We start from the raw sequence: 70818 nt of genomic DNA on the forward strand, positions 1-70818 counted from the left end.
GAGTAGGGAGGGAGGGTGGGGGGAGAGGGTAGGGAGGGAGGGTGGGGGGAGAGAGTAGGGAGGGAGAGTAGGGAGGGAGGGTGGGGGGAGAGAGTAGCGAGGGAGGGTAGGGAGGGAGGGTGGGGGGAGAGAATAGGGAGGGAGGGTAGGGAGGGAGGGTGGGGGGAGAGAGTAGGGAGGGAGCGTAGGGAGGGAGGGTGGGGGGAGAGAGTAGGGAGGGAGGGTGGGGGGAGAGAGTAGGGAGGGAGGGTGGGGGGAGAGAGTAGGGAGGGAGGGTGGGGGGGAGAGAGTAGCGAGGGAGGGTAGGGAGGGAAGGTGGGGGGAGAGAGTAGGGAGGGAGGGTGGGGGGAGAGAGTAGGGAGGGAGGGTGGGGGGAGAGGGTAGGGAGGGAGGGTGGGGGGGAGAGAGTAGGGAGGGAGGGTGGGGGGAGAGAGTAGGGAGGGAGGGTGGGGAGAGAGAGTAGGGAGAGTAGGGAGGGTGGGTGGGGGGGAGAGAGTAGGGAGGGAGAGTAGGGAGGGAGGGTGGGGGGAGAGAGTAGGGAGGGAGGGTGGGGGGAGAGAGTAGCGAGGGAGGGTAGGGAGGGAGGGTAGGGAGGGAGGGTGGGGGAGAGAGTAGGGAGGGAGGGTGGGGGGAGAGGGTAGGGAGGGAGGGTGGGGGGAGAGAGTAGGGAGGGAGAGAGTAGGGAGGGAGGGTGGGGGGAGAGAGTAGCGAGGGAGGGTAGGGAGGGAGGGTGGGGGAGAGAGTAGGAAGGGAGGGTAGGGAGGGAGGGTGGGGGGAGAGAGTGGGGAGGGAGGGTGGGGGGAGAGGGTAGGGAGGGAGGGTGGGGGGAGAGAGTAGGGAGGGAGAGTAGGGAGGGAGGGTGGGGGGAGAGAGTAGCGAGGGAGGGTAGGGGGAGAGAATAGGGAGGGAGGGTAGGGAGGGAGTGTGGGGGGAGAGAGTAGGGAGGGAGTGTAGGGAGGGAGGGTGGGGGGAGAGAGTAGGGAGGGAGGGTAGGGAGGGAGGGTGGGGGGAGAGAGTAGGGAGGGAGGGTGGGGGGAGAGAGTAGGGAGGGAGGGTGGGGGGGGAGAGAGTAGCGAGGGAGGGTAGGGAGGGAGGGTGGGGGAAGAGAGTAGGGAGGGAGGGTGGGGGGAGAGAGTAGGGAGGGAGGGTGGGGGGAGAGAGTAGGGAGGGAGGGTGGGGGGGAGAGAGTAGGGAGGGAAGGTGGGGTCGAGAGAGTAGGGAGGGAGGGTGGGGGGAGAGAGTAGGGAGGGAGGGTGGGGGAGAGAGAGAGTAGGGAGGGAGGGTGGGGGGGAGAGAGTAGGGAGGGAGGGTAGGGAGGGAGGGTGGGGGGAGAGAGTAGGGAGGGAGGGTGGGGGGAGAGAGTAGGGAGGGAGGGTGGGGGGAGGGTGGGTGGGTGTGGGGAGAGAGTAGGGAGGGAGGGTGAGGGGAGAGAGAGAGAGTAGGGAGGGAGGGTGGGGGGGAGAGAGTAGGGAGGGAGGGTGAGAGAGTACATTTACATTTATTCATTTAGCAGACGCTTTTCTCCAAAGCGACTTCCAAGAGAGAGCTTTACAAAAGAGCACAGGTCACTGATCATAACACTGAGACGCCCCAAACATTGCGGGGAGCCAAACAAGAAGCACACATTGTGAAAAACCTAAATAAGTGCCAGAAGGAAGAACCATAAGAGCATGTCGTTGAGTAAGTTACAATTAAACAACATGAACCTCAAAAAAGTGCAAGAGTGTACCTGTAGAAAAAACAAGCAACAGTAAAAATATATTTCACAGCGAGTACGATCATTTTAAATCAGTTACAGTTAATCAACAAGAGCAGGAAGTCTCTAAGTAAGAGTCATTGTGATCCTGGAGGAAGAGAGTAGGGATTGAGGGTGGGGGGGAGAGAGTAGGGAGGGAGGGTGGGGGGAGAGAGTAGGGAGGGAGTGTGGGGAGGAAGGGTGGGAGGAGAGAGTAGGGAGAGAGGGTGGGGGGAGAGAGTAGGGAGGGAGGGTGGGGGGAGAGAGTAGGGAGGGAGAGTAGGGAGGGAGGGTAGGGAGGGAGAGTAGGGAGGGAGGGTGGGGGGAGAGAGTAGGGAGGGAGGGTAGGGGGAGAGAGTAGGGAGGGAGGGTGGGGGGAGAGAGTAGGGAGAGAGGGTGGGGGGGAGAGAGTAGGGAGAGAGGGTGGGGGGGAGAGAGTAGGGAGGGAGGTTGGGGGGAGAGAGTGGGGAGGGAGAGTGGGGGGGAGAGAGTAGGGAGGGAGGGTGGGGGGAGAGAGTAGGGAGAGTAGGGAGGGAGGGTAGGGAGGGAGAGTAGGGAGGGTAGGGGGAGAGAGTAGGGAGGGAGGGTGGGGGGAGAGAGTAGGGAGAGAGGGTGGGGGGGAGAGAGTAGGGAGGGAGGTTGGGGGGAGAGAGTGGGGAGGGAGAGTGGGGGGGAGAGAGTAGGGAGGGAGGGTGGGGGGAGAGAGTAGGGAGAGTAGGGAGGGTGGGTGGGGGGGAGAGAGTAGGGAGGGAGGGTGGGGGGAGAGTGTAGGGAGGGAGGGTGGGGGGGAGAGAGTAGGGAGGGAGGGTGGGGGAGAGAGTAGGGAGGGAGGGTGGGGGGAAGAGAGTAGGGAGGGAGGGTGGGGGGAGAGAGTAGGGAGGGAGGGTGGGGGGAGATAGTAGCGAGGGAGGGTAGGGAGGGAGGGTGGGGGAGAGAGTAGGGAGGGAGGGTGGGGGGAGAGGGTAGGGAGAGAGGGTGGGGGGGAGAGAGTAGGGAGAGAGGGTGGGGGGGAGAAAGTAGGGAGGGAGGGTGGGGGAGAGAGTAGGGAGGGATGGTGGGGGAGAGAGTAGGGAGGGAGTGTGGGGAGGGAGGGTGGGGAGAGTGGGAGGGTGGGGAAGAAAGTAGGGAGGGAGGGTGGGGGAGAGAGTAGGGAGGGAGGGTGGGGGGAGAGAGTAGAGAGGTAGGGTGGGGGGAGAGAGTAGGGAGAGAGAGAGTACGGAGGGAAGGTAGGGGGAGAGAGTAGGGAGGGAGGGGAGAGTAGGGAGGGAGGTTAGGGAGGGAGGGTGAGGGGAGAGAGTAGGGAGGGAGGGTAGGGGGAGAGAGTAGGGAGGGAGGGTGGGGGGAGAGAGTAGGGAGGGAGGGTGGGGGGAGAGAGAGTAGGGAGGGAGGGTGGGGGGAGAGAGTAGGGAGGGAGGGTGGGGGGAGAGAGTAGGGAGGGAGTGTGGGGAGGGAGGGTGGGGGGAGAGAGTAGGGAGGGAGGGTGGGGGAGGGTGGGGGAGAGAGTAGGGAGGTAGGGGATCACACTAGACACACACACAGTGTATATTCAAGTGGGTAATACTGTCATATTACTGGTCCTAAATGTAGTGTTTCCAGTGTGTGTGTGTGTGTGTACATGTGTGTGTGTGTGTACGTGTGTGTGTGTGTACATGTGTGTGTGTACATGTGTGTGTGTGTGTCTATAGGGCCACTGGGTCACCAACAAACACACAGCATGTCTTCTATCATCCTGTATAAAACATCTTTATTTCTCCTTATTTAGTCACTAAGACACTATTTAGTTCATCACATTCAGTGGAACTGAGATCAAAGACAGGATCAGAATCAGAATCAGAAAGGGATTTATTCGCCATGAGAGTTTGCACAGACAAGGAATTTGCTTTGGCAGGAAGGTGCATACAATAAACATATACCTAAAATGTAAATATGTGGACTATCTATACTAAGGGTACATAAACTTGGATTGTTGTTTGTCAACAATGAACCCGTTAAGGAGTAGCATCACACGTGTGCGATAGTTCGAAAGCCCCACAGAGTAACGTCGCACGTGTGATTCTGAACATTCCAACCCACTATTTTCCGATAGACAAAAACGACATGACAAACGCTGTAGTATGGCTTCAAAATGTACAGTTAGGAGGCTAACAAGTAACGCTAGCAGGTAGTAGCATTGCTACGAGTATTATGCTAGGTTGCTAGGTAACGGAAGCTAACTAAAGCTAGCTAGCTTCCGTTTTGGAAAAATAACTCACTCTGGTGGAAGCGTCGGTAATATTTAGAGATATTAATCATATTTCATATCAGTAATATTTACATCTAAAGGTTAAAACAAAACAAACATTCTACACACAGCAATATTTACAAACACTCTGGGATATCAATCACAACTGTATACAGTTCAATCTTCAATGACATCTATGTGAGCACAGTGTGTGAGAGTGTGTGTGGGCTATTCTACCTGACACAGGGACACTGAGGAGTCTAACCCAACACAGAACCCAGGATAGAGGGGCTCAGTGAATGTGCTGTGGAATGTGTGCAGGTGGGTCAGTGTGTCAGAGGAGACTGTGTAGAAGGACAGAGTGCCGGCCGGCCAGTCCAGATACACTCCTACTCTGTGGGAGCTGGAGGGGGGGGCAGGTATGGCAGTGATCTTATTATTGTGCCTGGCAGAGTAACTGTTACCATGACAGTACAGACTCCAGGACTTGTTATTCCATCCAAGCGCACAATGATCACCCATTCCTCTCCTGCTGATTCCTTTATATGTCACTGCTATATAAACCACTCCTCCACTCCACTCTGCCTCCCAGTAACAGCGCCCAGACAGACCCTCTCTACACAGCACCTGTGGACAGTCCTCAAATCTCTCTGGGTGATCAGGATACGGCTGCTCCTCTCTCCTCCTTGTCACCTTTCTGTTCTCCTCAGACAGAGAGAGTTTTCTGCATGCTGTGTTTGGGTCCAGTGTGAGCTCACAGGCATCTGATGGGGGAGACCAAGACACAATATATTACTGATCATCATCATTCACATTAGAATGTCTCCCTCTTCCTGCCCTCCCCCTTTCATTCTCTCTCTCTCTCTCTCTCTCTCTCTCCATCCTCACTCTCTCTCTCTCTCTTCACTCTCTCTCTACCCATCCTCACTCCCCCTTTCATTCTCTCTCTCTCTCTCTCTCTTCACTCTCTCTCTCTCTACCCTGCTCTCTGTCCCTCCCCCTCTCTCTCTCTTCCACTCTCCCTCTCTTCCTTTCATTCTCTCATTCTGTTCTCCCTCCCTCACATGCTAACTCTCTCCCTCCAAATCCCTCTTTCCATCATCCCTCATCTCCTTACCCCTGATATGCCCCCATCACTCCATCTTTCTAGGGAGGAGGGGAACAGGGGAGGAGAGGGAGAAGTGAAGAGAGGAGAGGGAGGAGGGGAAGAAGGGGAAGAGGGGAGGAGAGCAGAGGGAAGAGGGAGGAGAGGAAGAAGGGAGAAGAGGAAGAGGGGAAGAGGGGAAGAAGGAGAAGAGGGGAGGAGGGGAAGAAGGGAGGAGAGGAAGAAGGGGAAGAGGGGAGGAGGGGAAGAAGGGAGGAGAGGAAGAAGGGGAAGAGGGGAGGAGGGGAAGAAGGGAGGAGAGGAAGAAGGGGAAGAGGGGAGGAGAGGAAGAGGAGAGCAGAGGGAAGAGGGGAAAAGGGGAGGAGAGGAAGAGGGGAAGAGGGGAGGAGAGGGAGGAGGGGAGGAGAGGGAGGAGGGGAAGAGGAGAGCAGAGGAGAGGGGAAGAGGAGAGGGAAGAGGGGAAGAAGGGGAAGAGGAGAGCAGAGGAGAGGGGAAGAGGGGAGGAGAGGGAAGAGGGGAAGAAGGGAAGAGGGGAAGAGGGGAGGAGAGGGAGGGGAAGAGGAGAGCAGAGGAGGGGAGGAGGGAAGAGGGAGGAGGGGAAGAGGAGAGGGAGAGGGGAAGAGGGGAGGAGAGGAAGAGGGGAAGAGGGGAAGAGGAGAGCAGAGGAGGGGAAGAGGGGAGGAGAGGAGGGGAAGAGGGGAGGAGAGCAGAGGGAAGAAGGGAAGAGGGGAGGAGGGGAAGAGGGGAGGAGAGCAGAGGGAAGAAGGGAAGAGGGGAGGAGGGGAGGAGAGGAGGGGAAGAGGGGAGGAGAGTAGAGGGAAGAGGGGAAGAGGGGAGAAGAGGGAGGAGAAGAAGGGAAGAGGGGAGGGGAGGAGCGGAAGAGGGAGGAGGGGAAGAGGAGAGGAGAGCAGAGGAGGGGAAGAGCGGAGGAGAGGGAAGAGGAGGAGGGGAAGAGGAGAGGAGAGGGAGGAGGGGAAGAGGGGAGGAGAGGAAGAGGGAGGAGGGGAAGAAGGGGGAAGGGGAAGAGGAGAGGAGAGGAGAGGGAGAAGGGGAGGAGAGGAGAAGGAGAAGGGGAGGAGGGGAGGAGAGGAAGAGGAGAGAAGAGGGAGGAGGGGAAGAGGGGAGGAGAGGAAGAAGGGAAGAGGGGAAGAGGGGAGAAGAGGGAGGAGAGGAAGGGAAGAGGGGAGGAGGGGAGGAGGGGAAGAGGAGAGCAGAGGGAGGGGAGGGGAACAGGGGAGGGGAAGAGGAGAGAGAGGGAGGAGGGGAAGAGGAGAGAGAGGGAGGAGGGGAAGAAGGGAAGAGGGGAGGAGGGGAAGAGGGAGGAGAGGAAGAGGGAGGAGGGGAAGAAGAGAGCAGAGGGAGGGGAGGGGAACAGGGGAGGGGAGGGAGGAGGGGAAGAGGAGAGAGAGGGAGGAGGGGAAGAGGGAGGAGAGGAAGAGGGAGGAGAGGGAGGGGAACAGGGGAGGAGAGGGAAGAAGGGAAGGGGAGAGCAGAGGGAAGAGGGGAAGAGGGGAGGAGAGCAGAGGGAAGAGGGGAAGAGGGGAGGAGAGCAGAGGGAAGAGGGGAGGAGGGGAAGAGGAGAAGAGGAGAGGAGAGCAGAGGAGGGGAAGAGGGGAGGAGAGTAGAGGGAAGAGGGGAAGAGGGGAGAAGAGGGAGGAGAAGAAGGGAAGAGGGGAGGAGCGGAAGAGGGAGGAGGGGAAGAGGAGAGGAGAGCAGAGGAGAGGAGGGGAAGAGCGGAGGAGAGGAAGAGGGAGGAGGGGAAGAGGAGAGGAGAGGGAGGAGGGGAAGAGGGGAAGAGGGGAGGAGAGGAAGAGGGAGAAGGGGAAGAAGGGGGAAGGGGAAGAGGAGAGGAGAGGGAGAAGGGGAGGAGAGGAGAGGGAGAAGGGGAGGAGAGGAAGAGGAGAGAAGAGGGAGGAGGGGAAGAGGGGAGGAGAGGAAGAGGGGAAGAGGGAGGAGGGGAAGAGGGGAAGAGGGGAGGAGAGGGTGGAGTGGAAGAAGGGAAGAGGGGAGGAGGGGAAGAGGGGAGGAGAGGAAGAGGGAGGAGGGGAAGAGGGAGGAGGGGAAGAGGAGAGGAGGGGGAGGAGAGGGAGAAGGGGAGGAGAGGAGAGGGAGAAGGGGAGGAGAGGAAGAGGAGAGAAGAGGGAGGAGGGGAAGAGGGGAGGAGAGGAAGAGGGGAAGAGGGAGGAGGGGAAGAGGGGAGGAGAGGGAGGAGGGGGAGAAGGGAAGAGGGGAGGAGAGGAAGAGGGGAAGAGGAGAGGAGAGGAAGAGGAGAGAAGAGGGAGGAGGGGAAGAGGGGAGGAGAGGGAGGAGGGGAAGAAGGGAAGAGGGGAGGAGAGGAAGAGGGGAGGAGGGGAAGAGGAGAGGAGAGGGAGAAGGGGAAGAGGGGAGGAGAGGAGAGCAGAGGGAAGAGGGGAAGAGGGGGATGAGGGGAAGAGGAGAGGAGGGGACGAGGGGAGAAAGAGGGAGGAGGGGAAGAGGAGAGGAGAGGAAGAGGGAGGAGGGGAAGAGGGGAGGAGAGCAGAGGAAGGGAAGAGGGGAGGAGAGGAAGAGGGGAGGAGAGGGAGGAGGGGAGAAGGAAGGGGACATAGCACACACAGACGTACACACAGTATTGATGTGGGTAATTGTGTTAAATTACTGCTTCTAAAAGTGTGTGTTTACAGTGTGTGTGTGTCCATTTTTGACAGTGTCCAAGTCACTAATGGTATTGTCCCTTGTATGACCTTGTGTACTAGAACCAAGTAGCAGTCAATACTCACATTTCCTAAGGCCAGGTTTGATCCAGCACTCTCCACCATGATCCACACTGCAGGGATAAGCAGAGGAATGATGAAAATACACTTCACCTGTTGATAAGTGACTTAGCAACTGACTTTCTAAGTAAACATGTTGTTTCTCTCATCATCAGAGGTGTATTCCAGAAAGCAGGTTTTACAAACTCTGAGCCTAACCCTGAACTCTGACTTGATGAACCCTGAGATGGGAAGCTCAGAGTTATCGCTTCCAGAACAGCTGATCTGAGTTAGTTCATTTCTAATTCACTGGAATTACATTTAGTCATTTAGCAGACGCTCTCATCCAAAGAATTAGAAATTCTCATGCGTGCAGGCGAGTATGAAGACATTTTCAGAAAGCAGAAAAACTACTTCAACAGCAAAAGAGGCAATTGTTCATTCAGTACATTTCAAAGCAGTATATTAATTTCACATTTAACCACGTCTTACTAGCTTTGCTGGTTATGGCAGATCCAGAGTGGCTCTGGGCAGATCCAATAGTTTTAAACTTCAACAGAGTACCCGCCTTCAAGGAAGTTAACGCTTGTCAAGGGAGCGAGCCCAGACTCTCTGTACAAATTAAATGTACGAGAGTCTGGTTAGGACCAGGCTAACGTCTTACTACAAGTGAAGAAGAAATGGAACAATCCTATGTGCGCAAAACAACTGGCACATTCTTCTCCTTTTTAATGACAAGATTACGAGAAGGAGGGTCCATCAACCTCCACAGCACAGATTAACAGTGAGATGTTCAGGAAATGCCAGGTTAGCTCTGCATGGAAAACTGTAGAATTTCATGTCATCCGTATGTGTTATATGGCTTCAACAACAATCAGGTTGATGAGGAAAGGACCCCCCATGTCTGACAGTAGCTTCAGGCTCAGCATGAGGGAGGGGAGAGGGAGAAACTCATGGTTTGTTACAGAAAAGCTGCCAGCAAGCAGGTGAGGTTCACAGTCAGTTACCGTGGCAACACACCCAGTTTTCAGTGTTTCCCATACATTAATTTATTTGTAACGGCCCACCACAATTAGAGATTTACCACCACAAATTTATAAAACGGTGTTTTTGCTTTTACTGTTTAACATCACAAAAAAATATTTAATAGTAGAGCTGCACGCAGCATACTGATTCGCTCAGCCCCTTCTTGCCGCGCTCGCGTTCTCTCTCTCTCACTACAACAGACACGTCTGTGAATAAGCCCCTCTCTCCGTGCACGCTCTGAATCAATTCACGGGTCAAACAGCTTTTTCCCTCGGAGACAACAGGACAATCAATCTGGAGTTTACGAACGGTTAGGCCCAATCCCAATGTCCACCCTCACAGACTCACAGACTTTGAGGCACATTCTCACTAAGTCTGTGAGGGCTTAGGGCTGTCCCACTGTCAAATTGTCAAGTTCGTGAGGGCTCTTTCGAAGACATTTTATGCACCCGTAAGTCTGCATTTTTGCAGACTTGCCCACAATTCACAGCGTAGTGACGTGAAACACGAGGGTTACCGGGGGAAGCCTGGAAGAGAGAAAAAGATCCTGGCTAACCCTCCTCATAAGACAAGAAAGACGAAGAACAGTAAACAAACAAGCATGGAAGGAGCAACCAACCCTGACGTAAACAGAAATAGAAGTTAGAAATAACAGTTAACATCAGTAAGTTTAAACAAAAAGCTCACTGACGGTTAATATAGCCAGAACTGGGTGTAGTAGGGCAGCACAATTAATAAAATTTTAATCACGATCACGATTTTGGCTTCCCACGATCAAATTCGCGTGATGGAGCGATATTTAAAATGCGGCATTCTTTTGGCAAAGCCAATCTAGCGCTCCGTAAACCATAGGTGCGTTCGACATCGGCTGCATGAAACGACCAGCGAGAGAGTTGCTGCTTGCAGTCGGGGAAGAGTTATAAACGGCTGCGTAAAGTCGGACATTCCTGCTTCCTGGTTTGCTGCGTTGACGTTAGTCATGGCCGATCAAGCGCTGTTTGCTTACTTCATCACTGACGAACTGCATGGTATAATTAGCCTACGTGACAAAAAAAGTTGTTTTGGTTAAAATCAACAAATAATCATGATCTTTAATCGTGATCTGAATGTTGATCAAAATAATCGTGCTTATCATTTTGGCCATAATCGTGCAGCCCTAGTGTGTAGGTTGTCCTTTGATGATAAATTCCATATGCTTCCATATTCAATATGCTTTCATCAGATTTGATCCAACAACATTACTATTTTACCTATAATGCCGCAAAGTGCTGAACCATTCCAATTTATAGCATTTTGAGCTCTTGTAGCCTCTTGCACTCAATCACTTACTAGGTGACGTCAAGTAAGTGTGTGAGGGTTCAGGGCTCAGGGTTTAGGGGGGACATTGGGATTGGGCCTTAGTATCAGCATTCTCTGCACAAAGGTGTCCATAACTGAGTAAATATAATAATATTTGTAGTTAAAAACATTTGGCAAATATAACAATATGAGTCCAACATAATGTTTATATTATATGAAGCTCAAAAACTATTTTGCGCTCAAATTGATTCCATTTTCTTTTCTTGTTGAAGTCCCTAGCTACATTCACTTCAAACCGACACTAGGACCTAGGTTTGAGCTGAGCTACATTTTACAACGTCTGGTTTTAGTGACCTCTCTTTCTGGAGCTAAAAACCCAGAGTTTCCCTCATCTCAGGGTTTAAAAACTCAGTTTTCACTAAACCCGCTTTCTGGAAATACAATTATGATTGTGGCTACAACCATATTGTAGATTGTAGAGTAAACATGCAGTTTTAATTGTAACATCAAGAAATGCAAGGCCTATTAACGTAATTAGATATATTCAGTGTTAAGCGACATTACATTAAGAGGTATATAAAAAACAAACATCTCCTTACTTGAGTTTCTCCAGTCTGCAGTGTGGATCCTCCAGTCTAGCAGAGAGCAGCTTCAATCCTTTTTCTCCTGGATGATTGTAGCTCAGGTCCAGTTCCCTCAGGTGGAAGGGGTTGGACCTCAGAGCTGAGGCCAGAGAAGCACAGTCTTCCTCTGTGACCAGACAGCCTGACAGCCTGTAGAAAGAGGATCAATATTGTGACAGAATCCATCTGGGCCTCCAGAGTGAGTCAGCACAGAGGGGTTCATTTGGCAGGTGCAGTCATAGCTGCACCTCCCCTCATTAGACAGAGTGACCCACGTAATCCAATATCAGAAAAGTTGAAGATGTAACTCTTTATCCTGTATAAGAATGATACTGTGTTCAGCATTCCATTTGTGTAGAGAGAGGCCAACCCCCCAGGTGAACTATAGGCAAGGTCCCGGCTTAGGTAAACAGGAAGATCCTTATCTTATCTGAGCATTTCATTTAGTTAGCCTAAGCAGGGCCACTTTAAGACATATGCACGCAAGGGATCTATGCAAGGGAGCCAATGAAAGAAGAGCCATGTGACAGACAATTCTATATATTTGTACAACATGGTTTTTGTATTGGGAATGTTGGGATGATAATAGAGAATCGAGGATAAAGAACAAGCAAGTTTGCTTGTTCAATATTTCCACTATTTTAAACAGTTATCATATTCCAAAGGAAGAAATATTAGTGCATCTAAACCAGCCAAGATAAATTAGAGTAGGCTATAGGGAAAGGAATTGCACATTTGTGTGCCAGATAATATTTCCACAAAAACTCCCCCATTAAATACAATACATCATGACAGTTTGCATTATTTGAAATGGTCACTTATTATCACACTGGTATTTAATTATCACAGCAAACAATTACTGCACTGAACTGTAAGTAAAGCAAAAATAACAAAACCTGTAATTATCACTCGAATCATTCACGTCTTCTATGCTAAACCTAGCAGTCACGTGAACGTGAATGAGGTGAACGAATCCTTTCTGTTTCCTCTACTGAGCCAATGCAACAGTCCCTATGCGCTGCCACGAGAAGATGAACGAATCACTCACTGAGACGACTCGTTACTCCCCAGTCATTCTAAAGATCCGTTCAAAATGAAGGAATCGTTCACAAACGACACATCACGACTGGCCTCTTGGTTGATGTGAACATACCACTTTACAATTAATAGACGTACACAAAAATAAACAAAAATGGCCATTCCTCTGTATACGGAGGTAGTGACCAAATCAACTAATAAGTCTCCCTGTGTGAGTTCTTGTTTAAACTGTAGTTAAGCTGTAGTTCTCCTTTAGCTTTCCGGCAGAATAGACAGCATCTATCTTCCACTTTCCTAACTGTAGGAGCCATTTGTGTTTCTTATTGACATGTCATATTATTTTGGTTAGATAGAACTGTCAGAATATTTTGGACACTGGGCGGCAGTCATTGGAGGCACAGGGTTCTATATTTAGGGACACAGGTGACAGGAAGGGGCACAGGTAGAGGGAAGGGACACAGTTCTCACCAGACCAGAGAACAGACCACAGTGCACAGACCACCAATGACATTGGGAAACTAAAGAATGTATAATACATTACAACACATATTCTAGAACTGTAATCACCAGCTGCATATCAAGCACGGCACTAACTATGATCCCAGTTATTAATATGTGTGGCATTTTAATCACTGAATGCATCACGGGCACTGTGCACGAGTGAATATAACAACAGGATTTATGAAGGAGGCATGTCTTAAAGTTATGTATTGTGCTTATTAAAGTTATGCATTGTGCTTATTAAAGTTATGAAACTTAGAAGTGTGCTCAGGCTTAAACATTGGGTCTCACACTGAGTGTGGGAAGCAGGCAGTTCTTTGTGTCTCTATCTTTTCAGTTTCAGAAACAACCTTGGATCTGGGTGGAGATGGCACCCGAGCAGGTGGGACGCGGAGGCAAGAACAACTCCCTGATGCACGAGAGAACAAGCTCAACCCTCTTTTCATCTTTCTGTTTTAATTGCACTGTATATTATATGCTGGGGCAGGGAAAGATAGCCAGTTGGACTTCGTGAACCAGCCCAAACTCTGTTGCGGGTAGGGAAACTTAGACAACTCCAGAGCTCTGTACTTGTTGATTACCAACTGCTGCATTAAAGCTGATATTATCGGACCTCTGCGACTCCAGACCACTCTTTCTAGAACACAGATTTGTGTCATAGAATACCATCATTACATATTGGAATAGACACAAAGATTTTGAATCCTTCAAAACCTGGTATGTCAATCTACATTTTACAACTATGCATAATAAATAACAACTAAACGGCAAATAAGGACTGGAAAATCTGATACATTGTGTCAGCATAAGATCACTCCTAAACTACCTGTGTATAATGGCAACGATATAGACGTATTGGAAAACTAGAAACATTAAGCGAGAACTCGCCCTTTTATTGGAACTTGAGCTTCAAACTGAAAAAGGTTTTTGTATTCCACAAAACCTGGCCGCTATCCCCAATCAAGGGACATTGTCGTCACCTGCGCTGGTCTGACAGATTGGAAACCCTGCAGTTCAACGCGCAGGGAGAGTGCGTATGGGCAGCATCAAGCACGCTTTATTGATGCTATATAAGCCGTATTGGGAAACGGCTAATATAATGGGGTTGTTTGACTGAATGCTAAAATCTTACAACACTATCGTCTGTTTGAAAGTCGTGCAGTCGGCATACAAACGTTCCTGCATTACGCCAATGAGGTCTTATGCTTAATAAACAACTAAACGGCAAAGCCCTCTCCTGCTGCCTCTTCCTAGATATTTGTAACTACCTCCCGTTCCCCCTACCCTGCCTCAGTCAACTAAAATGTCATTTTACATATAAAACTGTGAAATATTAGCCTACCTGGCGAACTTGTTCCACTGAGTTGGATTCCAATTGAAGAATATCCCACCTCAGTCGCTCTTTATTAGCTACAAAATGTCCTGGTTTATACACCGCGAATATCCTGTGGTTATCCTGAGGTAAACTTCTTCTAAATTACAGTAAAAAAAACTCTGAAATACTTTTGTTCTGGACTGGAAAGTCATGTTTTGTTGACTTAAACTTTCAGATGTTAGCTACATTTTTCTTATCTTTGAATTTTCTGAGCAGATATACATCGCTGGTTCCGACGCCATTAGTTAACGTCGTTCTTTTTAGAAACACGGCTAACTGATCCAGAGATGGAGATCACATGACAGAACATGCAAACACGTCATGCTATTGGACAATATTATCATAGAGAAATAACAGCAAGTTCTTCTGAAAAATGAAAGGGGAATTAAATGGAAGTGAAATTAACCAAATGTATGCAAAAAAAAACTTAGCTACCCAATAAATGTATATATTTTAAAATAACAGAATGCTTATCAGTATTTATTTAATTCTGTTAGGTCATTAGATAACCATATTCTGCTACAAAAGAGCAACATAACTGCCTGTTGGCTCTGCCTTCCGTCCTGAGAGAACAGGAACTGCTATATTCGGATGCTGTTCGTGGATAACGGTGTTGGAACAAACGGTTAATCATCAACACCATCATGCCTGTCTTTCTGTATTTCAACATTTCAACATTTTATATATAAAATGTTGAAATACAGAAAGACATAGAAAGACATACAGACAGATATATATATATATATATATATATATATATATATATTCTACACTGCTCAAAAAAATTATGGAACACTTTTGAAAACACATCAGATCACAATGTGAAAAAAAATTATGTTGGATATCTATACTGATATGGACAGTTTAATGTCTTAGGAACGAAAGGATGACACATCTTTTGATGGAAATACGTTTTCATACTTTAAGAGGGCTTAATTTTATAGACACCCCAAAAATCAAAGTGAAAAAATGATGTGACAGGCTAGTTCATTTTGCCAAAATTAAATTTCTTCAACTCAAAATGCTTCTCAATATCTTGTGTGGCCCCCACGTGCTTGTATGCATGCTTGACAACGTCGCGGCATGCTCCTAATGAGACGACGGATGGTGTCTTGTGGGATGTCCTCCCAGATCTGTCGAAGGGCATCAGTGAGCTCCTGTAAAGTCTGAGGAGCAACCTGGCGGCGTCTGATGGACCGAAACATAATGTCCCAGAGGTGTTCTATCGGGTTTAGGTCAGGTGATCGTGAGAGACATTCAATTGTATCGATTCCTTCATCCTCCAGGTACTGCCTGCACCCTCTTGCCACATGAGGCCGGGAATTGTCGTGCATCCGGAGGAACCCAGGACCTACTGCACCAGCGTAGGGTCTGACCATGGGTTCCAGGATTTCATCCCGATACCTAATGGCAGTCAGACTGCCGTTCTCTAGCCTGTAGAGGCCTGTGCGTCCCTCCATGGATATGCCTCCCCAGACCATCACTGACCCACCACCAAACCGGTCATGCTGAATGATGTTGCAGGCAGTACAGTGTTCTCCTTGGCTTCTCCAGACCCTTTCACGTCTATCACAGGTGCTCAGGGTGAACCTGCTCTCATCTGTGAAAAGCACAGGGCGCCAGGAGCGGACATGCCAGTTCTGGTGTTCTATAGCAAATACCAATCGAGCTCCACGGTGCTGGGCAGTGAGCACAGGGCACACTGTAGGACGTTGCGCCCTGAGGACACCCTCATGAAGTCTGTTTCTGATTGTTTGGGCAGAGACATTCACACCAGTGGCTTGCTGGAGGTCATTCTGTAGGGCTCGGGCAGTGCTCAACCTGTTCCTCCTTGCACAAAGCAGCAGATATCGGCCCTGCTGATGGGTCGAGGACCTTCTACGGCCCTGTCCAGCTCTCCTAGAGTAACTGCCTGTCTCCTGGAATGTCCTCCATGTACTGGAGATTGTGCTGGGAGACACATCAAATCTCCTTGCAACGGCACGGAGTTGGACAATATGTGCAACTTCTGTAGGGTTAAGAAATCGCCTCATGCTCCCACTCAAAGAGATCAAGAGGGAAAAACTTGAAATGGCCTCCACATGCAAAACCAGTCCTGTTTTGGGGTTGGCTCATTGTTGCCCCTCTAGTGTACCTGTTGTTAATGACATCAACACCAATGCAGCGGAAAGTACCCCTCTGCTACTTAACTGACCAGATCATTATCGAGAAGTTAATTCATGCCATACCCTGATAAAAAACTGTTCCTTTAATTATTTTGAGCAGTGTAGTTTAAAGTTGTTACATTATTGTCTGCATTCTGTTCTCTTTTTGCTTTAATGCTATGTTACATGTAGCAAAACCAACCTCAAGGAATATAATGGCCAATATTATCTTTAGTGATCTGTGCAAATGACCAATACAAGTGTGTTCAACTTCCTAAAGAGCAGCGTTGCACCTGACACTTAAGGCCGAAATATACTTTCCGCTATGTACGTGTACACATGCTGAATGGCTGCAGCACGTATCCTGCGTTTGTTTGGTGCGTACTTTGTGCACGTCTCCCTGGCCCTTAAATGTACGCATACGCAAGGTGCAATACCGACAGAAATCGTGGGCCAGTATACTATCCCTGCATCTCCGATGGAATGCTACCATCAATCATTTCCTCCAGGAACACAATGACAATTATTGAGGGACTTGTTAGTCACTCCTGTTGGTTAGTTGTAACTGATTTAACCATTTGTACTCGCTGTGAATTATATTATTGTTGCTTGCTTTCCACCAGGTACACTCTAGCACTTTAGAGGATCATGTTGATTAATTGTACATGCTCTTATGTTTCTTCCCTTTGGCACTTATTTGCTTTTTCACAATGTATGCTTCATGTTTTGGCTACCCGCAATGTTTGGGGCTATCTCGTTGTTTATGATCATTGACCTATGCACTTTTTGTAAAGCTCTCTCTTGGAAGTCCCTTTGAATAAAAGTGTCTGCTAAAAGAATACATGTAAATGGACCATCCTCTGAAGTAAAAATAGCCAGTTACAGAGTAGTATTATACACCAAGCACACTTCTTGCTATTCCTAATCCGAAACCCTTCATGCAGTGGAAGAGGCGCCAACCATAGGGACTGACGTGGAAATTGACACCATACTGTTGAAACGATGATGATGGGTATGATTATGGATTTATCTGATTGAAAATGAAATTTTGGAAATTTTCATCCCTTTTAGTATTATTTTATATTACTGGGAACCATATGTTAAGCTATTGACTTATTATAGTTGAGCTTAGTATTATTACCACTAAACGATAGAAGATATTGAGCCTGAGTGTGAGATCTGGGTGACAGAGGCTGAGGAGTGATGGAGAAGGCCACCTGGAGGCAGGCAGAGGCCTGAGCTAGAAGTCAAGATCCGCTGTTTTTGACCCCACACCTAGAATCCTATCTGTGGCCGCCTGCACAAGGTCAGCACTAGCCCTAAGTAAGGAGGATTTACAACGAGCCTGATTGTGTAAGCAGCGTGAGCAGCCTCATCGTAAATGTGGGTTACAGAACCTGTTTTAAGAGAAAAACGTATTAGTGTCACCCAGCAGCAAAATGTACATCTCCAAATTTAAGCAAGGTCAAAGGCATCAAAGCTAAGGTGCGAGTGAAATCTGAAACCCCCAGAACAGGTGTTATGCGTAAGATCGAAGACCATCTGTAACTATCAATAGTAAAATAACACATGAAAATAGGTGAGCAGTATGTAATTGCATGCCTGGGGGGTAAAGATCAGTTGGGTTCCGGAACCTGCTCACATTTATTGGGATTTTTGTCATCTTGAAGACCAATAAAGCCATTGCATCAAACTTTGCCAAGTTCCAGTGCCGTTTTTTGAACTTTGAAGATTGATTGAAGACTTTGAACATTTTCAAACAACAGCACAAAAGCTGCCAGATGCATAACTCCCTGTCCAGGTAAATGTACAATAATATGAGGAATAGTATATCTTAACCCTTGTGTTGGAGCCATTATACAACTTTGTTTTGTTTTATTTATATACCATATTGGTGATGCTAATAAATGGGCAGTTTTATGTTTGAGCACTGGGTGGAGCATTGTCTTTGGGAAGGCATATAGGTAATTAACAGCCAGGGATACACAGGTGTGTGGCTAGGTGGAAAAGCATACAGCTTTTCACCGTGTCAGGTTTGTGTGTCATTGTTTGATTTGTGTGCAAAAGAAAATGAATGGAACTAATCCAGAAATGAAATGAAATGGACTGTATTGCTGGTGCTACCGTGAGCAGGCCGTCAGCACAGAAATGCAGACATATTGTGGACATTGATTATTGGCACGCAGAACACACGTCCAAGCAAGTGCTTCCCTGGTCCCACCTCATTGGCCTAATGTAGGAGTTGGTAAAAGACTCTACACCTTGTGTTGTCATAAGGGTCAAACATGACTGCTATTATATTTAACAGCAGAGAAAACCCCCAAATAGTTTTTTTTTTTACCCAACTTCAAATGTATAAAATAATTAACATCACAACAACCACAAAGACACACACGTCCACAATGGGAAAGTGATATTATGTGTGCTACTGATTTAGATTACAGTCCATAAAGGTGCTGCAGATAATAGTCCCTCCAGTTCTCTCTTTGATGAAGCCATGAGTGAAACTCTGTTGTCTAAATCAACCATACAAATACATTACGGATTATAACTTTACCAATGTCTCATGTAGAACATAAATACAGACCTCAGTGTCTCCAGCTTGCAGAGTGGATTCCCCAGTCCAGCAGAGAGCAGCTTCATGCCGGCATCCTTCAGATCATTGTTATTTAGATCCAGTTGTCTCAGGAAGGAGGTTGACTTCAGAGCTGAGCTCAGAGAAGCACATCCTTCCTCTGTGATGTGACAGCCTGACAGCCTGTAGAAGGTTATCATGATATGGATTACAAACACAACTATCTTCTAGAGGTAGAAATAAAGAATATCAGTCTGATCATTTCCTATGGGTGTTGTTATTTGTTATTGTCACCCAGAAGTAAAATGTACATCTCCAAATTTAAGCAAGGTCAAAGGCATCAAAGCTAAGGTGCGAGTGAAATCTGAAACCCCCAGAACAGGTGTTATGCGTAAGATCGAAGACCATCTGTAACTATCAATAGTAAAATAACACATGAAAATAGGTGAGCAGTATGTAATTGCATGCCTGGGGGGTAAAGATCAGTTGGGTTCCAGAACCTGCTCGCATTTATTGGGATTTTTGTCATCTTTAAGACTGTAGCACAGTCAACAGACAAAGCACGGTACCATCACACCTTCTCCTTATCTCCCAGAGGAGAAGCTTCAAAGCTTCTGGCCCAGCATGGGGTCAGAAACAGAGGCCACATGGCCTCAGTATCAGACAAAGGATTTATAAGGAAGAACTTTCTTTTGTGGATTTACAAACATATTCTCAAGGACTACATGGCTCCTGGACACTATTTCAATGACAGTAGTATAATGTGTGCTTTTCTCATTTACTTGAGGTTTGATTATAACTTCCCTTCAAGTATAGTTAACCCTTGTGTTATCTTCGGGTCATTCTGACCCATCAGTCATTGTGACCCACCGTCGTATTGCGACACATTTACCTCATACAAAAACAAAGTGAAGCATTTTCTTTTAACTGTCGGACTGTCTCAGACCCCCCACATTGGAATGGTTAAAAGAAAATAATTTTTACTTGTTTTTGTATTGGGTAAAATTGGGTAAACACAACGATGATTCGTTATGAACCTTTGGGTCATGTGACCCGAAGGCAGCACGAGGGTTAAGTCAGCCAATCTTGATATCAAAATGATTGTACCATACTAACAAAACCATTTATGAATGTTGTATTGTTATATTCTGAAGTTTACGCATTCCATGGACAGTTGAAATAACGGAACTCAAAGCTAAGAGCCACTTCACACCTAGGCAGATCTCAGGACGACGCCCAGGTGGGGAGTAACTGACCAATGCAAGCAAAAAGCAACATTTATTTATAAAGCACTTTAAAATCCATGATGAAACACAAAGTGCTGTACAGTAAAACAATAAAAAAAATGAAAGAGGTCACCTTCACGGGGACCCCCCCTGTTCTTTGGAGTATAAAACCCCCAAACGTACGATCACCCCCGCTTGTTCATAGGATTAAACTGAGGTGAACGCGTCACTCTCTAACCTATTCCTCTCAACCTGCAAATTCACTGAGCGCCCGGGACTTTGACGAGAGATTCCGCTTTCTATTCGTTGGACATAATAAACCATTGACTCCTTTCTTCAAACCGACAAAAGTAACTGCGATTTGCAATATTTCTTACTTGTGACATATTGGCATGTTGTGATTTAATTGTTAATGTTTGATTGTAGTTTACAAATGATTTTAACTTAACCCTCGTTAAGTCAGTTGCCCTTGATCGTCCATTGTTACTAGAAAGGCCTACCTTTCCCTCTCTACCTCTCTCCCACTCTCTCTCTCTCCCTCCCCCCTTCACACGCGCTCTACACAACCATTGTGTTGCTCGCCCTCATTAGCATCCAGCCACTGTACTACTCTGACTAACCCATAACTTATCTGGTATTTGTTCATTATAATTACATTCTCCTAAATAAATCATTGTGTATAATATTTGCGTATCTCTCACGTTATCTGATCTGCCCTACTTTCATAGAATCCACGACTTAAGATTAGACTGATTATCACGAAGGCTATTATTCAATATTATTCAATAAGGTTTCCTCCGTCCCTTTAACAAATAAGAGGTGGTGCCCCCAAGAACTACATACTTTATTATAAATTAAGTATTGCTAATCATAAACGAGCAAACCCCGCTACAACACTGAGTTGGAACTCTGATTATCTGTGTTCAACATCCATTTGCACATTTTATTTTCACATGGTTGAAAGTGATGGTTTAGGGGCTCTTTTGCTGGATCCAGAGTCGGCGACTTCCACAGAGTGAGTGGCACCCTGAACCAAAACTGCTACCACAGCATTTTGCAGCATTTCAACCATCAACTGAGACTTGCTTACTTCGACCAGTGTTAAGCTATGCTTGAAGCTGTTGTCCTGTGAGCCGCCTGTCACACAAGCTGTTCACTCTCAGAAACTTTTCTGATTCTGTTGTGGCTTTGGGTCTGCCAGACCTCTTCCTGTCAGAGTTTCCTCCAGTTTCCAGGGGCCTTTTGATGGTGTAGGAAACTGTACTCACTGACACCTTGGCTTTATTGGCAATTTCTATCTAAAGTAAAGACCTACACTTTTAAGGGTTTATTATGGTCTGTCTTCCTTTGTTAATTGAAAAACCGAAACTATTTTTTTTAACCTCTGGCAGTTTACCGCTTACCTTTGTACTGTGGTGGAATTTTAGAATATAGTTACAATATATGTGTTTTATATAGATAGATAATGTAATGAACTGGGGCTTTGTAGGATGCAAGCTCTGTAGAATGGATGTAGTAGATTGTCTTAAGGTATTTATGATACCTAAGTAAGAGCCAGGGGCATGGAGAAGGAGGACGTCAGCTTGAGTTCTCGTGATCTGAGGATCAGTCATAGATGGATCAGTTGATCTGGCCGACCTGACCTTTTGGCTAAGGAGATGGCCAAGTCAGACATTCTGTCTGTGTTTCATTAATTATCTTCTGACTTAGAGAAGTAGCTGCTACATCAAAGGACTGTGGGACACTGGCTTGGGAGTTTATTGTCTTAGACTGTCACTGATCAGTGCTAGCCAATCACAGAGACCACTGCATTGATTGATTAGGACCATCTGTTCTAAGTTTATATAAGGCTGGGTTTTATGGTTGTTCTTCACCTCTCTCTTGAACGATCTGTAGGTTACAGCTTGCATGTCCTTCGCTATGACGGGTCCAGATCACTCTGTTAATCTTAAGTTTGTACAAACTAAATAAATGTTATTGAAACCGCCATTCTTGACTAATCAGATTACACAGAGCCATGATCATTTTCCATGACAGTACCACAGACTTCATGTTTCACTGAGTTGGAACTCTGATTATCTGTGTTCAACATCCATTTGCACATTTTATTTCCATCTCTACTCTTGATGCATGATTATGCTTTGCTTATGTTCTGCACCTCTCTGTGTCACCGACCACCTCTGGAGAAGTGGAACTCTCACTGAATTGCTCCTCCCAGGCTTTCTTAAATGTTTTAACTATGAGTTTTCCTGAGTTTTTCCTTGTCTTCCTTGAGGGTTTAGGTTGGTTTAGGTGCAGTTCTATGGGCGTGTGTGAAGACTTTGCAACATTGCTTGTAGAAAGGGCTATACAAATAACATTGATTTGAACACAATGACACGGTAGTCAGTAACCAATGTGAAATATTAACCTGTCTGAGAAGCTGATGTCACTGGGCTGGATTGTACCTGTGGAATATTCTGTCTCTTGTCGTATACTGAGACATCATGTGGTCATCCTGAGGTATTTCTATTATGATTATAAGAAAAATTATAAACACTACTACCCTCTGGAGGTAGAAATAAAGAATATCAGTCTGTCATTTTCCTCTCAAACACCAAGATGGTTTGATCAGTCAGAGGACTGTCTGTCCAGGTTGGCTGACTTTACTTTTATCTCAAATGGAATCGTACCAAACTATAGTGTCAAAAATTGTACATGCAGTGCACCTTTTTCTGTCCTTTGAAAAAAGTTGAGAAGGACCATTTTGAGGGAGGAACAGAAGGGTAACATTTGCAGTGGCCTCTTAAATTTTACCCTTCTGTTCCTCACAATATCGTCATAGTAGTACAATACACCAAGAAAGTATTACATATTACATCCAATAGCAGGTCTGTCAGTATACCAAGCAGCATACGTTTCTGGCTATTTCTGACACACAACCCTTGATGCAGGGATAGTGGTGTCAAGCACAGGGACAACAGTACACTAGCAGACAGATACAAAACACAATGCCATGTCAATCTACAATAACATAATGAAGTAGTATGTCTTAAAGAGATTCCTGTCCCACCCTGATCTGTTTCACCCATCTCATGTTTGTCTCCACCCCCTCCAGGTGTCTCCCATCTTCCTTCCTACCCTCATTTATCCTGTGTTTTTTGTTTAGGTTCAGTTCTTCTTGTTTGTCAAGCCTACAGTACCAGCATATTTTTCTCTACCTCCTTTAGCGTTTTCTGCCTCTTAGTTCCCCTGGTCTTTACATCCTGCCTGCCCTGACTCCGAACCTGCCTGCTGCCCTGTACCTGAATGACTCCTTGTGGATTACGACCCTTGACTGCCCTGACTATTCATTGGCCGGACCCCTTGTACCTTTAATAGACCACAAACTTACGACCAGTGTGTGATTCAGTGCGTGGTGTGAGATTATAACTATAGTTGTGTCATGTTGAACATGAATACAGACCTCAGTGTCTCCAGCTTGCAGAGTGGATTCCCCAGTCCAGCAGAGAGCAGCTTCATGCCTGAATCCCCCAGGTTGTTGTTACTCAAGTCCAGCTCTGTCAGATCTGAGGAGGGGAGAGCTGAGGCCAGCGCTTCACAGCACCGTTCTGAGAGGTTACAGTCATTCAGCCTAATAACATAAGGAGAACATGAGACATCATCAGTCACGTTTTGTATAATAGGAACATACGATAATCAAACACTATCACAAGATGTGCTGTTGTAATATTATCTAAAAAAATAAAATAAAAGCCTTATACATACAGAGCAGTTTTGGAGTCTTTGACCACTGGCAGCAGCCTCAGAAGACCTTCCTCTGATCTGGAGTATTTCTTCAGGTCAAACACGTCCATCGTCTCTTCTGAAGTCAGCAACACAAAGACCAGAGCTGACCACTGTGTAGATGAGAGCTTCTTCTCACTGGAGAGACTTCCTGGGCTCAGATAGTGTTGGATCTCCTCCACCAGAGAATGGTCATTCAGTTCATTCAGACAGTGGAACAGATTCATGGTTCTCTCTGGAGAGGGATCCTCTCTGATCTTCTCCTTGATGTACTTGACTGTTTTCTCATGGCTCTGCGTGTTGCTTCTTCTCGGAGTCAGTAGACCTCGTAAGTCAGTCTGATTGGACTCCATTGAGAGGCCCAGGAGGAAGCGGAGGAAAAGGTCCAGTTGTCCATTCTTACTCTGCAAGGCCTTGTCCACAGCACTCTTGTAGAATCGGACTTCTGCTTTCTCTCTGAAAAGAGTCAACACTTTTTTGGAACTGGAAGCTGATGGAGTCTCAGACATCAGATTGTCATTGTTGTTGATGAATGAGATAATTACAAACACAGCAGCCAGAAACTCCTGAAAGCTCAGATGGACAAAGCAGAACACCTTCTCCTGGAAGACTTTACCATCCTGTCTGAAGATCTGTGTGAACACTCCTGAGTTCACTGAGGCATCATGGACATCAATGCCACACTCTGTCAGGTCTTTCTCATAGAAAATCAGGTTTCCTTTCTCCAGCTGGTGGAAGGCCAGTTTTCCCAGTGACAGAATACTCTGAATGCTGTCTTCATCCCAGTGTGGATCGGTCTCAGTTTTCCCAGCATACTTCACCTTCTTCTGTTTGGTCTGTAACACCAGGAAGGCTGTGTACATCTCAGTCAGGGTCTTCGGCATCTTCTCTTTCTTCTCTGTTCTCAGCATGTGTTCAAGGACTGTAACAGTAATCCAAGAGAAGACTGGAATGTGGCACATGATGTAGAGGATCCTTGATGTCTTGATGTGTGAGATGATTCTCCTGGCCAGGATCTCATCACTACATCTCTTCATGATGTACTCATCCTTCTGTGGGTCATTGAACCCTCGTACCTCTGTCACCAGGTCAACACACTCAGAAGGGATCTGATTGGCTGCTGCAGGTCGAGTGGTGATCCAGATGAGAGCAGAGGGAAGAAGCTTTCCTCTGATCAGATTGGTCAGCAGCACATCCACTGAGGTGGACTTTGTGACATCACACCAGCTCTTGTTCTTTTTGAAGGCTAAGGGCAGTCGACACTCATCCAGACCGTCAAAGACAAACAGAACGTTGTACTTGTCGTAGTTGGAGATTCCTAATTCTCTGGTTTCCGAGAAGAAGTGATGGACAAGTTCCTTCAGACTGAACTCTTCTCCATCCAACAAATTCAGTTCTCGAAACGGGAGAGGAAAGATGAACTGGATTTCCTGATTGGCTAGTCCCTCAGCCCAGTCTGTGATGAACTTCTGCACAGAGACAGTTTTTCCGATGCCAGCAACTCCTTTTGTCAGAACAATTCTGATATGTGTGTCTCGTCCAGCTGAGGGTTTAAAGATGTTGTTGCATGTGATGGCTGTTTCTGTTCTTGCTGATTTCCTGGATGCTGTCTCAATCTGTCTCACCTCATGTTCATTATTGATCTCTCCACTCTCACCCTCTGTGATGTAGAGATCTGTGTAGATCTTATTGAGAAGAGTTGGGTTTCCTTGTTTAGCTATGCCCTCGAACACAGTTTCAAACTTCTTCCTTAGTTCAGATTTGAGTTTCTGTCGATAAATCTGAGCATGCTCATCTAAACAAAAAACAACACGTTAAGTGCGTGTTTTTGTTAAATGTAGTTTTGATTATTCACAGATTATGAACTGACAATGTGTCCTTGACATTCAATTCAAAACAAATTTCCAATCTATGACCATTTATCAGGTACACAATAATGAAACAGCTTAGTATACTCACACATAGTACAAGGTCATAGGAAGATCTACACAACATTGGGCTACTGAGTCTCATAACTTTCTTTGTATATCTAACCTTCATCATAAACCATCAATCGGTCAACTAAGACTAAATATGGAGTCTCTTACTTTCCTCCAGAGTGTCAGCCAGCTCCTTCTGGTTCATGTACCTCAGGTCGTGCAGTGTGATCTTCAGAGCTCCCTCTCTGGCACTGCTCTCCTGCTTCTGATATTCAGGGTCCACCACTTCCTGGTCCTCCCTCTGACTCTCTAAGCCTTCTGGGAAATCTGAACTCAGAATCCTCTTCATCCTCTTCAGCTCTTTCTTCACAAACCTGATGACAGTCTCCTCAAGCACCTGAAACAGAGAGGGAAGATATCAGATGAACCAGGAACTATCTACACAGTAGAACAATATGATACAAATGATTCTGTCTTGTTTGTACTTTAGATTAACACAAAACTCACTGTGAATATGGAGGACAAGTCCTCATGGTGACTCTGGTCTGACTCAGACTTCTCCTGTTGATCTCTGAGGACAAGAGATGACATTACTTAACCACATGAACCACATGTATAAGGGCTGATAATCTACTAAGGAGTATTATCATACATAAGCATGAGTGGTAAACTTAACTGTATCCACTCATGCATACACACAGACACACTGTATAAGAGTGATACCATCACTACCAAGTAAACCATCTTCTATACCACTACATTCATCAAAGATAGGAGCACTGTCACCCCCAGGTAAACAAGTGTGTTGTGTTTCAACCAGACACTGAAGAATGACATCAGGGTTCACCTCACACAGGGCTGCATGTTTGCTAGCAGCCTGCTTTAGACACTGCAGCACTCCTCCACCCAGGAGTTTAAGACCTTCTGGTCTCAACCAATCTAAGAGGGCTGAGCCCCGCCTGGTCTGTGCTCATACCAGGCCTGGTACCTGCAGGGCTGGACACTGACTCTCATGCTGTCTGTGTGTGTGGTGTCTGTCTGTGTGTGTGTGTGTGTGTGTGTGTGTGTGTGTGTGTGTGTGTGTGTGTGTGGTGTCTGTGTGTGTGTGTGTATGTGTGTGTGAGTATGTGTGTGTGGGTAGGTTATTGTTGTCAAATGTTCACTAGAGGTACACTGATCTTTCTTAATTGAATGTAAAGCTATTATAACAAAATTACATGTTTACAATAAATGTCAAGTCTTTTAAGGTGGAGAAGTAACTCACAGACTTATCCTGGAGTTCGCTCTAGTCTCTACTGAATTAGAGAGAGCAGCTTTGAATCATTTGTCTGCACCGACATGGAATGACCTAAGGGTAGTATGGTATGGCTTGCATAATTGCATTAGTTTCAGGGTAGTTTGTTGTGGTTGTGTTGTGGTTGTGTTGTGGTTGTGTCTGTGTTAATGTCAGGTAAAGTTCAACATTAAAGCAGCACAGTGGACTGGTAGGTTGTGGTCCTGTATCTCACTGATCAAACACAACAAGGAGGTCAAAGGTGTTGATGTGTCTGATGGTGGTCTAGTGGTTAAACCATAGATACATACAGAGAAGACCAACACCACGTTAATGAAATAATATTAATCATACCATGGTCTGGGTGAATACTTGATTCTGATTGGCTGCAGGGGTGTCCATTATCCGGTGATATACGGACACCTACTTACGTAGTTGCAGCAAAACTGTCTGTTCACCGTTCTAAATTATTGCGCTGGCTACATAGTAAATGAGCCTGTACAAAGTGAATGAAATAAGTAACCATAACAACAGGGACGCAGTCACAGCCTCCATTTACAATTATATTCTATATATGTGATGTGATGAGGGATACTTTAGTATCTACAGTCAGCAGCTCTAACCCTGTGTTTTAGTAGGGATGTGATGAGGGATACTTTAGTATCTGCAGTCAGCATCTCTAACCCTGTGTTTTAGTAGGGATGTGATGAGGGATACTTTAGTATCTACAGTCAGCATCTCTAACCCTGTGTTTTAGTAGGGATGTGATGAGGGATACTTTAGTATCTACAGTCAGCATCTCTAACCCTGTGTTTTAGTAGAGATGTGATGAGGGATACTTTAGTATCTGCAGTCAGCATCTCTAACCCTGTGTTTTAGTAGGGATGTGATGAGGGATACTTTAGTATCTACAGTCAGCATCTCTTACCCTGTGTTTTAGTAGGGATGTGATGAGGGATACTTTAGTATCTACAGTCAGCATCTCTAACCCTGTGTTTTAGTGGGGATGTGATGAGGGATACTTTAGTATCTACAGTCAGCATCTCTAACCCTGTGTTTTAGTAGGGATGTGATGAGGGATACTTTAGTATCTACAGTCAGCAGCTCTAACCCTGTGTTTTAGTAGGGATGTGATGAGGGATACTTTAGTATCTACAGTCAGCATCTCTAACCCTGTGTTTTAGTAGGGATGTGATGAGGGATACTTTAGTATCTACAGTCAGCAGCTCTAACCCTGTGTTTTAGTAGGGATGTGATGAGGGATACTTTAGTATCTACAGTCAGCAGCTCTAACCCTGTTTTAGTTTAACCAGCAGAGGTCAGTACATACCCTTCCTCATTAGAAGGTCCTCCTCCATCACTGAACATGATAGGTCGATACATAGACCTGTCACTCTTCATGGACACACAGCTGGGTACAGGTGAGGCTGGTCTCTGCTGTCTCATCCTGTCAACAAACACAACAAAGTGTCTTACAAACATAAATCACTAAAGTAGTGTGGTGGAAATTTACAATACAGTGTTTTAAGAGAAGTTTAAAGTTGGTTAAGAAGCTTGATACAATGAATGTTGAATCAACTCCATTTGGTAGAGATGCCATTTGCAGTTTATGACACCTGGGGAGGATGAATTGTATTGTTATTGTGATCTGAGGGAGCAGTTTAAGATAGATGAACTGATCAAGCTGCTCTGACCCTTCCTGTTGCATGGGTGGTGTTAATTAAATACTTGTTTGAAGATGTCCACACAAAGGACAGTTGACCATTTGACTGGTGAACTCCTGTGGCTTTAGTATCTACTGGTTTGGGGAGAGATGCCACATCAAAGAACTGTGGGACACTTGGTATGGAGTCAAACTGTCACTGAGCAGTGCTGACCAATCACAGAGTTTGCTACATTGATGGATTGACCATCAGAAGAACCATTTGATCTAAAGTTTATATAAGGCAGGGTTTTAGGGTTGTTCTTCATCACTCTTGCGAACGATCTGTGGCTAGCACCTCCTTCGTTATGACTGATCACAAAGTACTTTGTTAATTCCTAATTTGTACAAGCTAAATAAATTTATTGAAACCACCATCTCTTGACTATTCAAATCTACACAGTGCCACTAGAATTTTTCCACTACAGTAGACATCACAGATATATCATACTGTCCAACATGTTTTGCTGTAGTCATTCATCAGTAGGGTCAGATCCAGGCTTTAATGTTGCTGTTCAACTTGAATGAGTCAGACAGGCAGGTTTCCAGACCTGTTGTTACTCTGTATCTCTCACTGTGAACCTTTACCACATGGTCTGTATGTCAGCCAGGCTGGCAGTCAGCAGCTCTAACCCTGTGTTTTAGTAGGGATGTGATGAGGGATACTTTAGTATCTACAGTTAGCAGCTCTAACCCTGTGTTTTAGTAGGGATGTGATGAGGGATACTTTAGTATCTACAGTCAGCATCTCTAACCCTGTGTTTTAGTAGGGATGTGATGAGGGATACTTTAGTATCTACCAGTCAGCATCTCTAACCCTGTGTTTTAGTAGGGATGTGATGAGGGATACTTTAGTATCTACAGTCAGCAGCTCTAACCCTGTGTTTTAGTAGGGATGTGATGAGGGATACTTTAGTATCTACAGTCAGCATCTCTAACCCTGTGTTTTAGTAGGGATGTGATGAGGGATACTTTAGTATCTACAGTCAGCAGCTCTAACCCTGTGTTTTAGTAGGGATGTGATGAGGGATACTTTAGTATCTACAGTCAGCATCTCTAACCCTGTGTTTTAGTAGGGATGTGATGAGGGATACTTTAGTATCTACAGTCAGCAGTTCTAACCCTGTGTTTTAGTAGGGATGTGATGAGGGATACTTTAGTACATACAGTCAGCAGCTTTAACCCTGTGTTTTAGTAGGGATGTGATGAGAGATACTTTAGTACATACAGTCAGCAGCTTTAACCCTGTGTTTTAGTAGGGATGTGATGAGGGATACTTTAGTATCTACAGTCAGCAGCTCTAACCCTGTTTTAGTTTAACCAGCAGAGGTCAGTACATACCCTTCCTCATTAGAAGGCCCTCCTCCATCACTGAACATGATAGGTCGACCCATAGACCTGTCACTCTTCATGGACACACAGCTGGGTACAGGTGAGGCTGGTCTCTGCTGTCTCATCCTGTCAACAAGCACAACAAAGTGTCTTACAAACATAAATCACTAAAGTAGACACCACAGATATATCATACTGTCCAACATGTGTTGCTGTAGTCATTCATCAGTAGGGTCAGATCCAGGCTTTAATGTTGCTGTTCAACTTGAATGAGAGTCAGAAAGGCAGGTTTCCAGACCTGTTGTTACTCTGTATCTCTCACTGTGAACCTTTATCACATGGTCTGTATGTCAGCCAGGCTGGCAGTCAGTATCTCTAACCCTGTGTTTTAGTAGGGATGTGATGAGGGATACTTTAGTATCTACAGTCAGCATCTCTAACCCTGTGTTTTAGTAGGGATGTGATGAGGGATACTTTAGTATCTACAGTCAGCAGCTCTAACCCTGTGTTTTAGTAGGGATGTGATGAGGGATACTTTAGTATCTACAGTCAGCATCTCTAACCCTGTGTTTTAGTAGGGATGTGATGAGGGATACTTTAGTATCTACAGTCAGCAGCTCTAACCCTGTGTTTTAGTAGGGATGTGATGAGGGATACTTTAGTATCTACAGTCAGCAGCTCTAACCCTGTGTTTTAGTAGGGATGTGATGAGAGATACTTTAGTATCTACAGTCAGAAGCTCTAACCCTGTGTTTTAGTAGGGATGTGATGAGGGATACTTTAGTATCTACAGTCAGCAGCTCTAACCCTGTGTTTTAGTAGGGATGTGATGAGAGATACTTTAGTATCTACAGTCAGCATCTCTAACCCTGTGTTTTAGTAGGGATGTGATGAGGGATACTTCAGTATCTACAGTCAGCAGCTCTAACCCTGTTTTAGGTTAACCAGCAGAGGTCAGTACATACCCTTCCTCATTAGAAGGTCCTCCTCCATCACTGAACTTGATAGGTTGATCCATAGACCTGTCACTCTTCATGGACACACAGCTGGGTGCAGGTGAGGCTGGTCTCTGCTGGATTGGGCTTCAACACAACAGAGACAGACCTTCAGTCTCTCATTTATTCTGACTAATGATGATGTCATAATATCACTGCTGAGCTCTGAGATGGAGAACAGTCATGAACAGGTATGGATTCTCATCTTACCTCTTAGCTTTGGTGTCCATGTCATGTTCACCAGAGAGACTCATTTTAGAGGCAGGGACCCCTTCCTCTCTCTCCCCAGAGAGTCTCGTTTTAGAGGCAGGGCTCCCCTCCTCTCTCTCCCCAGATAGACTAATTTTAGAGGCAGTGCCCCCTTCTTCTCTCTCCCCAGAGAGACTCATTTTAGAGGCAGTGCCCCCTCCTCCCTCTCAAAGTCAGAACTTCTTTCCTCAGGGTCAGATTAGAAGGATTTTGAAGCCAGACCTGTAAACAAACAACAGTTAGAATCCAACCCTATTAGACTGTTACCTCAAGAGAGGAAGGAAAACTAACTTTATACCCTGATTTATAACACACCACTATGATGTCAACAACTCAGTTAAAATGTATTCAGTACCTCAGTCATTTACCTCATACTGACAACAGAGGGAGTCAGACGGCTGAGCGGTTAGGGAGTCGGGCTATTAATCAGAAGGTTGTTGGTTCGATTCCCGTTGTGACGTTAAGTCCTTGGGCAAGGCACTTCACCCTACTTGCCTCGGGGGGAATGTCCCTGTACTTACTGTAAGTCGCTCTGGATTAGAGCGTCTGCTAAATGACTAAATGTAACAATAAATAAAGAAAACAATAAATAAAATGTAGCAAAATTTCCATTTTACATTGTGTAAATATATTTTAGGAAGCAAAAAAAAAATACTATGAACGGAATGACGCATTTTAAATATTGGTCGATCACACAAATTTGATCGTGGGAAGCCAAAATCGTGATTAAAATTTGATTAATTATGCAGCCCTAACCCCTGCACTACACAGTACATAGATCCATTATATATACTATTCACTAAACAAACTTGCTATATACTATACACTGCACAGACCCACTAAATACTATACATTAGACAGACCCACAATATACTACACACTAAACTACTAATGATATCCGTGAGGGTTGTACCATACAGACTGAATCTGGACTACTAATGATATCAGTGAGGATTCTACCATACAGACTGAATCTGGATACTAATGATATCAGTGAGGGTTCTACCATACAGACTGAATCTGGATACTAATGATATCCGTGAGGGTTCTACCATACAGACTGAATCTGGATACTAATGATATCAGTGAGGGTTCTACCATACAGACTGAATCTGGATACTAATGATATCAGTGAGGGTTCTACCATACAGACTGAATCTGGATACTAATGATATCAGTGAGGGTTCTACAATACAGACTGAAGCTGGACTACTAATTATATCAGTGAGGGTTCTACCATACAGACTGAATGTGGATACTAATGATATCAGTGAGGGTTCTACCATACAGACTGAATCTGGATACTAATGATATCAGTGAGGGTTCTACCATACAGACTGAATCTGGATACTAATGATATCAGTGAGGGTTCTACCATACAGACTGAATCTGGATACTAATGATATCAGTGAGGGTTCTACCATACAGACTGAATCTGGATACTAATGATATCAGTGAGGGTTCTACAATACAGACTGAAGCTGGACTACTAATGATATCAGTGAGGGTTCTACCATACAGACTGAATGTGGATACTAATGATATCAGTGAGGGTTCTACCGTACAGACTGAATCTGGATACTAATGATATCAGTGAGGGTTCTACCGTACAGACTGAATCTGGATACTAATGATATCAGTGAGGGTTCTACCGTACAGACTGAATCTGGATACTAATGATATCAGTGAGGGTTCTACCATACAGACTGAATCTGGATACTAATGATATCAGTGAGGGTTCTACCATACAGACTGAATCTGGATACTAATGATATCAGTGAGGGTTCTACCATACAGACTGAATCTGGATACTAATGATATCAGTGAGGGTTCTACCGTACAGACTGAATCTGGATACTAATGATATCAGTGAGGGTTCTACCGTACAGACTGAATCTGGATACTAATGATATCAGTGAGGGTTCTACAATACAGACTGAATCTGGACTACTAATGATATCAGTGAGGGTTCTACCATACAGACTGAATCTGGATACTAATGATATCAGTGAGGGTTCTACCATACAGACTGAATCTGGATACTAATGATATCAGTGAGGGTTCTACCATACAGACTGAATCTGGATACTAATGATATCAGTGAAGGTTCTACCATACAGACTGAATCTGGATACTAATGATATCAGTGAGGGTTCTACCATACAGACTGTGTTGTCAAGGGAGATAACTGATACTGATAAATGACAGTGTCAAGCACTTAAGATGAATGAAAATTGTGACGTTGTTTTATAATTCTCTCTTTGATGAGTGTCTTCTTTAAAATATATTTATATATATTTTGGGGGGGATTGTCTGTTGTATCTGCCCTGGACATGAAATACTTTTGTTTAGCATTTTGTTCATTTATGACGATTCATGCACTGTCAGTTATAATATATTTCCTTTCAATGCCAATACTAAAGTGGCATACAGCATGTCACTCCAAAGGTATTTAGTCAACTATTGGTCTGTTGTCAGACCAACAATTGACCAACAACTTCAGAACATGCTATATCTACAAATAGGTTTGAACATTGACCAAGATGGGAGGTAACCTAAAGACTCCTGTAGAATAGACAAGGTTCACGTTGTCTGAATAACGATCAGCTACCACAACTTTCATTAGATAAATATCAAAAACACATTGTAGTTTTTTTGGCAAACTGAATGTATAGATTTCACACACACCCTAGTCTGGAGTCTGGTAAAGTCAGTCTTTTGGTCTGTTGACCCACCAGAACGTGAGTCTGAACTAGATCTATGTTGACTGAAGGCCTGAAGGTCCACAACAGTGCTGTTCAGGTGACTGCCCATCATAGTGAATCAGCACAGTAAACAACTAGCACCCAACAGTGCTGTTCAGGTGACTGCCCATCATAGTGAATCAGCACAGTAAACAACTAGCACCCAACAGTGCTGTTCAGGTGACTGCCCATCATAGTGAATCAGCACAGTAAACAACTAGCACCCAACAGTGCTGTTCAGGTGACTGCCCATCATAGTGAATCAGCACAGTAAACAACTAGCACCCAACAGTGCTGTTCAGGTGACTGCCCATCATAGTGAATCAGCACAGTAAACAACTAGCACCCAACAGTGCTGTTCAGGTGACTGCCCATCATAGTGAATCAGCACAGTAAACAACTAGCACCCAACAGTGCTGTTCAGGTGACTGCCCATCATAGTGAATCAGCACAGTAAACAACTAGCACCCAACAGTGCTGTTCAGGTGACTGCCCATCATAGTGAATCAGCACAGTAAACAACTAGCACCCAACAGTGCTGTTCAGGTGACTGCCCATCATAGTGAATCAGCACAGTAAACAACTAGCACCCAACAGTGCTGTTCAGGTGACTGCCCATCATAGTGAATCAGCACAGTAAACAACTAGCACCCAACAGTGTTGTTCACCAAGTCAATTGATTGAGGTGCATGGAGTTCTCTAAATCATTTCATAAAATCTCTGCCAATAAAATAACGTCCATTACACTTACTGTATTGCGTCTTCTATTTATGAGTGCAGGTTGGGAGTGGACATTTCCTGTTGAGAAACGCTTCTCTCATTGAGCTGTGTTACTGAAACTGACGCGCAGAATAAGAGGAAGAGGGAAACCAACTGGAACACAGCAGTAACATGAAGAGGAAGAGGGAAACCAACAGAAAGAACACAAGTTGAGACCAGGGTTAAACACTGAGGGATTCATCCAGTTAGAAAGGTTGACACAATGGTGCTGTCTGGAAATAGTTTGTCTTTGGTCTACTCTTTCATTGACATTGCTTGTGGACTAGTGACTTTGCAACCATACTGCCCATTGTATTTATTTGACACTTATACTTTCTCCATTTGAGAGGACATCTTAGGCTTTCCAATGATGTCACAAATGGACACACTTTAAGAATAGCAGTCAGGTAAATAAGTTATAGATGCATAACTATAACAGATAAAACATTTGTGAAATTATTTTTCCTTCAAATATGTTCATGAACCAAACCCAAACACGCATGTCATGTAAAATGTAAACCTCTAAAGAGCTTTCTCCTGGGTGTCAGGAGGATACAGATCCCTGCTGAATAACTGAATCCTGTGTGTCCTGACTCCTGCACAGAACATGCTGCTCAGACACCAGATGTATCATGTCAGGGTGAAGTGTGTTTACTGTCTGTGTTTGTGTATGAGGGAGATCTCACACTGTGTTCCTGTAGTGTTGCTGAGGCACTACATTACAGTAATACCAGAGGCTGGCAGAATCGACAGCAACTCATGACCTGATTATACATAATTAGGGAACACAATGAAACGATCACCTGCAGATTCACAACAGATACGCAGAAGTGACACAATGTTATGAGCAGGTGAGGTGTGCTTAACTCATAGTGAACAAAACATAAAGGATCAGATAAACCATCTCTGAGAATGTTGTGACTTCCTGTTGTAGTCTTAACACTTCTTGCAGTTCTCACCTAAATTACATTTACATGTATTCATTTGGCAGACACTTTTATCCAAAGCGACTTACAAGAAAGAGCTTTACAGAAAGTGCCTAGGTCAATAATCATGAATGTGCTGACAGGGACAGCATTTCAGGAAGGGAAACTTGATGTGGCCTTTAATGATGCTGACTGGGTTTGGAGCAGAGACCAGGGTGATGTCTCAATACATCACCACTAAGACTAGTCAGGTGGCTGAGCGGTGAGGGAAGCGGGCTAGTAATCTGAAGGTTGCCAGTTTGATTCCCGGCCGTGCCAAATGACGTTGTGTCCTTGGGCAAGGCACTTCACCCTACTTGCCTCGGGGGGAATGTCCCTGTACTTACTGTAAGTCGCTCTGGATAAGAGCGTCTGCTAAATGACTAAATGTAAATGTAGTCACAACATGTTCACAGTAAACAAGGCCTTTATTGTCAAGGACACATTGTGGGCAGGCTTTGGTGTGTTTCACCTGACCAACTGATAAAATACAGGCTAATGTTAGATGTCTGTATCTGAGTAGCTATAACCAGGGGTCAATCCTGACTAATGTTAGACGCATGTAATCTGTTTACAGACATGGTAGCAGTGTCTGAAGAGGAGTAGGGGCAGGGTGGGTCTGGAGAGGGATCAAGCAGGCAGGAGAGTGGGGGTCCAGGGCAGGTCTCCGATCCCAGGTGGGCTCTTCACCGTGCCTCCGGCTTGGGAGAGCATCCTTCCACTGAGGGAGAGGCCTCGTCCATCCACCCCCAACGGTGGTTCGTCCCCGTGACATCAGGTCTGCTCCTTTGTTGAGCAGGTCTGGGATATGAAGGGCTCTCAGGGAGGAGAGACAAGACAGGTACTCATGCAGGCACCTAAATATGTCCTTTGAGCCTTCTCATGCTACAAATGGACAGATACAAACAGATGGGTTTCAGCAAAACAATGATTGTCCCCAAACGACCTCCTAGTTAAGTTACTAAACCATCTCCCTGGTTCATGTGTGTGTGTGACCCCGCCCATCTCCCCCTGGCCTCCTCCAGGTAGATGGAGCCCAGGTGCAGGTAGATGGGATGTGTGTCTGAGGCGTCCACCACTAAGTCCAGGGTCCTTTCATATCAGAGAGTAGGGAGGGAGGGTAGGGGGAGAGAGTAGCGAGGGAGGGTGGGGGGAGAGAGTAGGGAGGGAGGGTGGGGAGGGAGGGTGGGGGGAGAGAGTAGGGAGGGAGGGTGGGGGGAGAGAGTAGGGAGGGAGGGTGGGAGGAGAGAGTAGGGAGGGAGAGTAGGGAGGGAGGGAGAGTAGGGAGGGAGGGTGGGGGGAGAGATTAGGGAGGGAGAGAGGGTGGGGGGAGAGAGTAGGGAGGGAGAGTGGGGAGGGAGGGAGAGTAGGGAGGGAGGGTGGGGGGAGAGAGTAGGGAGGGAGGGTGGGGAGGGAGGGTGGGGGGAGAGAGTAGGGAGGGAGGGTGGGGGGAGAGAGTAGGGAGGGAGGGTAGGGAGGGAGGGTGGGGGGAGAGAGTAGGGAGGGAGGGTGGGGGGAGAGAGTAGGGAGGGAGAGTAGGGAGGGAGGGTGGGGGGAGAGAGTAGGGAGGGAGGGTGGGGGGAGAGAGTAGCGAGGGAGGGTAGGGAGGGAGGGTGGGGGGAGAGAGTAGGGAGGGAGGGTGGGGGGAGAGAGTAGGGAGGGAGGGTAGGGAGGGTGGGGGGAGAGAGTAGGGAGGGAGAGTAGGGAGGGAGGGTGGGGGGAGAGAGTAGGGAGGGAGGGTGGGGGGGAGAGAGTAGGGAGGGAGGGTGGGGGAGAGAGTAGGGAGGGAGGGTAGGGAGGGAGGGTGGGGGGAGAGAGTAGGGAGAGAGTGGGGAGGGAGGGTGGGGAGGGAGGGGGGAGAGAGTAGGGAGGGAGGGTGGGGGGAGAGAGTAGGGAGGGAGAGTAGGGAGGGAGGGTGGGGGGAGAGAGTAGGGAGGGAGTGTGGGGGGAGAGAGTAGGGAGGGAGGGTGGGGGGAGAGAGTAGGGAGGGAGGGTGGGGGGAGAGAGTAGCGAGGGAGGGTAGGGAGGGAGGGTTGGGGAGAGAGTAGGGAGGGAGCGTAGGGAGGGAGGGTGGGGGGAGAGAGTAGGGAAGGAGGGTGGGGGGAGAGAGTAGGGAGGGAGCGTAGGGAGGGAGGGTGGGGGGAGAGAGTAGGGAGGGAGGGTGGGGGGAGAGAGTAGCGAGGGAGGGTAGGGAGGGAGGGTGGGGGGAGAGAGTAGGGAGGGAGGGTGGGGGGAGAGAGTAGGGAGGGAGGGGAGGGAGGGAGGGTGGGGGGAGAGAGTAGGGAGGGAGCGTAGGGAGGGAGCGTAGGGAGGGAGGGTGGGGGGAGAGAGTAGGGAGGGAGTGTGGGGGGAGAGAGTAGGGAGGGAGGATGGGGGGGAGAGAGTAGGGAGGGAGAGTAAGGAGGGAGTGTGGGGGGAGAGAGTAGGGAGGGAGGGTGGGGGGAGAGAGTAGGGAGGGAGCGTAGGGAGGGAGGGTGGGGGGAGAGAGTAGGGAGGGAGGGTGGGGGGAGAGAGTAGGGAGGGAGCGTAGGGAGGGAGGGTGGGGGGAGAGAGTAGGGAGGGAGGGTGGGGAGGGAGGGTGGGGGGAGAGAGTAGGGAGGGAGCGTAGGGAGGGAGGGTGGGGGGAGAGAGTAGGGAGGGAGCGTAGGGAGGGAGGGTGGGGGGGAGAGAGTAGCGAGGGAGGGTAGGGAGGGAGGGGGCAGAGAGTAGGGAGGGAGGGGAGGGAGGGAGGGTGGGGGGAGAGAGTAGGGAGGGAGGGTGGGGGGGAGAGAGTAGGGAGGGAGGGTGGGGTTGAGAGAGTAGGGAGGGAGGGTGGGGGGAGAGAGTAGGGAGGGAGGGTGGGGGAGAGAGAGAGTAGGGAGGGAGGGTGGGGGGGAGAGAGTAGGGAGGGAGGGTAGGGAGGGAGGGTGGGGGGAGAGAGTAGGGAGGGAGGGTAGGGAGGGAGGGTGGGGGGAGAGAGTAGGGAGGGAGCGTAGGGAGGGAGGGTGGGGGGAGAGCGTAGGGAGGGAGGGTGGGGGGAGAGAGTAGGGAGGGAGGGTGGGGGGAGAGAGTAGGGAGGGAGCGTAGGGAGGGAGGGTGGGGGGAGAGAGTAGGGAGGGAGGGTGGGGGGAGAGAGTAGCGAGGGAGGGTAGGGAGGGAGGGTGGGGGGAGAGAGTAGGGAGGGAGGGTGGGGGGAGAGAGTAGGGAGGGAGGGGAGGGAGGGAGGGTGGGGGGAGAGAGTAGGGAGGGAGCGTAGGGAGGGAGCGTAGGGAGGGAGGGTGGGGGGGAGAGAGTAGGGAGGGAGAGTAGGGAGGGAGTGTGGGGGGAGAGAGTAGGGAGGGAGGGTGGGGGGAGAGAGTAGGGAGGGAGGGTGGGGGGGAGAGAGTAGGGAGGGAGGGTGGGGGGAGAGAGTAGGGAGGGAGGGTGGGGGGAGAGAGTAGGGAGGGAGGGTGAGAGAGTACATTTACATTTATTCATTTAGCAGACGCTTTTCTCCAAAGCGACTTCCAAGAGAGAGCTTTACAAAAGAGCACAGGTCACTGATCATAACACTGAGACGCCCCAAACATTGCGGGGAGCCAAACAAGAAGCACACATTGTGAAAAACCTAAATAAGTGCCAGAAGGAAGAACCATAAGAGCTTGTCGTTGAGTAAGTTACAATTAAACAACATGAACCTCAAAAAAGTGCAAGAGTGTACCTGTAGAAAAAACAAGCAACAGTAAAAATATATTTCACAGCGAGTACGATCATTTTAAATCAGTTACAGTTAATCAACAAGAGCAGGAAGTCTCTAAGTAAGAGTCATTGTGATCCTGGAGGAAGAGAGTAGGGATTGAGGGTGGGGGGGAGAGAGTAGGGAGGGAGGGTGGGGGGAGAGAGTAGGGAGGGAGGGTGGGGGAGAGAGTAGGGAGGGAGGGTGGGGGGGAGAGAGTAGGGAGGGAGGGTGGGGGGGAGAGAGTAGGGAGAGTAGGGAGGGTGGGTGGGGGGGAGAGAGTAGGGAGGGAGGGTGAGGGGAGAGGGTAGGGAGGGAGGGTGGGGGGAGAGAGTAGGGAGAGTAGGGAGGGTGGGTGGGGGGGAGAGAGTAGGGAGGGAGGGTGGGGGGAGAGAGTAGGGAGGGAGGGTGGGGGAGAGAGTAGGGAGGGAGGGTGGGGGGAAAGAGTAGGGAGAGTAGGGAGGGTGGGTGGGTGGGGGGGAGAGAGTAGGGAGGGAGGGTGGGGGGAGAGGGTAGGGAGGGAGCGTAGGGAGGGAGCGTAGGGAGGGAGGGTGGGGGGAGAGAGTAGGGAGGGAGTGTGGGGGGAGAGAGTAGGGAGGGAGGATGGGGGGGAGAGAGTAGGGAGGGAGAGTAGGGAGGGAGTGTGGGGGGAGAGAGTAGGGAGGGAGGGTGGGGGGAGAGAGTAGGGAGGGAGCGTAGGGAGGGAGGGTGGGGGGAGAGAGTAGGGAGGGAGGGTGGGGGGAGAGAGTAGGGAGGGAGAGTAGGGAGGGAGGGTGGGGGGAGAGAGTAGCGAGGGAGGGTAGGGAGGGAGGGTGGGGGGAGAGAATAGGGAGGGAGGGTAGGGAGGGAGGGTGGGGGGAGAGAGTAGGGAGGGAGCGTAGGGAGGGAGGGTGGGTGGAGAGAGTAGGGAGGGAGCGTAGGGAGGGAGGGTGGGGGGAGAGAGTAGGGAGGGAGTGTGGGGGGAGAGAGTAGGGAGGGAGGGTGGGGGGGAGAGAGTAGCGAGGGAGGGTAGGGAGGGAGGGTGGGGGCAGAGAGTAGGGAGGGAGGGTGGGGGGAGAGAGTAGGGAGGGAGGGGAGGGAGGGAGGGTGGGGGGAGAGAGTAGGGAGGGAGGGTGGGGGGGAGAGAGTAGGGAGGGAGGGTGGGGTCGAGAGAGTAGGGAGGGAGGGTGGGGGGAGAGAGTAGGGAGGGAGGGTGGGGGAGAGAGAGAGTAGGGAGGGAGGGTGGGGGGGAGAGAGTAGGGAGGGAGGGTAGGGAGGGAGGGTGGGGGGAGAGAGTAGGGAGGGAGCGTAGGGAGGGAGGGTGGGGGGAGAGAGTAGGGAGGGAGGGTGAGAGAGTACATTTACATTTATTCATTTAGCAGACGCTTTTCTCCAAAGCGACTTCCAAGAGAGAGCTTTACAAAAGAGCACAGGTCACTGATCATAACACTGAGACGCCCCAAACATTGCGGGGAGCCAAACAAGAAGCACACATTGTGAAAAACCTAAATAAGTGCCAGAAGGAAGAACCATAAGAGCTTGTCGTTGAGTAAGTTACAATTAAACAACATGAACCTCAAAAAAGTGCAAGAGTGTACCTGTAGAAAAAACAAGCAACAGTAAAAATATATTTCACAGCGAGTACGATCATTTTAAATCAGTTACAGTTAATCAACAAGAGCAGGAAGTCTCTAAGTAAGAGTCATTGTGATCCTGGAGGAAGAGAGTAGGGATTGAGGGTGGGGGGGAGAGAGTAGGGAGGGAGTGTGGGGAGGAAGGGTGGGAGGAGAGAGTAGGGAGAGAGGGTGGGGGGGAGAGTAGGGAGGGAGGGTGGGGGGAGAGTAGGGAGGGAGGGTGGGGGGAGAGGGTAGGGAGGGAGGGTGGGGGAGAGAGTAGGGAGGGAGGGTGGGGGGGAGAGAGTATGGAGGGAGGGTGGGGGGGAGAGAGTAGGGAGGGAGGGTGGGGGGAGAGAGTAGGGAGAGTAGGGAGGGTGGGTGGGGGGGAGAGAGTAGGGAGGGAGGGTGGGGGGAGAGGGTAGGGAGGGAGGGTGGGGGGGAGAGAGTAGGGAGGGAGGGTGGGGGGAGAGAGTAGGGAGGGAGGGTGGGGGGAGAGAGTAGGGAGAGTAGGGAGGGTGGGTGGGGGGGAGAGAGTAGGGAGGGAGAGTAGGGAGGGAGGGTGGGGGGAGAGAGTAGGGAGGGAGGGTAGGGAGGGAGGGTGGGGGGAGAGAGTAGGGAGGGAGAGTAGGGAGGGAGGGTGGGGGGAGAGAGTAGGGAGGGAGGGTGGGGAGGGAGGGTAGGGAGGGTGGGAGGAGAGAGTAGGGAGGGAGAGTAGGGAGGGAGGGTGGGGGGAGAGAGTAGGGAGGGAGGGTGGGGGGAGAGAGTAGGGAGGGAGGGTGGGGGGAGAGAGTAGGGAGGGAGGGTGGGGGGAGAGAGTAGGGAGGGAGGGTGGGGAGGGAGAGTAGGGAGGGTGGGGGGAGAGAGTAGGGAGGGAGGGTGGGGGGAGAGAGTAGGGAGGGAGTGTGGGGAGGAAGGGTGGGAGGAGAGAGTAGGGAGAGAGGGTGGGGGGAGAGAGTAGGGAGGGAGGGTGGGGGGAGAGAGTAGGGAGGGAGAGTAGGGAGGGAGGGTGGGGGGAGAGAGTAGGGAGGGAGGGTGGGGGGGAGAGAGTAGGGAGGGAGGGTGGGGGGGAGAGAGTAGGGAGGGAGTGTGGGGAGGAAGGGTGGGAGGAGAGAGTAGGGAGAGAGGGTGGGGGGAGAGAGTAGGGAGGGAGGGTGGGGGGAGAGAGTAGGGAGGGAGAGTAGGGAGGGAGGGTAGGGAGGGAGAGTAGGGAGGGTGGGGGGAGAGAGTAGGGAGGGAGGGTGGGGGGAGAGAGTAGGGAGAGAGGGTGGGGGGGAGAGAGTAGGGAGGGAGGTTGGGGGGAGAGAGTGGGGAGGGAGAGTGGGGGGGAGAGAGTAGGGAGGGAGGGTGGGGGGAGAGAGTAGGGAGGAAGGGTGGGGGAGAGAGTAGGGAGGGAGGGTGGGGGGGAGAGAGTAGGGAGGGAGGGTGGGGGAGAGAGAGAGTAGGGAGGGAGGGTGGGGGGGAGAGAGTAGGGAGGGAGGGTAGGGAGGGAGGGTGGGGGGAGAGAGTAGGGAGGGAGGGTGGGGGGAGAGAGTAGGGAGGGAGGGTGGGGGGAGGGAGGGTGGGTGGGTGTGGGGAGAGAGTAGGGAGGGAGGGTGAGGGGAGAGAGAGAGAGTAGGGAGGGAGGGTGGGTGGGGGGAGAGGGTAGCGAGGGAGGGTGGGGGGGAGAGAGTAGGGAGGGAGGGTGGGGGAGAGAGTAGGGAGGGAGGGTGGGGGGAGAGAGTAGGGAGAGTAGGGAGGGTGGGTGGGTGGGGGGGGAGAGAGTAGGGAGGGAGGGTGGGGGGAGAGGGTAGGGAGGGAGGGTGGGGGGGAGAGAGTAGGGAGGGAGGGTGGGGGGAGAGAGTAGGGAGGGAGGGTGGGGGGAGATAGTAGCGAGGGAGGGTAGGGAGGGAGGGTGGGGGAGAGAGTAGGGAGGGAGGGTGGGGGGAGAGGGTAGGGAGGGAGGGTGGGGGGGAGAGAGTAGGGAGGGAGGGTGGGGGGAGAGAGTAGGGAGGGAGGGTGGGGGGAGAGAGTAGGGAGGGAGAGTAGGGAGGGAGGGTGGGGGGAGAGAGTAGGGAGGGAGGGTGGGGAGGGAGGGTAGGGAGGGAGGGTGGGAGGAGAGAGTAGGGAGGGAGAGTGGGGGGAGAGAGTAGGGAGGGAGGGTGGGGGGAGAGAGTAGGGAGGGAGGGTGGGGGGAGAGAGTAGGGAGGGAGGGTGGGGGGAGAGAGTAGGGAGGGAGGGTGGGGGGAGAGAGTAGGGAGGGAGGGTGAGAGAGTAGGGAGGGAGGGGGGAGAGAGTAGGGAGGGAGGGTGAGAGAGTACATTTACATTTATTCATTTAGCAGACGCTTTTCTCCAAAGCGACTTCCAAGAGAGAGCTTTACAAAAGAGCACAGGTCACTGATCATAACACTGAGACGCCCCAAACATTGCGGGGAGCCAAACAAGAAGCACACATTGTGAAAAACCTAAATAAGTGCCAGAAGGAAGAACCATAAGAGCTTGTAGTTGAGTAAGTTACAATTAAACAACATGAACCTCAAAAAAGTGCAAGAGTGTACCTGTAGAAAAAACAAGCAACAGTAAAAATATATTTCACAGCGAGTACGATCATTTTAAATCAGTTACAGTTAATCAACAAGAGCAGGAAGTCTCTAAGTAAGAGTCATTGTGATCCTGGAGGAAGAGAGTAGGGAGAGAGGGTGGGGGGGAGAGAGTAGGGAGGGAGGGTGGGGGGAGAGAGTAGGGAGGGAGTGTGGGGAGGGAGGGTGGGGGAGAGAGTAGGGAGAGAGGGTGGGGGGGAGAGAGTAGGGAGGGAGGGTGGGGGGAGAGAGTAGGGAGGGAGGGTGGGGGGGAGAGAGTAGGGAGAGAGGGTGGGGGGGAGAAAGTATGGAGGGAGGGTGGGGGGAGAGAGTAGGGGAGGGATTGTGGGGAGGGAGGGTGGGGGAGAGAGTAGGGAGAGAGGGTGGGGGGGAGAGAGTAGGGAGGGATTGTGGGGAGAGAGGGTGGGGGGAGAGAGTAGGGAGGGAGGGTGGGGGGAGAGAGTAGGGAGGGAGGGTGGGGGAGAGAGTAGGGAGAGAGGGTGGGGGGGAGAGAGTAGGGAGGGAGGGTGGGGGGAGAGAGTAGGGAGGGAGTGTGGGGAGGGAGGGTGGGGGAGAGAGTAGGGAGAGAGGGTGGGGGGGAGAGAGTAGGGAGGGAGGGTGGGGGGGAGAGAGAAGGGAGGGAGGGTGGGGGGAGAGAGTAGGGAGGGAGGGTGGGGGGAGAGAGTAGGGAGGGAGTGTGGGGAGGGAGGGTGGGGGAGAGAGTAGGGAGGGAGAGTAGGGAGGGAGGGTGGGGGGAGAGAGTAGGGAGGGAGTGTGGGGAGGGAGGGTGGGGGGAGAGAGTAGGGAGAGAGGGTGGGGGGGAGAGTAGGGAGGGAGGGTGGAAGGAGAGAGTAGGGAGGGAGGGTGAGGGGGAGAGAGTAGGGAGGGAGGGTGGGGGAGAGAGTAGGGAGGGAAAGGATCACACTAGACACACACACAGTGTATATTCAAGTGGGTAATACTGTCATATTACTGGTCCTAAATGTAGTGTTTCCAGTGTGTGTGTGTGTGTGTACATGTGTGTGTGTGTACGTGTGTGTGTGTGTGTGTGTACATGTGTGTGTGTACATGTGTGTGTGTGTGTCTATAGGGCCACTGGGTCACCAACAAACACACAGCATGTCTTCTATCATCCTGTATAAAACATCTTTATTTCTCCTTATTTAGTCACTAAGACACTATTTAGTTCATCACATTCAGTGGAACTGAGATCAAAGACAGGATCAGAATCAGAATCAGAATGGGATTTATTCGCCATGAGAGTTTGCACAGACAAGGAATTTGCTTTGGCAGGAAGGTGCATACAATAAACATATACCTAAAATGTAAATATGTGGACTATCTATACTAAGGGTACATAAACTTGGATTGTTGTTTGTCAACAATGAACCCGTTAAGGAGTAGCATCACACGTGTGCGATAGTTCGAAAGCCCCACAGAGTAACGTCGCACGTGTGATTCTGAACATTCCAACCCACTATTTTCCGATAGACAAAAACGACATGACAAACGCTGTAGTATGGCTTCAAAATGTACAGTTAGGAGGCTAACAAGTAACGCTAGCAGGTAGTAGCATTGCTACGAGTATTATGCTAGGTTGCTAGGTAACGGAAGCTAACTAAAGCTAGCTAGCTTCCGTTTTGGAAAAATAACTCACTCTGGTGGAAGCGTCGGTAATATTTAGAGATATTAATCATATTTCATATCAGTAATATTTACATCTAAAGGTTAAAACAAAACAAACATTCTACACACAGCAATATTTACAAACACTCTGGGATATCAATCACAACTGTATACAGTTCAATCTTCAATGACATCTATGTGAGCACAGTGTGTGAGAGTGTGTGTGGGCTATTCTACCTGACACAGGGACACTGAGGAGTTATAAACCCTGAACCCAGGATAGAGGGGCTCAGTGAATGTGCTGTGGAATGTGTGCAGGTGGGTCAGTGTGTCAGAGGAGACTGTGTAGAAGGACAGAGTGCCGGCCGGCCAGTCCAGATACACTCCTACTCTGTGGGGGCTGGAGGGGGGGGCAGGTATGGCAGTGTACTTATTATTGTGCCTGGCAGAGTAACTGTTATCATCACAGTACAGACTCCAGGACTTGTTATTGTATCCAAGCACACAGTCATAACCCTCTCCTCTCCTGCTGATTCCTTTATATGTCACTGCTATATAAACCCCTCCTCCACTCCACTCTGCCTCCCAGTAACAGCGCCCAGACAGACCCTCTCTACACAGCACCTGTGGCCTGCCCTCAAATCTCTCTGGGTGATCAGGATACGGCTGCTCCTCTCTCCTCCTTGTCACCTTTCTGTTCTCCTCGGACAGAGAGAGTTCTCTGTGTGCTGTGTTTGGGTCCAGTGTGAGCTCACAGGCATCTGATGGGGGAGACCAAGACACAATATATTACTGATCATCATCATTCACATTAGAATGTCTCCCTCTTCCTGCCCTCCCCCTTTCATTCTCTCTCTCTCTCTCTCTCTCTCTCTCTCTCTCTCTCTCTCTCTCTCTCTCTCTCTCTACCCATCCTCACTCTCTCTCTCTACCCATCCTCACTCTCTCTCTCTCTCTCTACCCATCCTCGCTCTCTCTCTCTACCCATCCTCACTCTCTCTCTCTACCCATCCTCACTCTCTCTCTCTACCCATCCTCACTCTCTCTCTCTACCCATCCTCACTCTCTCTCTCTCGCTCTCTCGCTCTCTCTCGCTCTCTCTCTCGCTCTTTATCTCTATTTCTGTTCCATCCTCTCTACCCTGCTCTCTGTCCCTCCCCCTCTCTCTCTCTTCCACTCTCTCTCTCTTCCTTTCATTCTCTCTCACATGCTACCTCTCTCCCTCCAAATCCCTCTTTCCATCATCCCCCATCTCCTTACCCCTGATATGCCCCCATCACTCCATCTTGGGGAGGAGAGGAGAGGGAGAAGTGAAGAGAGGAGATGGAGGAGGGGAAGAAGGGGAAGAGGGGAGGAGAGCAGAGGGAAGAGGGAGGAGAGGAAGAAGGGAGAAGAGGAAGAGGGGAGGAAGGGAGGAGAGGAAGAAGGAGAAGAGGGGAGGAGGGGAAGAGGGGAGGAGGGGGAAAAAGGGAGGAGAGGAAGAAGGGGAAGAGGGGAGGAGGGGAAGAAGGGAGGAGAGGAAGAAGGGGAAGAGGGGAGAGGAAGAGGAGAGCAGAGGGAAGAGGGGAGGAGAGGGAGGAGGGGAAGAGGAGAGGAGAGCAGAGGGAAGAGTGGAAGAGAGGAGAGGGAGAAGGGGAGGAGAGGAGGGGAAGAGGGGAGGAGGGGAAGAAGGGAGGAGAGGAAGAGGGGAGGAGAGGGAGGAGGGGAAGAAGGGAAGAGGGGAGGAGAGGAAGAGGGGAGGAGGGGAAGAGGAGAGGAGAGGGAGAATGAGAAGAGGGGAGGAGAGGAAAAGGGGAAGAGGGGAGGAGAGGAAGAGGGAGGAGGGGAAGAGGAGAGCAAAGGAGGGGAAGAGGGGAGGAGAGCAGAGGGAAGAGGGGAAGAGGGGAGGAGAGGAGGGGAAGAGGGGAGGAGAGGAGGGGAAGAGGGGAGGAGAGCAGAGGGAAGAAGGGAAGAGGGGAGGAGAGGAGGGGAAGAGGGGAGGAGAGCAGAGGGAAGAAGGGAAGAGGGGAGGAGGGGAAGAGGGGAGGAGAGGAGGGGAAGGAGGAGGGGAAGGAGGAGGGGAAGAGGGGAGGAGAGCAGAGGGAAGAAGGGAAGAGGGGAGGAGGGGAAGAGGGGAGGAGAGGAGGGGAAGGAGGAGGGGAAGGAGGAGGGGAAGAGGGGAGGAGAGGGAGGAGGGGAAGAGGAGAGAAGAGGGAGGGGAAGAAGGGAAGAGGGAAGGGAGGAGAGGAAGAGGGGAAGAGGAAAGAAGAGGGAGGAGGGGAAGAAGGGAAGAGGGGAGGAAGGGAGGAGAGGAAGAGGGAGGAGGGGAAGAGGAGAGGAAGAGGAGAGGAAGAGGGAGGGGGGGAAGAGGGAGGAAGGGAAGAGGAGAGGAGGGGAAGAGAGGGAGGAGAGCAGAGGGAGGAGAGGAAGAGGGAGGAGGGGAAGAAGAGAGCAGAGGGAGGGGAGGGGAACAGGGGAAGGGAGGGAGGAGGGGAAGAGGAGAGAGAGGGAGGAGGGGAAGAGGAGAGAGAGGGAGGAGGGGAAGAAGGGAAGAGGGGAGGAGGGGAAGAGGGAGGAGAGGAAGAGGGAGGAGAGGGAGGGGAACAGGGGAGGAGAGGGAAGAAGGGAAGGGGAGAGCAGAGGGAAGAGGGGAAGAGGGGAGGAGAGCAGAGGGAAGGAGAGCAGAGGGAAGGAGAGGAAGAAGGGAGGAGAGGGAAGAAGGGAAGAGGGGAGGAGAGGAAGAGGGGAGGAGGGGAAGAGGAGAGGAGAGGGAGAATGAGAAGAGGGGAGGAGAGGAAGAGGGGAAGAGGGGAGGAGAGGAAGAGGGAGGAGGGGAAGAGGAGAGCAAAGGAGGGGAAGAGGGGAGGAGAGCAGAGGGAAGAGGGGAAGAGGGGAGGAGAGGAGGGGAAGAGGGGAGGAGAGGAGGGGAAGAGGGGAGGAGAGCAGAGGGAAGAAGGGAAGAGGGGAGGAGAGGAGGGGAAGAGGGGAGGAGAGCAGAGGGAAGAAGGGAAGAGGGGAGGAGGGGAAGAGGGGAGGAGAGGAGGGGAAGGAGGAGGGGAAGGAGGAGGGGAAGAGGGGAGGAGAGCAGAGGGAAGAAGGGAAGAGGGGAGGAGGGGAAGAGGGGAGGAGAGGAGGGGAAGGAGGAGGGGAAGGAGGAGGGGAAGGAGGAGGGGAAGAGGGGAGGAGAGGGAGGAGGGGAAGAGGAGAGAAGAGGGAGGGGAAGAAGGGAAGAGGGAAGGGAGGAGAGGAAGAGGGGAAGAGGAAAGAAGAGGGAGGAGGGGAAGAAGGGAAGAGGGGAGGAAGGGAGGAGAGGAAGAGGGAGGAGGGGAAGAGGAGAGGAAGAGGAGAGGAAGAGGGAGGGGGGGAAGAGGGAGGAAGGGAAGAGGAGAGGAGGGGAAGAGAGGGAGGAGAGCAGAGGAGGGGAAGAGCGGAGGAGAGGAAGAGGGAGGAGGGGAAGAGGAGAGGAGAGGGAGGAGGGGAAGAAGGGAAGAGGGGAAGAGGGGAGGAGAGGAAGAGGGAGGAGGGGAAGAAGGGGGAAGGGGAAGAGGAGAGGAGAGGGAGAAGGGGAGGAGAGGAGAGGGAGAAGGGGAGGAGGGGAGGAGAGGAAGAGGAGAGAAGAGGGAGGAGGGGAAGAGGGGAGGAGAGGAAGAAGGGAAGAGGGAGGAGGGGAAGAGGGGAGGAGAGGGAGGAGGGGGAGAAGGGAAGAGGGGAGGAGAGGAAGAGGGGAAGAGGAGAGGAGAGGAAGAGGAGAGAAGAGGGAGGAGGGGAAGAGGGGAGGAGAGGGAGGAGGGGAAGAAGGGAAGAGGGGAGGAGGGGAAGAGGGGAGGAGAGGAAGAGGGAGGAGGGGAAGAGGGAGGAGGGGAAGAGGAGAGGAGAGGGAGAAGGGGAGGAGAGGGAGAAGGGGAGGAGAGGAGAGGGAGAAGGGGAGGAGAGGAAGAGGAGAGAAGAGGGAGGAGGGGAAGAGGGGAGGAGAGGAAGAGGGGAAGAGGGAGGAGGGGAAGAGGGGAGGAGAGGGAGGAGGGGGAGAAGGGAAGAGGGGAGGAGAGGAAGAGGGGAAGAGGAGAGGAGAGGAAGAGGAGAGAAGAGGGAGGAGGGGAAGAGGGAGGAGGGGAAGAAGAGAGCAGAGGGAGGGGAGGGGAACAGGGGAAGGGAGGGAGGAGGGGAAGAGGAGAGAGAGGGAGGAGGGGAAGAGGAGAGAGAGGGAGGAGGGGAAGAAGGGAAGAGGGGAGGAGGGGAAGAGGGAGGAGAGGAAGAGGGAGGAGAGGGAGGGGAACAGGGGAGGAGAGGGAAGAAGGGAAGGGGAGAGCAGAGGGAAGAGGGGAAGAGGGGAGGAGAGCAGAGGGAAGGAGAGCAGAGGGAAGGAGAGGAAGAAGGGAGGAGAGGGAAGAAGGGAAGAGGGGAGGAGAGCAGAGGGAAGAGGGGAGGAGGGGAAGAGGAGAGGAGAGCAGAGGAGGGGAAGAGGGGAGGAGAGTAGAGGGAAGAGGGGAAGAGGGGAGAAGAGGGAGGAGAAGAAGGGAAGAGGGGAGGAGCGGAAGAGGGAGGAGGGGAAGAGGAGAGGAGAGCAGAGGAGGGGAAGAGCGGAGGAGAGGAAGAGGGAGGAGGGGAAGAGGAGAGGAGAGGGAGGAGGGGAAGAAGGGAAGAGGGGAAGAGGGGAGGAGAGGAAGAGGGAGGAGGGGAAGAAGGGGGAAGGGGAAGAGGAGAGGAGAGGGAGAAGGGGAGGAGAGGAGAGGGAGAAGGGGAGGAGGGGAGGAGAGGAAGAGGAGAGAAGAGGGAGGAGGGGAAGAGGGGAGGAGAGGAAGAAGGGAAGAGGGAGGAGGGGAAGAGGGGAGGAGAGGGAGGAGGGGGAGAAGGGAAGAGGGGAGGAGAGGAAGAGGGGAAGAGGAGAGGAGAGGAAGAGGAGAGAAGAGGGAGGAGGGGAAGAGGGGAGGAGAGGGAGGAGGGGAAGAAGGGAAGAGGGGAGGAGGGGAAGAGGGGAGGAGAGGAAGAGGGAGGAGGGGAAGAGGGAGGAGGGGAAGAGGAGAGGAGAGGGAGAAGGGGAGGAGAGGGAGAAGGGGAGGAGAGGAGAGGGAGAAGGGGAGGAGAGGAAGAGGAGAGAAGAGGGAGGAGGGGAAGAGGGGAGGAGAGGAAGAGGGGAAGAGGGAGGAGGGGAAGAGGGGAGGAGAGGGAGGAGGGGGAGAAGGGAAGAGGGGAGGAGAGGAAGAGGGGAAGAGGAGAGGAGAGGAAGAGGAGAGAAGAGGGAGGAGGGGAAGAGGGGAGGAGAGGGAAGAAGGGAAGAGGGGAGGAGAGGAAGAGGGGAGGAAGGGAAGAGGAGAGGAAGAGGGGAGGAGGGGAAGAGGAGAGGAGAGGGAGAAGGGGAAGAGGGGAGGAGAGGAGAGCAGAGGGAAGAGGGGAAGAGGGGGATGAGGGGAAGAGGAGAGGAGGGGACGAGGGGAAGAAGAGGGAGGAGGGGAAGAGGAGAGGAGAGCAGAGGAGGGGAAGAGGGGAGGAGAGGAAGAGGGAGGAGGGGAAGAGGGGAGGAGAGCAGAGGAGGGGAAGAGGGGAGGAGAGGAAGAGGGGAGGAGAGGGAGGAGGGGAGAAGGAAGGGGACATAGCACACACAGACGTACACACAGTATTGATGTGGGTAATTGTGTTAAATTACTGCTTCTAAAAGTGTGTGTTTACAGTGTGTGTGTGTCCATTTTTGACAGTGTCCAAGTCACTAATGGTATTGTCCCTTGTATGACCTTGTGTACTAGAACCAAGTAGCAGTCAATACTCACATTTCCTAAGGCCAGGTTTGATCCGGCACTCTCCACCATGATCCACACTGCAGGGATAAGCAGAGGAATGATGAAAATACACTTCACCTGTTGATAAGTGACTTAGCAACTGACTTTCTAAGTAAACATGTTGTTTCTCTCATCATCAGAGGTGTATTCCAGAAAGCAGGTTTTACAAACTCTGAGCCTAACCCTGAACTCTGACTTGATGAACCCTGAGATGGGAAGCTCAGAGTTATCGCTTCCAGAACAGCTGATCTGAGTTAGTTCATTTCTAATTCACTGGAATTACATTTTGTCATTTAGCAGACGCTCTCATCCAGAGAATTAGAAATTCTCATGCGTGCAGGCGAGTATGAAGACATTTTCAGAAAGCAGAAAAACTACTTCAACAGCAAAAGAGGCAATTGTTCATTCAGTACATTTCAAAGCAGTATATTAATTTCACATTTAACCACGTCTTACTAGCTTTGCTGGTTATGGCAGATCCAGAGTGGCTCTGGGCAGATCCAATAGTTTTAAACTTCAACAGAGTACCCGCCTTCAAGGAAGTTAACGCTTGTCAAGGGAGCGAGCCCAGACTCTCTGTACAAATGAAATGTACGAGAGTCTGGTTAGGACCAGGCTAACGTCTTACTACAAGTGAAGAAGAAATGGAACAATCCTATGTGCGCAAAACAACTGGCACATTCTTCTCCTTTTTAATGACAAGATTACGAGAAGGAGGGTCCATCAACCTCCACAGCACAGATTAACAGTGAGATGTTCAGGAAATGCCAGGTTAGCTCTGCATGGAAAACTGTAGAATTTCATGTCATCCGTATGTGTTATATGGCTTCAACAACAATCAGGTTGATGAGGAAAGGACCCCCCATGTCTGACAGTAGCTTCAGGCTCAGCATGAGGGAGGGGAGAGGGAGAAACTCATGGTTTGTTACAGAAAAGCTGCCAGCAAGCAGGTGAGGTTCACAGTCAGTTACCGTGGCAACACACCCAGTTTTCAGTGTTTCCCATACATTAATTTATTTGTAACGGCCCGCCACAATTAGAGATTTACCACCACAAATTTATAAAATGGTGTTTTTGCTTTTACTGTTTAACATCACAAAAAAATATTTAATAGTAGAGCTGCACGCAGCATACTGATTCGCTCAGCCCCTTCTTGCCCCGCTCGTGTTCTCTCTCTCTCACTACAACAGACACGTCTGTGAATAATCCCCTCTCTCCGTGCACGCTCTGATTCAATGCACGGGTCAAACAGCTTTTTCCCTCGGAGACAACAGGACAATCAATCTGGAGTTTACGAACGGTTAGGCCCAATCCCAATGTCCACCCTCACAGACTCACAGACTTTGAGGCACGTTCTCACTAAGTCTGTGAGGGCTTAGGGCTGTCCCACTGTCAAATTGTCAAGTTCGTGAGGGCTCTTTCGAAGACATTTTAGGCACCCGTAAGTCTGCATTTTTGCAGACTTGCCCACAATTCACAGCGTAGTGACGTGAAACACGAGGGTTACCGGGGGAAGCCTGGAAGAGAGAAAAAGATCCTGGCTAACCCTCCTCATAAGACAAGAAAGACGAAGAACAGTAAACAAACAAGCATGGAAGGAGCAACCAACCCTGACGTAAACAGAAATAGAAGTTAGAAATAACAGTTAACATCAGTAAGTTTAAACACAAAGCTCACTGACGGTTAATATAGCCAGAGCTGGGTGTAGTAGGGCTGCACAATTAATACAATTTTAATCACGATTTTGGCTTCCCACGATCAAATTCGCGTGATGGAGCGATATTTAAAATGCGGCATTCTTTTGGCAAAGCCAATTTAGCGCTCAGTAAACCATAGGTGCGTTCGACATTGGCTGCATGAAACGACCAGCGAGAGTTGCTGCTTGCAGTCGGGGAAGAGTTATAAACGGCTGCGTAAAGTCGGACATTCCTGCTTCCTGGTTTGCTGCGTTGACGTCAGTCATGGCCGATCAAGCGCTGTTTGCTTACTTCATCACTGACGAACTGCATGGTATAATTAGCCTACGTGACAAAAAAAGTTGTTTTGGTTAAAATCAACAAATAATCATGATAATTAATCGTGATCTCAATGTTGATCAAAATAATCGTGCTTATCATTTTGCCCATAATCGTGCAGCCCTAGTGTGTAGGTTGTCCTTTGATGATAAATTCCAAATATGCTTTCATCAGATTTGATCCAACAACATTAGTATTTTACCTATAATGCCGCAAAGTGCTGAACCATTCCAATTTATAGCATTTTGAGCTCTTGTAGCCTCTTGCACTCGATCACTTACTAGGTGACGTCAAGTAAGTGTGTGAGGGTTCAGGGCTTAGGGTTTAGGGGGGACATTGGGATTGGGCCTTAGTATCATCATTCTCTGCACAAAGGTGTCCAAAACTGAGTAAATATAATAATATTTGTAGTTAAAAACATTCGGCAAATATAACAATATGATATAATATTGATATGATATAATATTCATATAATATAATGTTTATATTATATGAAGCTCAAAAACTATTTTGCGCTCAAATTGATTCCATTTTCTTTTCTTGTTGAAGTCCCTAGCTAAATTCACTTCAAACCGACACTAAGACCTAGGTTTGAGCTGAGCTACATTTTACAACGTCTGGTTTTAGTGACCTCTCTTTCTGGAGCTAAAAACCCAGAGTTTCCCTCATCTCAGGGTTTAAAAACTCAGTTTTCACTAAACCCGCTTTCTGGAAATACAATTATGATTGTGGCTACAACCATATTGTAGATTAAACATGCAGTTTTAATTGTAACATCAAGAAATGCAAGGCCTATTAACGTAATTAGATATATTCAGTGTTAAGCGACATTACATTAAGAGGTATATATAAAAAACAAACATCTCCTTACTTCAGTTTCTCCAGTCTGCAGTGTGGATCCTCCAGTCTAGCAGAGAGCAGCTTCAATCCCTTTTCTCCTGGATGATTGTAGCTCAGGTCCAGTTCCCTCATGTGGAAGGGGTTGGACCTCAGAGCTGAGGCCAGAGAAGCACAGCCTTCCTCTGTGACCAGACAGCCTGACAGCCTGTAGAAAGAGGATCAATATTGTGACAGAATCCATCTGGGCCTCCAGAGTGAGTCAGCACAGAGGGGTTCATTTGGCAGGTACTGTCATAGCTGCACCTCCCCTCATTAGACAGAGTGACCCATGTAATCCAATATCAGAAAAGTTGAAGATGTAACTCTTTATCGTGTATAAGAATGATACTGTGTTCAGCATTCCATTTGTGTAGAGAGGCCAACCCCCCAGGTGAACTATAGGCAAGGTAAAGGCTTAGGTAAACAGAAAGATCCTTATCTTATCTATTAGTTAGCCTAAGCAGGGCCACTTTAAGACATATGCACGCACACACGCACGTGTGCAGGATCTATGCAAGGGAGCCAATGAAAGAAGAGCCATGTGACAGACAATTCTATATATTTGTACAACATGGTTTTTGTATTGGGAATGTTGGGATGATCATAGAGAATCGAGGATAAAGAACAAGCAAGTTTGCTTGTTCAATATTTCCACAATTTTAAACAGTTATCATATTCCAAAGGAAGAAATATTAGTGCATCTAAACCAGCCAAGATAAATTAAAGTAGGCTATAGGGAAAGGAATTGCACATTTGTGTGCCAGATAATATTTCCACAAAAATTCCCCCATTAAATACAATACATCATGACAGTTTGCATGATTTGAAATGGTCACTTATTATCACACTGGTATTTAATTATCACAGCAAACAATTACTGCACTGAACTTTAAGTAAAGCAAAAATAACAAAACCTGTAATTATCACTCGAACCATTCACGTCTTCTATGCTAAACCTAGCAGTCACGTGAACGTGAATGAGGTGAACGAATCCTTTCTGTTTCCTCTACTGAGCCAATGCAACAGTCCCTATGCGCTGCCACGAGAAGATGAACGAATCACTCACTGAGACGACTCGTTACTCCCCAGTCATTCTAAAGATTCGTTCAAAATGAAGGAATCGTTCACAAACGACACATCACGACTGGCCTCTTGGTTGATGTGAACATACCACTTTACAATTAATAGACGTACACAAAATAAATAAAAATGGCCATTCCTCTGTATACGGAGGTAGTGACCAAATCAACTAATAAGTCTCCCTGTGTGAGTTCTTGTTTAAACTGTAGTTAAGCTGTAGTTCTCCTTTAGCTTTCCGGCACAATAGACAGCATCTATCTTCCACTTTCCTAACTGTAGGAGCCATTTGTGTTTCTTATTGACATGTCATATTATTTTGGTTAGATAGAACTGTCAGAATATTTTGGACACTGGGTGGCAGTCATTGGAGGCACAGGGTTCTATATTTAGGGACACAGGTGACAGGAAGGGGCACAGGTAGAGGGAAGGGACACAGTTCTCACCAGACCAGAGAACAGACCACAGTGCACAGACCACCAATGACATTGGGAAACCTGGTATGTCAATCTACATTTTACAACTATGCATAATAAATAACAACTAAACGGCAAATAAGGACTGGAAAATCTGATACATTGTGTCAGCATAAGATCACTCCTAAACTACCTGTGTATAATGGCAACGATATAGACGTATTGGAAAACTAGAAACATTAAGCGAGAACTCGCCCTTTTATTGGAACTTGAGCTTCAAACTGAAAAAGGTGTTTTGTATTCCACAAAATCTGGCCGCTATCCCTAATCAAGGGACATTGTCGTCACCTGCGCTGGTCTGACAGATTGGAAACTCTGAAGTTCAACGCACAGGGAGAGTGTGTACTGGCAGCATCAAGCACGCTTTATTGAATGCTATAAAAGCCATATTGGGAAACGGATAATATAATGGTGTTGTTCGACTGAATGCTAAAATCTTACAACAATATCGTCTGTTTGAAAGTCGTGCAGTCGGCATACAAACGTTCCTGCATTACGCCAATGAGGTCTTATGCTTAATAAACAACTAAACGGCAAAGCCCTCTCCTGCTGCCTCTTCCTAGATATTTGTAACTACCTCCCGTTCCCCCTACCCTGCCTCAGTCAACTAAAATGTCATTTTACATATAAAACGGTGAAATATCAGCCTACCTGGCGAACTTGTTCCACTGAGTTGGATTCCAATTGAAGAATATCCCACCTCAGTCGCTCTTTATTAGCTACAAAATGTCCTGGTTTATACACCGTGAATATCCTGTGGTTATCCTGAGGTAAACTTCTTCAAAATTACAGTAAAAAAACTCTGAAATCCTTTTGTTCTGGACTGGAAAGTCATGTTTTGTTGACTTAAACTTTCAGATGTTAGCTACATTTTTCTTATCTTTGAATTTTCTGAGCAGATATACATCGCTGGTTCCGACGCCATTAGTTAACGTCGTTCTTTTTAGAAACACGGCTAACTGATCCAGAGATGGAGATCACATGACAGAACATGCAAACACGACATGCTATTGGACAATATTATCATAGTGAAATAACAGCAAGTTCTTCTGAAAAATGAAAGGGGAATTAAATGGAAGTGAAATTAACCAAATGTATGCAAAAAAAACTTAGCTACCCAATAAATGTATATATTTTAAAATAACAGAATGCTTATCAGTATTTATTTAATTCTGTTAGGTCATTAGATAACCATATTCTGCTACAAAAGAGCAACATAACTGCCTGTTGGCTCTGCCTTCCATCCTGAGAGAACAGGAACTGCTATATTCGGATGCTGTTCGTGGATAACGGTGTTGGAACAAACGGTTAATCATCAACACCATCATGCCTGTCTTTCTGTATTTCAACATTTCAACATTTTATATATAAAATGTTGAAATACAGAAAGACATAGAAAGACATACAGACATATATATATATATATATATATATATTCTACACTGCTCAAAAAAATTATGGAACACTTTTGAAAACACATCAAATCACAATGTGAAAAAAAATTATGTTGGATATCTATACTGATATGGACAGTTTAATGTCTTAGGAACGAAAGGATGACACATCTTTTGATGGAAATACGTTTTCATACTTTAAGAGGGCTTAATTTCATAGACACCCCAAAAATCTAAGTGAAAAAATGATGTGACAGGCTAGTTCATTTTGCCAAAATTTAATTTCTTCAACTCAAAATGCTTCTCAATATCTTGTGTGGCCCCCACGTGCTTGTATGCATGCTTGACAACGTCGCGGCATGCTCCTAATGAGACGACGGATGGTGTCTTGTGGGATGTCCTCCCAGATCTGTCGAAGGGCATCAGTGAGCTCCTGTAAAGTCTGAGGAGCAACCTGGCGGCGTCTGATGGACCGAAACATAATGTCCCAGAGGTGTTCTATCGGGTTTAGGTCAGGTGATCGTGAGAGCCATTCAATTGTATCGATTCCTTCATCCTCCAGGTACTGCCTGCACACTCTTGCCATATGAGGCCGGGAATTGTCGTGCATCCGGAGGAACCCAGGACCTACTGCACCAGCGTAGGGTCTGACCATGGGTTCCAGGATTTCATCCCGATACCTAATGGCAGTCAGACTGCCGTTCTCTAGCCTGTAGAGGCCTGTGCGTCCCTCCATGGATATGCCTCCCCAGACCATCAGTGACCCACCACCAAACCGGTCATGCTGAATGATTTTGCAGGCAGTACAGTGTTCTCCTTGGCTTCTCCAGACCCTTTCACGTCTATCACAGGTGCTCAGGGTGAACCTGCTCTCATCTTTGAAAAGCACAGGGTGCCAGGGGCGGACATGCCAGTTCTGGTGTTCTATAGCAAATACCAATCGAGCTCCACGGTGCTGGGCAGTGAGCACAGGGCACACTGTAGGACGTTGCGCCCTGAGGACACCCTCATGAAGTCTGTTTCTGATTGTTTGGGCAGAGACATTCACACCAGTGGCTTGCTGGAGGTCATTCTGTATGGCTCGGGCAGTGCTCAACCTGTTCCTCCTTGCACAAAGCAGCAGATATCGGCCCTGCTGATGGGTCGATGACCTTCTACGGCCCTGTCCAGCTCTCCTAGAGTAACTGCCTGTCTCCTGGAATGTCCTCCATGTACTGGAGATTGTGCTGGGAGACACATCAAATCTCCTTGCAACGGCACGGAGTTGGACAATATGTGCAACTTCTCTAGGGTTAAGAAATCGCCTCATGCTCCCACTCAAAGAGATCAAGAGGGAAAAACTTGAAATGGCCTCCACATGCAAAACCAGTCCTGTTTTGGGGTTGGCTCATTGTTGCCCCTCTAGTGTACCTGTTGTTAATTACATCAACACCAATGCAGCGGAAAGTACCCCTCTGCTACTTAACTGACCAGTTCATTATCAGAGAAGTTAATTCATGCCATACCCTGATAAAAAACTGTTCCTTTAATTATTTTGAGCAGTGTAGTTTAAAGTTGTTACATTATTGTCTGCAGTCTGTTCTCTTTTTGCTTTAATGCTATGTTACATGTAGCAAAACCAACCTCAAGGAATATAATGGCCAATATTATCTTTAGTGATCTGTGCAAATGACCAATACAAGTGTGTTCAACTTCCTAAAGAGCAGCGTTGCACCTGACACTTAAGGCTGAAATATACTTTCCGCTATGTACGTGTCCACATGCTGAATGGCTGCAGCACGTATCCTGCGTTTGTTTGGTGCGTACTTTGTGCACGTCTCCCTGGCCCTCAAATGTACAATAATATGATGAATAGTATATCTTAACCCTTGTGTTGTCATAAGGGTCAAAGATTACTGTAGTTTTATTTGACAGCAGAGAAAACTCCCAAATCTGTTTTTTTCCAACTTCAAATGTCTTACTTTTCCTAGTGACCCCAACATTCATAAAATGTAAAAAAGAATCAACCTTACAACAACCACAAAGACACACACGTCCACAATGGGAAAGTGATAATGTGTGCTACTGATTTAGATGACAGAGTCTATAAAGCTGCTGCAGATAATAGTCCCTCCAGTTCTCTCTTTGATGAAGCCATGAGTGAAACTCTGTTGTCTAAATCAACCATACAAATACATTACGGATTATAACTTTACTATTGTCTCATGTAGAACATAAATACAGACCTCAGTGTGTCCAGCTTGCAGAGTGGATTCCCCAGTCCAGCAGAGAGCAGCTTCATGCCGGCATCCTTCAGATCATTGTTATTTAGATCCAGTTGTCTCAGGAAGGAGGTTGACTTCAGAGCTGAGCTCAGAGAAGCACATCCTTCCTCTGTGATGTGACAGCCTGACAGCCTGTAGAAGGTTATCATGATATGGATTACAAACACAACTATCTTCTAGAGGTAGAAATAAAGAATATCAGTCTGATCATTTCCTATGGGTGTTGTTATTTGTTATTGTCACCCAGAAGTAAAATGTACATCTCCAAATTTAAGCAAGGTCAAAGGCATCAAAGCTAAGGTGCGAGTGAAATCTGAAACCCCCAGAACAGGTGTTATGCGTAAGATCGAAGACCATCTGTAACTATCAATAGTAAAATAACACATGAAAATAGGTGAGCAGTATGGAATTGTATGCCTGGGGGGTAAAGATCAGTTGGGTTCCAGAACCTGCTCGCATTTATTGGGATTTTTGTCATCTTTAAGACTGTAGCACAGTCAACAGACAAAGCACGGTACCATCACACCTTCTCCTTATCTCCCAGAGGAGAAGCTTCAAAGCTTCTGGCCCAGCATGGGGTCAGAAACAGAGGCCACATGGCCTCAGTATCAGACAAAGGATTTATAAGGAAGAACTTTCTTTTGTGGATTTACAAACATATTCTCAAGGACTACATGGCTCCTGGACACTATTTCAATGACAGTAGTATAATGTGTGCTTTTCTCATTTACTTGAGGTTTGATTATAACTTCCCTTCAAGTATAGTTAACCCTTGTGTTATCTTCGGGTCATTCTGACCCATCAGTCATTGTGACCCACCGTCGTATTGCGACAAATTTACCTCATACAAAAACAAAGTGAAGCATTTTCTTTTAACTGTCGGACTGTCTCAGACCCCCCACATTGGAATGGTTAAAAGAAAATAATTTTTACTTGTTTTTGTATTGGGTAAAATTGGGTAAACACAACGATGATTCGTTATGAACCTTTGGGTCATGTGACCCGAAGGCAGCACGAGGGTTAAGTCAGCCAATCTTGATATCAAAATGATTGTACCATACTAACAAAACCATTTATGAATGTTGTATTGTTATATTCTGAAGTTTACGCATTCCATGGACAGTTGAAATAACGGAACTCAAAGCTAAGAGCCACTTCACACCTAGGCAGATCTCAGGACGACGCCCAGGTGGGGAGTAACTGACCAATGCAAGCAAAAAGCAACATTTATTTATAAAGCACTTTAAAATCCATGATGAAACACAAAGTGCTGTACAGTAAAACAATAAAAAAAATGAAAGAGGTCACCTTCACGGGGACCCCCCCTGTTCTTTGGAGTATAAAACCCCCAAACGTACGATCACCCCCGCTTGTTCATAGGATTAAACTGAGGTGAACGCGTCACTCTCTAACCTATTCCTCTCAACCTGCAAATTCACTGAGCGCCCGGGACTTTGACGAGAGATTCCGCTTTCTATTCGTTGGACATAACAAACCATTGACTCCTTTCTTCAAACCGACAAAAGTAACTGCGATTTGCAATATTTCTTACTTGTGACATATTGGCATGTTGTGATTTAATTGTTAATGTTTGATTGTAGTTTACAAATGATTTTAACTTAACCCTCGTTAAGTCAGTTGCCCTTGATCGTCCATTGTTACTAGAAAGGCCTACCTTTCCCTCTCTACCTCTCTCCCACTCTCTCTCTCTCCCTCCCCCCTTCACACGCGCTCTACACAACCATTGTGTTGCTCGCCCTCATTAGCATCCAGCCACTGTACTACTCTGACTAACCCATAACTTATCTGGTATTTGTTCATTATAATTACATTCTCCTAAATAAATCATTGTGTATAATATTTGCGTATCTCTCACGTTATCTGATCTGCCCTACTTTCATAGAATCCACGACTTAAGATTAGACTGATTATCACGAAGGCTATTATTCAATATTATTCAATAAGGTTTCCTCTGTCCCTTCAACAAATAAGAGGTGTTGCCCCCAAGAACTACATACTTTATTATAAATTAAGTATTGCTAATCATAAACGAGCAAACCCCGCTACAACACTGAGTTGGAACTCTGATTATCTGTGTTCAACATCCATTTGCACATTTTATTTTCACATGGTTGAAAGTGATGATTTGGGGGCTCTTTTGCTGGATCAAGAGTCGGCGACTTCCACAGAGTTAGTGGCACCCTGAACCAAAACTGCTACCACAGCATTTTGCAGCATTTCAACCATCATCTGAGACTTGCTTACTTCGACCAGTGTTAAGCTGTGCTTGAAGCTGTTGTCCTGTGAGCCGCCTGTCACACAAGCTGTTCACTCTCAGAAACTTGTCTTCTGATTCTGTTGTGGCTTTGGGTCTGCCAGACCTCCTCCTGTCAGTTTCCTCTAGTTTCCAGGGGCCTTTTACATTTACATTTAGTCATTTAGCAGACGCTCTTATCCAGAGCGACTTACAGTGAGTACAGGGACATTCCCCCGAGGCAAATAGGGTGAAGTGCCTTGCCCAAGGACACAACGTCAGTTGGCATGACCGGGAATCGAACTGGCAACCTTCAGGTTACTAGCCCGACTCCCTCACCTGACTCCCTTTTGATGGTGTAGGAAACTGTACTCACTGAAACCTTGGCTTTATTGGCAATTTCTATCTAAAGTAAAGACCTACACTTTTAAGGGTTTATTATGGTCTGTCTTCCTTTGTTAATTGAAAAACCTAAACAATTTTTTTTAACCTCTGGCAGTTTACCGCTTACCTTTGTACTGTGGTGGAATTTTAGAATATAGTTAGAATGTATGTGTTTTATATAGATAGATAATGTAATGAACTGGGGCTTTGCAGGATGCAAGCTCTGTAGAATGGATGTAGTAGATTGTCTGAAGGTATTTATGATACCTAACTAAGAGCCAGGGGCATGGAGAAGGAGGACGTCAGCTTGAGTTCCCGTGACCTGAGGATCAGTTGATCAGGCCGACCTGACCTTTTGGCTAAGGAGATGGCCAAGTCAGACATTCTGTCTGTGTTTCATTAATTATCTTCTGACTTAGAGAAGTAGCTGCTACATCAAAGGACTGTGGGACACTGGCTTGGGAGTTTATTGTCTTAGACTGTCATTGATCAGTGCTAGCCAATCACAGAGACCACTGCATTGATTGATTAGGACCATCTGTTCTAAATTTATATAAGGCTGGGTTTTATGGTTGTTCTTCACCTCTCTCTCGAACAATCTGTAGGTTACAGCTTGCATGTCCTTCGCTATGACGGGTCCAGAGTACTCTGTTAATCTTAAGTTTGTACAAACTAAATAAATTGTATTGAAACCGCCATTCTTGACTCATCAGATTACACAGAGCCGCGATAATATTCCATGACAGTACCATTTCAGGTTGTTCACTGGACTTGAACTGCTTACATTTCAATAAAAATTGATAAAATGGAGGTGTTCTAAAACCTTTGACCGGTAGTGTATATATTCTAGTTTAAAGTTGTAACATTCTTGTCCGCATTCTGTTCTCTTTTTGCTTTAATGTTATGTTACATGTAGCAGGACCAACCTCAAGGAATTCAATGGCAAATATTACCTTTTGTGATGTGTGAAATTACCAATAAAAGTGTGTTCAACTTCCTAAAGAGCAGCGTTGCACCTCACACTTAAGGCTGAAATATACTTCACGCTAAGTACGTGTACACATGCTGAATGGCTGCAGCACGTATCCTGCGTTCGTTTGGTGCGTACTTTGTGCACGTCTCCCTGGCCCTTAAATGTACAATAATATGATGAATAGTATACCTTAACCCTTGTGTTGTCATAAGGGTCAAAGATGACTGTAGTTTTATTTGACAGCAGAGAAAACTCCCAAATCAGTTTTTTTTCCAACTTCAAATGTCTTACTTTTCCTAGTGACCCCAACATTCGTAAAATGTAAAAAAGAATTAACATAACAACCACAAAGACACACACATCCACAATGGGAAAGTGATATTATGTGTGCTACTGATTTAGATTACAGAGTCCATAAAGGTGCTGCAGATGATATTCCCTCCAGTTCTCTCTTTGATGAAGCCATGAGTGAAACTCTGTTGTCTAAATCAACCATACAAATACATTATGTGATTATAACTTTACTATTGTCTCATGTAGAACATAAATACAGACCTCAGTGTGTCCAGTTTGCAGAGTGGATTCCCCAGTCCAGCAGAGAGCAGCTTCATGCCGGCATCCTTCAGATCATTGTTATTTAGATCCAGTTGTCTCAGGAAGGAGGTTGACTTCAGAGCTGAGCTCAGCAGTGAAGCACAGCCTTCCTCTGTGATGTGACAGCCTGACAGCCTGTAGAAGGTAATCATGATATGGATTACAAACACTACCAGTGTTTCCCCTACCATTATATTATGGTCATTTTCCTCTCAAACACCAAGAAGGTTTGATTAGTCAGAGGACTGTCTGTTCAGGTTGGCTGACTTTACTTTTATCTCAAATGGAATCGTACCAAACTATAGTGTCAGAAATTGTACATGCAGTGCACCTTTTTCTTTCCTTTTTAAAATGTGGAGAAGGACCATTTTGAGGGAGGAACAGAAGGGTAACATTTGCAGTGGCCTCTTAAATTTTACCCTTCTGTTCCTCACAAAATCGTCATAGTAGTACAATACACCAAGAAAGTATTACATATTACATCCAATAGCAGGTCTGTCAGTATACCAAGCAGTATACGTTTCTGGCTATTTCTGACACACAACCCTTGATGCAGGGATAGTGGTGTCAAGCACAGGGACAACAGTACACTAGCAGACAGATACAAAACACAATGCCATGTCAATCTACAATAATATAATGAAGTAGTATGTCTTAAAGAGATTCCTGTCTCACCCTGATCTGTTTCACTCATCTCATGTTTGTCTCCACCCCCTCCAGGTGTCTCCCATCTTCCTTCCTACCCTCATTTATCCTGTTTTCTGTTTGGGTTCAGTTCTTCTCGTTTGTCAAGCCTACAGTACCAGCATGTTTTTCTCTACCTCCTTTAGTCTTTTCTGCCTCTTAGTTCCCCTGGTCCTTACATCCTGCCTGCCCTGACTTCGAGTCTGCCTGCTGCCCTGTACCTGAATGACTCCTTGTGGATTACGACCCTTGACTGCCCTGACTTTTTCATTGGCCGGACCCCTTGTACCTTTAACAGACCACAAACTTATGACCAGTGTGTGATTCATTGCGTGGTGTGAGATTATAACTATAGTTGTGTCATGTTGAACATGAATACAGACCTCAGTGTTTCCAGCTTGCAGAGTGGATTCCCCAGTCCAGCAGAGAGCAGCTTCATGCCTGAATCCCCCAGGTTGTTGTTACTCAAGTCCAGCTCTGTCAGATCTGAGGAGGGGAGAGCTGAGGCCAGCGCTTCACAACACTGTTCTGAGAGGTTACAGTCATTCAACCTACATGACATAAGGAGAACATGAGACATCATCAGAGTCATGTTTTGTATTATAAGAACATATGATAATCAAACACTATCACAATATGTGCTGTTGTAATATTATAATAAAAAATCTAAAGCCTTATACATACAGAGCAGTTTTGGAGTCTTTGACCACTGGCAGCAGCCTCAGAAGACCTTCCTCTGATCTGGAGTATATCTTCAGGTCAAACACATCCATCTTCTCTTCTGAAGTCAGCAACACAAAGACCAGAGCTGACCACTGTGTAGATGAGAGCTCCTCACTGGAGGGACTTCCTGAGCTCAGGTAGTTTTGAATCTCCTCCACCAGAGAATGGTCATTCAGTTCATTCAGACAGTGGAACAGATTCATGCATCTCTCTGCAGAGGGATCCTCTCTGATCTTCTCCTTGATGTACTTGACTGTTTTCTCATGGCTCTGTGTGTTGCTTCTTGTCTGAGTCAGTAGGCCTCTTAATTCAGTCTGATTGGACTCCATTGAGAGGCCCAGGAGGAAGCGGAGGAAAAGGTCCAGCTGTCCATTCTTACTCTGCAAGGCCTTGTCCACAGCACTCTTGTAGAATCCGACTTCTGGTTTCTCTCTGAAAAGAGTCAACACTTTTTTGGAACTGGAAGCTGATGGAGTCTCAGACATCAGATTCTCATCGTTGTTGATGAATGAGAGAAACACAAACACAGCAGCCAGAAACTCCTGAAAGCTCAGATGGACAAAGCAGAACACCTTCTGCTGGAAGACTTTACCATCCTGTCTGAAGATCTGTGTGAACACTCCTGAGTGCACTGAGGCATCACGGACATCAATTCCACACTCTGTCAGGTCTTTCTCATAGAAAATCAGGTTGCCTTTCTCCAGCTGGTGGAAGGCCAGTTTTCCCAGTGACAGAATACTCTGAATGCTGTCTTCATCCCAGTGTGGATCGGTCTCAGTTTTCCCAGCATACTTCACCTTCTTCTGTTTGGTCTGTAACACCAGGAAGGCTGTGTACATCTCAGTCAGGGTCTTGGGCATCTTCTCTTTCTTCTCTGTTCTCAGCATGTGTTCAAGGACTGTAACAGTAATCCAAGAGAAGACTGGTATGTGGCACATGATGTAGAGGATCCTTGATGTCTTGATGTGTGAGATGATTCTCCTGGCCAGGTTCTCATCACTGCATCTCTTCATGATGTACTCATCCTTCTGTGGGTCATTGAACCCTCGTACCTCTGTCACCAGGTCAACACACTCAGAAGGGATCTGATTGGCTGCTGCAGGTCGAGTGGTGATCCAGATGAGAGCAGAGGGAAGAAGCTTTCCTCTGATCAGGTTGGTCAGCAGCACATCCACTGAGGTGGACTTTGTGACATCACACCAGCTCTTGTTCTTTTTGAAGGCTAAGGGCAGTCGACACTCATCCAGACCGTCAAAGACAAACAGAACGTTGTACTTGTCGTAGTTGGAGATTCCTAATTCTCTGGTTTCCGAGAAGAAGTGATGGACAAGTTCCTTCAGACTGAACTCTTCTCCATCCAACAAATTCAGCTCTCGAAACGGAAGAGGAAAGATGAACTGGATTTCCTGATTGGCTAGTCCCTCAGCCCAATCCGTGATGAACTTCTGCACTGAGACAGTTTTTCCGATGCCAGCAACTCCTTTTGTCAAAACAATTCTGATATGTGTGTCTCGTCCAGCTGAGGGTTTAAAGATGTTGTTGCATGTGATGGCTGTTTCTGTTCTTGCTGATTTCCTGGATGCCGTCTCAATCTGTCTCACCTCATGTTCATTATTGACCTCTCCACTCTCACCCTCTGTGATGTAGAGATCTGTGTAGATCTTATTGAGAAGAGCTGGGTTTCCTTGTTTAGCTATGCCCTCGAACACAGTTTCAAACTTCTTCCTTAGTTCAGATTTGAGTTTCTGTCGACAAATCTCAGCACGCTCATCTAAACAAAAAACAACACGTTAAGCGTGTAGTAGTTTTAATTATTCACAGATTATGAACTGACAATGTGTCCTTTACATTCAATTCAAAACATATTTCAAATCTATGATCATTTATCAGGTGCACAATAATGAAACAGCTTAGGATACTCACACATGGTACAAGGTCATAGGAAGATCTACACAACATTGGGCTACTCTGAGTCTCATAACTTTCTTTGTATATCTAACCTTCATCATAAACCATCAATCGGTCAACTAAGACTAAATCTGGAGTCTCTTACTTTTCTCCAGAGTGTCAGCCAGCTCCTTGTGGTTCATGTTCCTCAGGACGTGCAGTGTGATCTTCAGAGCTCCCTCTCTGGCACTGCTCTCCTGCTTCTCATATTCAGGGTCCACCACTTCCTGGTCCTCCCTCTGACTCTCTAAGCCTTCTGGGAAATCTGAACTCAGAATCCTCTTCATCCTCTTCAGCTCTTTCTTCACAAACCTGATGACAGTCTCCTCAAGCACCTGAAGCAGAGAGGGAAGATATTAGATGAACCAGGAACTAGCTACACAGTAGAACAATATTTTACAAATGATTCTGTCTTGTTTGTACTTTATATTAACACAAAACTCACTGTGAATATGGAGGACAAGTCCTCATGGTGACTCTGGTCTGACTCAGACTTCTCCTGTTGATCTCTGAGGACAAGAGATGACATTACTTAACCACATGAACCACATGTATAAGGGCTGATAATCTACTAAGGAGTATTATCATACATAAGCATGAGTGGTAAACTTAACTGTATCCACTCATGCATACACACAGACACACTGTATAAGAGTGATACCATCACTACCAAGTAAACCATCTTCTATACCACTACAAGGCACTATTCCTTTAATACATTCATCAAAGATAGGAGCACTGTCACCCCCAGGTAAACAAGTGTGTTGTGGACACTGACTCTCATGCTGTCTGTGTGTGGTGTGTCTATGTGTGAGTGTGTGTGTGTGTGTGGTGTGTCTGTGTGTGTGTGTGTGTGTGTGTGTGTAGGTAGGTTATTGTTGTCAAATGTTCACTAGAGCTACACTGATCTTTGTTATTTGAATGTAAAGCTATTGTAACAAAATTACATGTTTACAATAAATGTCAAGTCTTTTAAGGTGGAGAAGTAACTCACAGGCTTATCCTGGAGCTCGCTCTAGTCTCTACTGAATTAGAGAGAGCAGCTTTGAATCATTTGTCTGCACCGACATGGAATGACCTAAGGGTAGTATGGTATGGCTTGCATAACTGCATTTGTTTCAGGGTAGTTTGTTGTGGTTGTGTTGTGGTTGTGTCTCTGTGTTAATATCAGGTAAAGTTCAACATTAAAGCAGCACAGTGGACTGGTAGGTTGTGGTCCTGTCTCTCACTGATCAAACACAACAAGGAGGTCAAAGGTGTTGATGTGTCTGATGGTGGTCTAGTGGTTAAACCATAGATACATAAAGAGAAGACCAACACCACATGTTAATGACATAATATTAATTATACCATGGTCTGGGTGAATACTTGATTCTGATTGGCTGCAGGGGTGTCCATTATCCGGTGATATACGGACACCTACTTACGTAGTTGCAGCAAAACTGTCTGTTCACCGTTCTAAATTATTGCGCTGGCTACATAGTATATGAGCCTGTACAAAGTGAATGAAATAAGTAACCATAACAACAGGGACGCAGTCACAGCCTCCATTTACAATTATATTCTATATATGATGTGATGAGGGATACTTTAGTATCTACAGTCAGCATCTCTAACCCTGTGTTTTAGTAGGGATGTGATGAGGGATACTTTAGTATCTACAGTCAGCATCTCTAACCCTGTGTTTTAGTAGGGATGTGATGAGGGATACTTTAGTATCTACAGTCAGCATCTCTAACCCTGTGTTTTAGTAGGGATGTGATGAGGGATACTTTAGTATCTACAGTCAGCAGCTCTAACCCTGTGTTTTAGTAGGGATGTGATGAGGGATACTTTAGTATCTACAGTCAGCAGCTCTAACCCTGTTTTAGTTTAACCAGCAGAGGTCAGTACATACCCTTCCTCATTAGAAGGTCCTCCTCCATCACTGAACATGATAGGTCGATACATAGACCTGTCACTCTTCATGGACACACAGCTGGGTACAGGTGAGGCTGGTCTCTGCTGTCTCATCCTGTCAACAAACACAACAAAGTGTCTTACAAACATAAATCACTAAAGTAGTGTGGTGGAAATTTACAATACAGTGTTTTAAGAGAAGTTTAAAGTTGGTTAAGAAGCTTGATACAATGAATGTTGAATCAACTCCATTTGGTAGAGATGCCATTTGCAGTTTATGACACCTGGGGAGGATGAATTGTATTGTTATTGTGATCTGAGGGAGCAGTTTAAGATAGATGAACTGATCAAGCTGCTCTGACCCTTCCTGTTGCATGGGTGGTGTTAATTAAATACTTGTTTGAAGATGTCCACACAAAGGACAGTTGACCATTTGACTGGTGAACTCCTGTGGCTTTACTATCTACTGGTTTGGGGAGAGATGCCACATCAAAGAACTGTGGGACACTTGGTATGGAGTCAAACTGTCACTGAGCAGTGCTGACCAATCACAGAGTTTGCTACATTGATGGATTGACCATCAGAAGAACCATTTGATCTAAAGTTTATATAAGGCAGGGTTTTAGGGTTGTTCTTCATCACTCTTGCGAACGATCTGTGGCTAGCACCTCCTTCGTTATGACTGATCACAAAGTACTTTGTTAATTCCTAATTTGTACAAGCTAAATAAATGTATTGAAACCACCATCTCTTGACTATTCAAATCTACACAGTGCCACTAGAATTGTTCCACTACAGTAGACACCACAGATATATCATACTGTCCAACATGTGTTGCTGTAGTCATTCATCAGTGGGGTCAGATCCAGGCTTAAATGTTGCTGGTCAACATGAATGAGAGTCAGACAGGCAGGTTTCCAGACCTGTTGTTACTCTGTATCTCTCACTGTGAACCTTTACCACATGGTCTGTAAGTCAGCCAGGCTGGCAGTCAGCAGCTCTAACCCTGTGTTTTAGTAGGGATGTGATGAGGGATACTTTAGTATCTACAGTCAGCAGCTCTAACCCTGTGTTTTAGTAGGGATGTGATGAGGGATACTTTAGTATCTACAGTCAGCAGCTCTAACCCTGTGTTTTAGTAGGGATGTGATGAGGGATACTTTAGTATCTACAGTCAGCATCTCTAACCCTGTGTTTTAGTAGGGATGTGATGAGGGATACTTTAGTATCTACAGTCAGCAGCTCTAACCCTGTGTTTTAGTAGGGATGTGATGAGGGATACTTTAGTATCTACCAGTCAGCATCTCTAACCCTGTGTTTTAGTAGGGATGTGATGAGGGATACTTTAGTATCTACAGTCAGCATCTCTAACCCTGTGTTTTAGTAGGGATGTGATGAGGGATACTTTAGTATCTACAGTCAGCAGCTCTAACCCTGTGTTTTAGTAGGAATGTGATGAGGGATACTTTAGTATCTACAGTCAGCAGCTCTAACCCTGTGTTTTAGTAGGGATGTGATGAGGGATACTTTAGTATCTACAGTCAGCATCTCTAACCCTGTGTTTTAGTAGGGATGTGATGAGGGATACTTTAGTATCTACAGTCAGCAGCTCTAACCCTGTGTTTTAGTAGGGATGTGATGAGGGATACTTTAGTATCTACAGTCAGCATCTCTAACCCTGTGTTTTAGTAGGGATGTGATGAGGGATACTTTAGTATCTACAGTCAGCAGCTCTAACCCTGTTTTAGTTTAACCAGCAGAGGTCAGTACATACCCTTCCTCATTAGAAGGTCCTCCTCCATCACTGAACATGATAGGTCGATACATAGACCTGTCACTCTTCATGGACACACAGCTGGGTACAGGTGAGGCTGGTCTCTGCTGTCTCATCCTGTCAACAAACACAACAAAGTGTCTTACAAACATAAATCACTAAAGTAGACACCACAGATATATCATACTGTCCAACATGTGTTGCTGTAGTCATTCATCAGTAGGGTCAGATCCAGGCTTTAATGCTGCTGTTCAACTTGAATGAGAGTCAGAAAGGCAGGTTTCCAGACCTGTTGTTACTCTGTATCTCTCACTGTGAACCTTTATCACATGGTCTGTATGTCAGCCAGGCTGGCAGTCAGTATCTCTAACCCTGTGTTTTACATTTACATTTACATTTAGTCATTTAGCAGACGCTCTTATCCAGAGCGACTTACAGTAAGTACAGGGACATTCCCCCCGAGGCAAGTAGGGTTAAGTGCCTTGCCCAAGGACACAACGTCATTTGACACGGCCGGGAATCGAACTGGCAACCTTCTGATTTCTAGCCCGTTTTAGTAGGGATGTGATGAGGGATACTTTAGTATCTACAGTCAGCAGCTCTAACCCTGTGTTTTAGTAGGGATGTGATGAGGGATACTTTAGTATCTACAGTCAGCAGCTCTAACCCTGTGTGTTAGTAGGGATGTGATGAGGGATACTTTAGTATCTACAGTCAGCAGCTCTAACCCTGTGTTTTAGTAGGGATGTGATGAGGGATACTTTAGTATCTACAGTCAGCATCTCTAACCCTGTGTTTTAGCAGGGATGTGATGAGGGATACTTTAGTATCTACAGTCAGCATCTCTAACCCTGTGTTTTAGTAGGGATGTGATGAGGCATACTTTAGTATCTACAGTCAGCATCTCTAACCCTGTGTTTTAGTAGGGATGTGATGAGGGATACTTTAGTATCTAC

At 47.6% G+C, this 70818-nt stretch overlaps 2 protein-coding genes across 2 annotated transcripts in view; both read right to left on the bottom strand.

Annotated features, from left to right (window-relative positions):
- Positions 1 to 3578: 3578 nt before the first annotated feature.
- On the bottom strand, positions 3579 to 31059 carry LOC136933104 (NLR family CARD domain-containing protein 3-like). Its single transcript, XM_067228488.1, has 10 exons — positions 30797 to 31059; positions 30557 to 30673; positions 25792 to 25855; positions 25453 to 25681; positions 23348 to 25160; positions 23046 to 23213; positions 18387 to 18557; positions 10718 to 10891; positions 7821 to 7867; positions 3579 to 4720 (listed from the first exon to the last, which is right to left on the bottom strand). Exons 1-10 carry the CDS (start codon positions 30973 to 30975, stop codon positions 4185 to 4187), a joined length of 3498 nt encoding a protein of 1165 aa, XP_067084589.1. The 5' UTR covers positions 30976 to 31059; the 3' UTR covers positions 3579 to 4184.
- Positions 31060 to 44285: 13226 nt separating this feature from the next.
- Positions 44286 to 70818, bottom strand: part of LOC136932995 (protein NLRC3-like) — a 30037-nt gene continuing 3504 nt past the window's right edge. The window contains exons 6-14 of the mRNA XM_067228336.1: positions 66635 to 66698; positions 66296 to 66524; positions 64204 to 66013; positions 63903 to 64070; positions 62797 to 62970; positions 58592 to 58762; positions 53412 to 53585; positions 50517 to 50563; positions 44286 to 45536 (exon numbers count right to left, since the gene is read on the bottom strand). Of these exons, the coding sequence (XP_067084437.1) occupies positions 45004 to 45536; positions 50517 to 50563; positions 53412 to 53585; positions 58592 to 58762; positions 62797 to 62970; positions 63903 to 64070; positions 64204 to 66013; positions 66296 to 66524; positions 66635 to 66698 (3370 nt within the window). The 3' untranslated portion in view covers positions 44286 to 45003. The remainder of the gene's footprint in view (positions 45537 to 50516; positions 50564 to 53411; positions 53586 to 58591; positions 58763 to 62796; positions 62971 to 63902; positions 64071 to 64203; positions 66014 to 66295; positions 66525 to 66634; positions 66699 to 70818) is intronic.

Source organism: Osmerus mordax, chromosome 2 (genome assembly GCF_038355195.1).
Source record: "Osmerus mordax isolate fOsmMor3 chromosome 2, fOsmMor3.pri, whole genome shotgun sequence".
Taxonomy (NCBI): Eukaryota; Metazoa; Chordata; class Actinopteri; order Osmeriformes; family Osmeridae; genus Osmerus; species Osmerus mordax.

Coding starts and splice junctions, on each gene's coding strand:
- LOC136933104 (XM_067228488.1), bottom strand. CDS start 30,975: ATGAGTCTCTCTGGGGAGAGAGAAGAAGGGGGCACTGCCTCTAAAATT. Junction 25,161..25,452: donor GGCTGACACTCTGGAGGAAA/GTAAGAGACTCC, acceptor TTTTTTGTTTAG/ATGAGCATGCTCAGATTTAT. Junction 10,892..18,386: donor TGCAAGCTGGAGACACTGAG/GTCTGTATTTAT, acceptor CTCTTTCTACAG/GCTGTCAGGCTGTCTGGTCA.